Consider the following 72,089-nt stretch of genomic DNA (forward strand, 5'->3'; position numbering starts at 1 on the left):
TGCCAAGTTCATGGCATGTTTTTTCTCTGTTAAACCATAAATTCCCAACATGGTTTTCCCAGGTACTCTTCTGGATGGCAATATCATATGGTTCCAGAAAAATAGAAAGAAAAGTTTAATCAGATGATGAGAGAAAAAGAAAGCATAACGTCATCTTCTGAGAGATCCTTGTGATGTACATGATGGTTTTGTGAACTTCAAATCACCAAAATGAGAATGCAAGGACACCCTGGTGTTAAATTTGGCATGGCATGGACTTCCTTAAGTTTTCTGTTCAAGAACAAATGATACATTGTTTGGGGGGGAACAACACAGGAACTCACCTTAAAAAACTGGCTCCAAACAGAAGCAATTTAGTTTTGACAAGCCTTGAGTAGATTCTGGATTCCTTTCCACAAAATTGAGAACAGTTGACAAAGCAACCCTATTTAACAAAGTTCTCACTTACTGATTGTCAGATATTCTTTCCATTAAGTTTTGCTGTAAGGACCTGCAAACAACAACAACAACAACAACCACAACCACAACAACAACAACAGTAGCAGCAGCAACAACATACGAACACACACAACTTAAAAGATTTCTTTCTAAGTATTTTTTTTTTTTGATAGTTCTGAAGCAATGGCAGACAAGTTGTGGGTGAGTTCCGAAAAACAGAGATTATTAATAAGCTTAAACATAAAAGTAGAAATAAAAACACAGGTGCTTTATCTAATCTGGAAACACTGCTCTGAACTCTTTCAATAGGATTTCATTTCTATGAAATGGAGAGGTTACAAACCAACAAGATGGTTCTTAATATTTACCAAGTATCTTGTTGGCTTGAAACTTATAAGGAATAAAGTCTATCTCTGCAGCTACTTTTTATTTTAAGTGACTTTTGGGTAAATTATTTGAAAATACTAAATTTCCTTTCATGTCTATTCAATGGAAAAGTCAGTAATTGTATTTTTGAAAAAAAAAAATTCTTACATAGTGTTGTGTAGCACTTGCCTCTGAATTGCAACACTCCTTTCTGGAGGGAGGATGAAGTCTATGACCCCAGAACCTAAGGAAACTCAGATGGTTTAAGGCGTCCAAAAAGATACAAATTACAAGTTCCCTCACCAAAGTTAGAAAGGCTAGACATTACTGTTGAGTGGATATTGTCAAGTGGAACTTTCTAGATGTTGGCAGGAAGAAACAGAGATGCAGCTTCTGTGAGTTACCTCCCACACTTGGGTAGGCTTTTCAGTGATGGACCAGCCCTAGAGCCATCAATCAAACACCTATATATGACACCAATAAACTCAGTAGTCCACCAGGCTAGTCTTGTGGAAGAGAAGCAGAAGCAGAAGCAGAAGCAGAAGCAGAAGCAGAAGCAGAAGCAGAAGCAGAAGCAGAAGCAGAAGCAGAAGCAGAAGCAGCAGCAGCAGCAGCAGCAGCAGCAGAAGCAGAAGCAGAAGAGGAGGAGGAAGAAGAGGAGGAGGAAGGAGCAGTTTCCATGTCTCCATGTCATTATTCAGAAACTGGGGCAGATGTAGAAAGGCCCAAACTGTTGAGGTCTATGACATGTGATTTCTTTTTCTAGTTGAGTTTGAAAACCATAAATCTGATTGTTTTTCAGAATAAAATATACTTGCATTTCTAGCTATCATGACCCACACTTTGTTTCTTTCTTTCTTTTTGTTGCTGTGATAAAATACTCAGACAAAAGCAACTTGAAGGAGAAAGGGCTTGTTTTACCTTTCAGGTCAGTGTTTATATAGCCCATCTTGCTAGGGAAAGCATGGCAACCAGAGCCTGAGGCCAGCTCATTATGTTATACAGGCTATCTAAAAGCAGGGGGAGAGAATCAGGAGTGTGGCAGGCTCCAAAATCCTCAAAGATCACCCCCCCCCCACTGACATGCTTCCTCCAGCAACCACTTGCTAATGTCTCAAATCAACTGTAAATCCCAACCAACTTCGATTTTGAAGAAACTCCATTTTGTGTGGGACCTGGGGCTAAACTCCAATTCCAGGAAGAAAATCACAGAGTCCTTCTTGAGCAAGTATCCTATGGCAACCCATCCCCCTTAGCAACAGCCAGTCAGAGTCAAGGTACATATAGATAACTTAAGACATCCTGCAGAGAATAGATAACTTAGCCATCCTCTTAGGAGGTTTTGTTCCCATGTTCAGTTCCTGCAGAGTATGTCAGAAATGCAGTTTTTAAAACATTAACTTGCTGACCTGTATGGAAATTTCCCATGCTTGCTGCAACTACAATAAATACCCTGCATCCCTAGACTGGGGACTCTCACTCTGACCCACCTCAATGGGGATTGTGAGAGACATTGCTCAAGAGCTTGTAAGAAAGACCCTTAGGAGTTTATATCTGAATTGGCTCCTTTTGTGATCTTTGGGGTCCCTGACACTTGGGCATAATAAACAATGCTGTTAGCTGGAGACCAAGTGTTTCTGCCCAGGAACCTGTGAAGACCATTTTACATTCAGATCACAATGTTCACTTGTGTTATTTCTGGACTTATTCACATGATTTTATATATAAACAGAAGAAAAGATATTATTTAATATTATAATATGTCCCTTAGCTGACAAGATATTTATGAAAAGTTAAATTACTGAGAAGCCAGATGTGAGTGACAGATCCCTGGGACTCAAGTTATAGACAGTTATGAGCTGCCACTCATGTGCTGGGATTCAAATCTAGATCTTCCGGAAGAAAAGCCAGTGCTCGTAATCACTGAAGCATATCTCCAGCCTTTAAGATTTCATGATATGAATGATTATTCTTAGTATGTGTCATTCTCAAGAGAAAGTTTCTCCGATCAGTAGAGAGTTAAGGAAGCTATTATAAGGGCAAAGTAAACCTTGAACTCAGTGACACTGAGAGAAATGGAGGAAAGTGTTAACAACTCTAGGGTTATATTTTCAATGTGCTTCAGCCATCTGTGCTTGTGAATTGCTGCTTATAATGTCAGTCCCCTTCCTCCTACAGACACAGAGATAGAGTGCTCTTATCTCTTTGTGTGATTCTATTTAAATGCACACCATCCTAACATGGTCTGAAGAAAACCTGGATTGTAGAGTTATAAAGAAGATAGGTAAAGAGTTTATACATCCTCACCAATCTATTGCTCTCAGATAAAGAAAATCAGGCGGCACACATCAGGTGGGATCCTGGCTGAAGTTCAGTTGAGCTGAAGAAGTGGTGAGGTGTTCTTTCTTTGTCAGGAGATACTTGAGTGTGTGTGTGTGTGTGTGTGTGTGTGTGTGTGTGTGTGTGTGTGTTGTCTGCAATTTAAAAGAACATGGCTGTTGGGAAGATTTTGCATGAACTCTTGCTAAAAGAATTGTGGGTTCATATGCATTGCCTAAGACCAAAGAGCTTTAGGGACTTTTGAATACATGCTGTACCACCTTGAAACTTGATTTGCTAGTGCACCATATAATTCAATCTCGGGTCAGCCAAATACAGTTCAGAAAAAATACATTTTTCACAGTGAACTTTACAATGACCCCATGAATGTCACTTCTTATACAAAAGAAACCTCAAATCCACACTGGATGAGGTCCAAATGAACCACATTTGTGAGTGGATATCTCATCAACATCTTTGCTACTGAAGCATTCATTGAATAATTGCTTTTCTCAGAAAAATAAAAGACTCTATACACAATAGCTAGAACTTGTGCCTTGCAAAAAGCATCCTGAATCTTTTCTTCATGAGGAAGACAAGTGCATCTATGTTTTATTATTCCAAGGTTATGTTGTAAGCCTCAACAAAATCTGTAGAAAATAATAAACCCAGATACCTATGTTCTCATCATGTAAGTTTGCCAAATCTTACTATTTTAAAAATATTTGGTTTAGATCTTTTTTTTTTTCTTACTGTATAAGAAATAAAATATTAATTTGGAACTCATTGTAATTCTAAAATATGAGGGTTTATATTATAATCAGTTCAATAGTTATTCCATCATTGATTAGCAATTTGGATGTTTCAGTTAATTCAGGAAACTCATAGTTTGTGGATATCTCAGACCTTATTATCCACGCTGTTCCCCGAGACTCATTTTTCTCCTTTACAGAGGCACTGAAACACACTCTCCTTACTCGTTAAGGCCAGAATGTTCCCACTCCCAGAATCTCCCAGTCCCCCCATTGATTTGCTGCTGGGGTTTTCAATTCTATACTTTTGCTCTCAAATTTGTCCCTAATTTTCTTGCAGTTGAGGAATAAACTTAAATGAAATCCCTTAACATCCCCGATCTGTTTTTGGAATGAAGTATGCACTTGTTTTCCCCATGATTATTTTCAGTTTGCCTTATGATATCTACTGTTATACTTAATTATCATTATCATAGTATAGATTTCATATTTTAACCAAAAAACATCTTGTTTCTTTTTTTTTTTTTTACTAGCATAAACTTCATATTATTATGTAACAAATGGATAGCTTGTAAATCTTGTGGAGGAAAAGAACCCTGTATTCCACTACTGACTTCCTTTAGAGCTAGCCAAGATACTTATACAATACTTATTAGTCTAGATTAATTTTATAACCATTTATCCACGTTGGAAATCCATTGGAATTGCTTGTATGCTGCATTTAGAGTTAAAAAAAAAAATGTGACTAACCTAGAAAATTTCATGCTTTTTTATGGAGTTGTCTCTACCTACCTCTGTTGACTGACCTGCACTCCATCTTTTCTGGGAGGATGGTTCCTAGGCTCACATCAACTGGAGCAGACTGTTTTTCTGAACATAAGGCTCCCCACAGTCCTTCAGAGATGCTTCATCTATTTGCTTAACCCAAAACTAGAATCACCTGGAAAGAGAGAAGCCCTCCCTGACTGAAGAATATTCCAGAGTACATTGTTCTGTGTCTATGTCTCTGAGGCATTGTCTTGATTTCTAATTGATGTAAGAGGGATCAGTCCACTGTGAGTGGTACCATCCCTAAGCAGGTGGGCACGGGCTGTGCTACCAAAGCTAACCAGTGGAAACAGGCCAGCAAAAAGCATTTCCCTGCAGTTTCTGCTTCAAGGGCCTTCCGTGGCTTCCCTTGATTATGGGCTGTAACCTGTAAGCTAAAATAAACACTGTTCTCTCCCATGTTTATTTTTTGTCTGTGCTTTGTTACAACAAAGAAGAAATAAACTAAAGCATCCATACCCTTCACATCTATGGTTAAAAGAGAATGTTTTAGGAAATAAGTTAGATGAGTAGAGGAAGAAGTAAACTTTCAACTGAGTGTAAGCTTTTCTATCTTTCAGCCAATCCCTCTTACCTCACTCATGTCCCTCCTTCAGGAATGAGGGATGTGATGTAGGCTAACCCTTTCTCTTTCATAATTTTTTCTCCACATCACTGCCTCTCTCTGGATTCCTCTTTTCTCATTTATCCTCTCTTCTCCCTTTCTTGTTCTTTCCCATTTAATATATACTAATGTTGGGATGATACTTCTTTTTTTCTATTAGTAACTTTTTAAAAATGTTAATCAAAGGCTTTATAAGTTTGGTAATGCCCAATAACAAGATGCCCATACAATCAGAAGTGTAACTCAATATCCAACCTAGATATACCAACTATCTTTGACTGGCAGAGATACATGACATCCGCCTCCATGTCCCTCCCTCCCACCCCGTCTCCTAGCTCCTCCTCTCCTTCTCCTCTTCCTCTCCTTACTCCTCCCACCTTAGCTCCTCCTACATATCACCCTTCCTGTTAAAATAAAACTCTTCTTTCAAAATATAATTAGAGCATAACTGTACCAATTTGTATCAGTAAGGTACAAGATAGACCTAATACCCAGTCCATCATTTTGTTGACTAACCAGAACCTCTGTCATCTCTCCTAATTAAAAGACTTTGAACCTAACTAAAAGGTTTTGAACATGACTTTTTTATTGTCTTTAGAATGAATGTCAGCTGAAAACCATCCTCTCAAATCTTTTCTCTCAAAGTAAGCTGCAGAGATTGACTATGAGACTATAAGTCTTTAACCCCGTCAGAAATCCAGAATGACTGAATTAACTGAAATTATGGGAAGCACAAAGCATAGCTTCTAAAACTTAGCCAATTTATAGAGACCATTGAACACCTGGACAGTCCCTATACTATAAAATGTTGGAGCATCCAATCTTTAGCCTTCTGGCCCAGGATCATCTGACAGATCTAGTGATGCAGAATTATTAAGGGCTGATTACTCTGTCTTGGAAGATATAATCAGTAGACTATTCTGCACGTGTGTCCTTTTCTGGACAGTAATTTGTCTGTAGATGAAAAGAGGCAATTCTTGCCTAGTGGCTGTCTCACCACAACTGGAGTAACTCCAAAGATGCTCAATTTCTTTTTAGAATCCAAGACAGGAAGCTGTTAGGAGAAGACAGGTTTCTAATCAAAATGAACATGAATACAGAAATGTTTGTAATGCCAAGTGTGTGGACTTCTGACATTTTGAAAACCAACTATCCATGTAAGGCAGTCTGGACAGTTGTATGTTAACTCCTCTCAGCTATTTCTAAATAAGACTTATGAAGAGTAAGACCTTTCTCCGTGTTAGTTCCTAATGTATAGAGAAAAACAAATTCTATATTCAAGGAATTTTAACCACAATGAGCTGGGTTTGGTTTTGTTTGGTTTTGTTTGGTTTTGCCCTATGGTGAGCTAGGTTTCCCACATCTTACTTCCTGGATACCTCATCTTAAAAGCAGGAGTGCCTTCCCTTTCTTCCCATCCTCGATCTTTGAAGTGGTTTTTAAGAAGTTAATAGACATGCTCTCTCTGACACATCTGTAGAACCACCAAGGATAAGTGGAATTTCTCTAGGCTGTAGACTTGAGGGCATCCAACTCTTAATGTCCATTGTGTGGCCTGGAAAACATTTTTCTACTTTGTTTTTTCATTGTTGTCTCAGCATCATTATCACCACATAATTAAAATTTACTATCTAGCTTTATTTGATGTCTGGAGCTTAGACAGATGTGTGTGAAGGGCAATCCAAAGAGTCTGGAGCTAAAATAGGTTTCTCATGTACATAGATATGGAGCACAGAGTCTGTTTTGTATGTTTTGAGGACAATGTTGAATTAGGAGGCTACTTGCAGAAGGGGATGAAAAGGGATTATGTGTAGAAAGTTACACTTCTGAAAGTATTGAAGTTCAAATGTGCACTGTGTAGGACACAATGTGTATACTGAGAAAAGAGGGAACCAAGGTCTGTCTATGTTCCGTGAACTTTTCTCAAAAGGATCCAGAGTTGCTCTCCTTGAATGGCATGATCTTTGTACAGGAGAGCACTGTCTCAATGCCTTCAAGCCAGCAGAGAAGGATGTTATTTCACGTAACAATATCTGCCTCAGCCTCACCATCCACTGGGTTGCTCCGGGTAAACCAGAATTGAGGAGGTGTTTAATATAAGAAGGAGAAATAGCTGAGTACATTTAATGCCATCATTTTGATTTTGAGGTTTGATATCTTTAGGCCAGGAAACAAGAACTTGTATTTGTCGTCACAGCTTACCCTTTATCTTTGTAGCCAGTTTAAAGCCCCACCACTGGTTCATCTTTATGCTCAAGGCAGTTGCCATCAGCCTGTGGCTCTTCATCACTTCCTGAAGCTTGTACAATAAAATGCAGAGCTCATAAATGAGTTAAAAAGAACTTAGATGCTTTCCGGTACCACCATCTTTATTGTTGTGGCTGATGTTGTTATAGAATTCCCTGTCTCCTAGGGTATCACTGACAACTGATTGGAGGGGGCTGGCATGCTGGCATCACTCTGCCTCAAATGGTGATGTGCTAGCTGCAAAGAAACCTTTTGTTTTCTGTCTTTCTCCTAGTTCCGTATCACTTTCTGTTATTTGATGAATTTCACTTAAACCATTGGTCTAGTTAGATGGTTAATTTTGATGGGGAAGTTTTTAGTTGTTTTTTTTTGTTTTTTCAATCTTGAATTGTGGGCATTCTTTCCAAAGCATCACACTGTTTCAGGTCATTTTATATCCAAGATGACAGAATTTAAGTTGTAATCATGCTGAGTGTGTGTTGGTGTTTAGATATGGTGAAGGAAGGGTTGAAAAATTAAGAAAAAAATTCCAACTTCTGATTTCAATCTGCAAGTTGTGTTGCGTGTATCTGTTTTGCCTTAGCCTCTGTAGTTTTCTATAGCAATGTTCTCAAATAAAAACACGTCTTTTAAAATTCTCTATGCGTATTAATCAGAGTTCTGTAGAGTAACAGAACTTATAAAATAATTCTCTTAATACATACAGAAAAGAGATTTATTAGAATGACTTACTTGCTGTGGTCCAGCTAATTCAACAGTGGCTGCCTATGTACAAAAGGTCAAAGAACCCAGTAGTTGTTCAGTCTACAAAGCTGGATGTCTCAGCTGGTTTTCAGCATACACTGGAATCCAGCAGAAGTGGACTCTAATGCCAGTGAGGGAATGGAATTTTGAGTGAGTTGAGATCAAGCAGGCAAAGAGGAAATGTATCCTTCTCCTATGCCATTATATAGGCTTCCAGTAGAAGCCATGGCCCAGATTAGAGATATGTCTTCTCAACTCAAAAATGTGGATTAGAAGTGGATCTTCCTACTTAACATTAAGCAAATATACCCAACAGAAGTGCCTCCCTATTTTGGGTTTTAGTTAATTCTAGATGTAGTCAAATTGACAACCAGGAATAACTATCCTACTATGTAAAATTAAGAGAATACACTGAATACTTATTAATACTGCCTACAGCAATTTTCATTACTTGTTTTTCTGTTCAAATACATGGCTTTGCAAGTGTTTCTAAATAATATACTCTAAGATAAGTCTATAAATCATATATATATATAACCTGACAGTATTTACACAATAATGCTTATATATAGGTAGATACTGTGAATATTTTGATTCTTGTTTTTGTTATATAAAATGTAAGTCAGATAAAATATAGCTACCTCACCAGAAATAAACACTTTCTGTCAGTAACATGTAGAAACATTGTGCCTTTCATATTAATGACATCGGAAAACTCAGAGCTACTTAATGCTATTCATTTCAGCCTTGAAGCGTAAGCAAAACTCATCAGTTGGTAAAATACATAGAGTGTAGGCTACTTTACTTAAGAAATGTGCTACCAGAACTTTATGTATTAGATGTGAGCAATGTGTTTATACTATGGGTGTAGCAGGGCAGTCAGAGATTGTTTTCTTGATTACTAGGCACCATTCAACTAACACTGCAGCTTTATTTGCATATTTATCTCCAGGATAGTGACAGAATAAATGGCATGTTGACATCGCTCATAAAGCAAAATTTCAATAATTAAGACTATTTGTGGAAAGGTCAATCTGAATTACACAGGGCTGTTCTAAATATCTATTGTAATTAGCAGAACGACTAGTGAGGAACTTTTGCCAAATAGAGTCTTTTGGGGTCAGTTTCAACAGAAGGTGAACTTGTCATCCATGCATTTAAATGGTGGTGTTTAAAGTCCCCAAAGCTGTTTGTCGTCTTCTTTCTTTTTAAAGAAACCAACTATTTCATGTTATCCTTTCAATTTAATTTGCTTTCTGTATGCTCCATTTGTAACTCATACCTGAGTTTCAAGTGTTCTTAGTTACAGTGTGATAAATTTCAGTTGGTCTGTGCTGAGTATGTCCTGTTTCACTTAAATAGGAGCTGCTTGTACATAAAATAAATGTTACAAAATATAATATGAAGATAATAAGGGGATAGCAAGGATGTTGCTTTATTGGTAGAGAACTTGCCTTACCTGCACAAACCCGGAGTTTAATCTCCAGTACCCCTAACAGGGTACTGCAAACCTGAAATTCCAGTATTTGGGAGGCAGGGGTCCAAGCTCACTGTTTTGGTACATAGGGAATTCAAGGCCAGCTTACTATTCATTATCCTACCTCTGACAGGAGCCTAACATGGAGGCCCTTCAAGAGGCCCAACAAACAGCTGAAAGAGCCCGATACAAATAGTTACACCCAACCAATGGACAAAAGCTGGGGACCCCTGTGGTCGAATAAGGGAAAGGCCGGAAGAAACTGAGGAAGAGGGCAGCCCCATAGGAAGACCATCCATCTCAACTAACCTGGAACCCCGAGATTTCTCAGACACTGAGCCACCAAACAAGCAGCATACACCAGCTGATATGAGGCCCCTGACACATATATAGCAGAGGACTGCCTGGTCTGACCTCAGTGAGAGAAGACACACCCAACCCTTGAGAGACTTTCACTGGGGAGTTGAATCAATTGTGTGATAAAACACTGAAAGTATGCTAGTGACTTTGTCAAATAAAGTCATAGTTCTTCTCATTATATTTTCCAATAAATATTGGAAATAAAATGCTTTTAGAGAAATCCTTTTTTTCTTCACCTAGTTGAACTAAAATGGAATTCTTTCCAGGGTCCTAGAAGCAATGGCAGGTGGCAACGATGGATGGTGGAGACAATCTTCATGTCTTTGTGAACTGTAGATGGAGTTTTTAAGGCAATTTATTCCTTCAAGATTAACAGTTTATTTATTAGTCAAGGATTTTATTTCAAGGATTTTATTAAAAATGATGATTCAGAGAGATTTTAGTCTAAGAATTATAAATAAAATTTTGTTTACCCAAATGATGTCTTCACATCTGAAAGAACTTTATGATTAGAAATCAAAGTAGTATACCAGAATAGCTTTCGAATTTAATACTTTCATCCACAGGCCTGACTTGGTATTCATAACTATGTCAGAAGTTCACAAGAAAATGAGCTCTTGATGCAGGCGTTTTCACAGTGGTTTAGAAATCCAAAATTTAGAGTATTTTGCATAGCAATAAATAATGTAATTGGAATTATTCATAATAATAAAACAAGATCTTATAAGACAAACAAAAAAGAAACCAAACAAACAAATAAATAAAACTCAAAATCATCTACCTTATGCTAGGCATTGCAGGTGAAAGAGACACAGTGCTTATATTCTAATGGCATGTCTGTTGTTGTGGCACTTCAAGTCCATAGCAAACGGCTTTCTTTCCTACACAACCAACATTCACTTGTCTTAGATTATGGTATTAAACTATTTTCATATGCTATAAGCTATATCAAGCTCCTGTCAGCATGCACTTTTTATCATCCACAATAGTGTCTGGGTTTGGTGACTGTATATGGGATGGATCCCCAGGTGGGGCAGTCTCTGGATGGCCTTGCCTTCAGACTCTGCTCCACACTTTGTCTCTGCATTTGCTCCCATGAGTATTTTATTCCCCCTTCTAAGAAAAAAGATGACCACGATGGCTACTTGCAGGAGAATGGTTATCACCTTGTGACCATGTACAGGAAAGGTGGCTAGTTCATGAGCTGATTCCTGGGCAGGCTCAAGTGGAAGTTCCAAGCTCAACAGGTGTATCACAGTGGTGACACTATTGAAATAGACATTTGGTACTTTGACTCTGCTACAGGTAGAATGGAGGAGGACACAATGGTAATATGCTACATGTTTGATGTTTAGGTTCTTGGTCATGGGGAACATTTATAAAGAATGCAAAGGCCCTGCCTTTTTGCCCAGCATGGTTAGAAAAGGATGAATTATATTTTTCCTTCCATTTTAGTTGGTAGAAGTTTATTAGTGTCCCAATTTCAGATTTATGTGCTTATTTTTAGCAACTAATACAGAGCACACAACCACAGCCCCATAAAGAAGAATAGTAACCAGACCCCGAGAACAGGAAAGTGAAGCTAAACCCACGTTCTTTCATTTTTCTACCTCTGTGAAATTAGCCATTTACCTTTCTAAGATAAGAGTTTACTCATTTGCCAGGTATGTTTATTGTGAAAAATAGATATGCAAAGGTGTGAAAATGATTTAGCATTGGATTGACTTTCAAAAATAGTGGTACCCTTAGCTGAGTGGGCTCAAAGAGTTGTTGTCACAACTATTTAGATATAATCAAATTTTCTGCTCCTATAGAACCTGGCAACATGAACATGCTATATACATGTAATTACCCAACAAATAAACCTTTGTGATTGTGTTCTTTCTCTCCATAAATGTTCTCAAGGTTTGTTCATGGTGATCAGTGTATCCATACTTTTTTGTACTATTTCTATGTATTTGTAAGTATTTTTAATGCTATATTTTGTATGTTGTTTTCATTCATTTATTAGATTATTGCCACTGTTTTTTCCCACTATAAGGGATGTTGTAAATATTACTGATGTGAATCTTTATACATAATGTTTTATGAGTATATATGCTTCCATTTCTCTTAAACACCGAGGATAGAATTGTTTAAGTCATATGCTAAATCTATGGCTGGCATTTTGAGGAATTATCAAATTGTTACTCACAGAAGCTGTGCTATTGGCACCCACCCACATATATGTCTATCTTTGTGTGTGTGTATGTGTGATATGTACCTGTGAGTGTGGATATCTACATGTCCATGCACAAGTGTGTGTTAATGTGGAGGCCAGAGGTAAACATGAATCCTCCTCAATAGCTCTCCTTTTTAGGTTTGGAACAGGGTCCCTCACTGAACCTGCGCTCATTGGTTTGCATAAGTTGGATGATCAATGAGCTCCAGGGATCCCCCTTTCTCCACCTCTCCCTCACTGACATTATAGGAGTGCACCATGCCTTACTTTTGTATGTATGTTGGCTTTCTAAATTCAGGTCTTCATTTATACATTACTGATTGAGTCAAACTTTGATAAGCTGTATATTCTGAGGTGAGAATAACTTTGGGTTTTCCCCATAATTAAAGTGCTGGACTAATAGATTAAGTAATCAATTCTCGTATGTGGTTTGATAGATTTGAATCTTCCTAACCTGCCAAGCAGCATGGTGGAAATTAAACTACTTGTCAGCTTTATCTTTAATTTCCAGAGAATTAAGACCATTCAACTCTTAATGGGCCAGTTTTACAGTTAGAAGAATATTACTTGTTTGAAAGAAATTATCTGGTTTTTATTAATTTTTATTATTTTTATCAACATCAGAGGAGTATCAGAAAAATACTACATATAATTGACATTTATTAAAAAGTGCCAATAAGGTGGCCAAATATTATCTTAAAATGGTAAATTGTATGCTTAATAATAGTGCTGGGAGGGCATATAAGTACACATGTGTGTTTGTGTGTGCATGTATGTATGTATGTATGAATGCATGTGTATATGTGTATGTATATTTGTATGTGTATGTGTGTATTTGTGTGTGTATGTGTGTACATGTATGTATATTTGCATGTGTAAATGCATGTATTTGTGTATATGCATGTGTACGTGTGTGCACCTGTGTATGTGTGTATGCATGCATTTGTGTCTGTATATATGTGTATATGTGTATATGTGTATATGTGTGTGTATGCATGCACATGTATGAGTATGTGTAATGGCATATATGTATGTATATATTTGTAAGTGCATGTATATATGCATGTGAAAATGTATATGTATATTTGCATGTGTTTATACGTGTATTTGTATGCGTTCATGTGTGTAAGCTTGTAGAAAAGCCAGCTCTAGAATGGTAGTCCATAAGGTTTATACCCCAAATGAGTATAGAGCCATGAAGCAAACTGCTTATGTGAAAGGAAGTTCTTCTACACAATCACATGTCCCAACACTCGAAGTGGTGGTAGAGTTACATGCAATCGCGTAATTAATAGCACCAATTTCCTCAAGAGCTGGGACTTCAATAAAATTAGTTTTTGTGAAAAGTCAATCACTTTTCAGCATGACCAAAGTTTTAATTAAGAGAAAGTGATTTATATTTACAGATACACAAGTCAAGGCATGGCTACAATCTATGATCTTCAATGATTTTTTTTTTAAAGCTCTCTTATTTAGGGTTAAAGAAACCAGTCGCCATTATTTCCTAGAATGCTATTGTGTCATTTTCTTCGAGTTCAGAAATAAACATTTTTAAACTTGTTGGCTGGCTGTTGTTAACTCTTCTAAACCAGCTTATTTTAGAAACAGCTTATTTACTGATCATAGAAATAGACTGAAGCTCAACCTGGAAGCCACACTGAGCAAATGGCAGAGAACTACCCTTCCGATGTCCACTCTGTCAGTATGTGTGTAGTGAGTTCAGTTCTCACAATGAGGTAAGGGCTATTGGATACCTTCACTATAGGTCACTTTTGGTGAGCACTCCATTGCCTCAGTACTGGTGCCAGGCCTTGGGACCTCCTCTTGAGCTGGATCCCACTTTGAGCCTTTTGCTGGACCTTCTTTTCATCAGGTTCCTCTCCACTTAGGCTATGGAGCACTCACAAAAAGGAACCTATCATGACTGCCCTCTGAAAGACCGAACAAGCCAGTGAAAGAGTCAGATGCAGATATTTACACCCAACCAATGGACAGAAGCTGCTGACCCCTGTGGTTGAATTAGGGAAAGGCTGGAAGAAGCTGAAAAGGAGGGCGATCCTGTAGGAGGACCAGCAGTCTCAGTTAACCTGGATCCCTGAGATTTCTCAAACACTGGACCACCAATCAGGCAGCATGCACCAGCTGATACGAGGCCTCCAACACATATACAGCAGAGGACTGCTCGGTCTGGGTTTAGTCAGAAAAGATGTAACTAGTCCGCATGAGACTGGAGGCCCCAGGGAGTTTAGAAGTCTGGTGGAGTTGGGGGAAGGTGGGGACATCCTCGTGGAGGCAGAGTGCGGGGAGGAGATATGGTATGTGGAAGAGTTGGAGGGTGAATCGGGAGGGGAATAAAATCTGGAGTGTAAAATAATAAATAAATAAATAAATAAATAAATAAATAAATAAGAATGTATTTGAAAATAACTTGCATGTACTGTGCAAGAACTGGTAGAAGAGCCTAAAGCATCAGAAATGATGCCATTTTTTCTTATTTTGGAATGAATAAGCATAGTGTGTTAGAGTGAAGGTAATTAGAGAATAATGACTCCATACACTCAGGTAAGCTGCAGCCAAGGCTGGTAGTTCATTTGGTGTGTCATCTGTCAATGTCAGGTAATTTCCACTGGAGTGGATGTTTGTATTAAATAAGGAGAGCAGTTTACAGACCAAGCAATCCATTAATGTCATGGAACAAAAGAAAATTATATACACAATGCATTTTTGAAAGGCAAATCATGCCACTAGTAATTTTGAGAAAGCATTAAATGTTTCTCTGTGACTGTATTACATGTGATGGCCACAGCCATGGCTACACTTCAATTGCTGGGATAGCAAAAACTTTAGAGTCCAGAGCCACACATGTGTGTGTGCACATGGTATGTTGTGTGTGTGTGTGTGAATGTATATTCATAGGAATGTGTGAACATGTATGTTTCATGGCCCTAGATTTATTTTGTGTATAAACCTCAGAAACTTTAATACTAGTGCTGATTTTCCACAAGCTTACAGACACACACACACACACAAACACAAGCAAACACATGCACACACATGTATAAATACTCCCACACATGCACATATGCCTACACACTCTCTCTCATACACATCTACAAATACATATACATAGGTACACATACACACAAGTATATACCACCAGGCACTATAGTTAAACATGCAGATAATTGTTTTTCTGATACTATTTTTTTACCTTGGTACTTTTAATAAAAGAAAATTATGTGTAATAGCTTTATGATACTACTCTGGTGTTCCAAGTTAATTTTAAAATTTATGTGTTACCATATTTGAAATATTTCTGGTTAATGCTACACCTTTTTAAATTTGAGACAGGTTTAAATTTAAATTTACCTATAGACCATCAGTTTTTAAAATACTAGCTACTCAGTGTTCCTAAAGGATCTTTCTATCTTTGCCCTCCTCCTAGAACTATGAGTGTAGATATGAACACTCACTATTGGGTAAATATTGGAGATCTGAACTTACACATTCTTGCTTTCACAGTAGGTAATTTACCAACTGAGTTATCCTTCTAACACTTATACACACAAACATTTTCACACGCTAGCTCATGTCTGAAGAGAGTATGTTATAATAACATACAGACATGTCACACCCTATTATGACAAGGCTACAGGTAAAAATAAAACATGAGAATAATAGTAGATCACTTAGGAATTGACAACATCCATTTAAGAGGGAAAGATGAAGTTCATTACATACTGTTGGACAAAGAAATCATAAAAATGAAAAGGTCTGGGAAATTATTCTTCATTTTATGGCTGAAAGTATGCAGAAATTGTACTACTTCCCCTTGTTCATTTACATATATGTAACTATATCGAACACAGTTTTGAAATACTATGGACAAAGTCCTTAGTATTTCACACGTATCATTTCTCTACAGACAAATAGAGTTTGCATTGTACTTTTCAGTGAACATGATTTATGAGTCCCTTTATCATATCCTATCATACAAGAATGAAATACCTTAATATATCACAATTTTTGTGGTTGTGATGTCAGCGGAAATTGAATGTGTCTTTTGGCATCTCTGAGATACTTTGGATAGTTCTGAAGTTGAGAATTTCTTGAAGAAGAGTTCAACAGTTCATTGATGTGGTTGGGTTGGAGCTAAACTGTCCCATTAATACTCTGAGCTTCCCACCTGGCACTAGTCTTGAAGACTGTAAGAGATGCAAGTTGATGAGGTTGCAGAGACGGAGAGTTGTTGGGGCATAGACCATGTGGCAGAATAGAAAAGTCTGAAGAGAGGCCAGGAGATGCTCTTGGTAAATGTAAAATCTCAATGGTAATGGAGATCCAGTGTGCTAGAGTTGCCACTACTATGGAGCATCTGTAAAACAGGATAGTACGGTGGTTTGTAAATGCTTGTCCCGGGAAGCGGCACTATTTGGAGGTCTGGCCTTTTTGGAGGAAGTGTGTCATTCGCGGTGTGGTCTTTGAGATTTTCCTTCTGCGTTAGGATGCCAGTCTCTTCCTGTTGCCTTCAGAACATGTTGTTGAACTCTCAGCTCCTCTTGTACCATGCCTGCCTGGGTGCTGCCATACTCCAACCTTGATGATAATGGTTTGAAGCTCTGAACCTGTAAGCAATCACCAATTAAATGTTGTCCTTATAGGAGTTGTGCTGGGGCCTAAGCTGGCCCACTTTGGGCCACCAAAAAATGTTGAGAGCCGAACTAGTCCCACGTTCGGGTGCCAAAAATGTCGCAGCCCGAGCAAAATGTTGAGGCCCGGGCTTCCCCGAGTTTGGTGGCCACTGTATCCTGGCCCAAGCTGCCGCTCAGGTCTGAGGGTCGGGGTTCAGCAAGAGAGAGGGTGAGGGCGGAATCAAAGAATGGAGACCAGACAGAGTGTGTTTCAATCCCATTTATTCTTCAGTCTCTCTTCTTCTCTCCAAGTCCCAAGTCCTAAGTTCTTAGTTCCTAGTTCCTAGTTCCTAGTGCCTCCAAGTTCCAAGTTACTTCTTCCAAGTTCTCTTCCAAGTGCCTGCTACCTAATGCCTAATTCCTACTCCAAGTTGTACTCCCTGAAGTGTCTCCTAAAAGTGTCTCCTCTCTGTCTCCTCTGTCTGGTGTGTCTGATCTGTTCTGTTTCTGCCTTTTATATGTCTCACTTCTAAGCCATGCCTCTAAGTCACACCTATAATCATGCCCTTAGGTCTTGTCTCTAACTCTGATCTCTACACTTCTAAGTTACACACCTTTAATCTCACACACCTTTAATCTCACACACCCAAGGTATCTAAACCAAGATTATCGGAGTGTGCTCAGCTGTTGTAGGCTATTGTAATCCAAGTCTCATGTCAGGGTATATGGCTCAAGATGGCTGCAAAACTGATAGCCGCTTTCTGCTAAAAGTCAGCCCCCAACAGAGTTGCCTTGGTCATGGTGTCTGTTCACAGCAGTAAAACCCTAACTAACACAGCAAGGTTGAATTGAGCTGTACTGAATCTAAGAGAAAAGCTATGTGTTCTATGTGATGGCATAGATGGTGAAGGAGCCTGTCCAAGCCTTTTGAGACTTAAAGGGCCATGAACAAGTCCCAGATATTGGACTTTCTACTAGAGAATTTGATTTAAACTGATAGTTTTGGGGTTTCGCTTTGATTGTATTTATTTATTTTTATCATTTTTCTTTCTTAAATAAAAAAGTCTCCAAGTCTTATGTTTTCTTTTTATCTTGTTTTGTTTTTTAAAGAAATCCATTGCTAATAGTTTTTGAAGTTTTAAAGGATGCTGGTTGAAATTTTGTAAAGGTCCTGGGACTTTAAATATTTGTGCTATATTATGTATTATGATGTTAATAGAAGACATCGAGGAAAATTATGGTTCAATACTGGTGTGTTTGTGAGCCAAGCTGACAAGGAGTGAAGTGTTCCTGTTGCTTTTCATTGTCAGTCTGACATAACCTAGTATCACCTGGAAAAAGCAGTGTCTAGATCAGAATGGCTTGTAGGCAGGACTGTGGGCCATTGTTCTGAGTACTAATCTATTTTGAAATGCCCAGTGCACTGTGAGTGATCCACAGTCAGGGAATTTTGAGCTGCATAAGAAAGCTGAGCATAAACTGAACAGCAGGCCACTAATCAGCCTTCATCAAGGGTCTCTGCCCCAAATTCCCACCTTGAGCCCCTGGCCTGGCTCCCTCCATGATGACCATTACTGGAAGTGTATGCTGAAATAAATAAACCCTATCTCATCCAAGTTGCTTTTGGTCAAAGTGTTTTATAACAACAACAGAAAACAAAGTAGATCAGATACCCTATGATATCAAATATGTTTCTAGATCTAATGCCCAACATTTGTTAAATATAAATGTTCACATCGCAAAGCACTCAGAACAGCGGTCAACACAATACACACAATACATTCATTTGTTGAATCAAAATAAAGTTTGCTCAATTTCATAAATGCTGGAAAATACTAAGTGTTTTATTAAAAGTGTGGTAGAGGGAATGAGATAGCGTTTTTAGATTCTCCCATGGAAAGGTAGCTTTTTTACAAAATGGATTTAGTACTCACTAGATTTTGAGATGACAGTTTCCACAACAAAGCACTTGGCAGGTCTGCCTGGCAGGTTTTCTTCAATAGGTTGCCTTGTTTGGTACATGCTATACTCACTTCTTAACACATACTAATTCATGGTGACAAAGCATAGAATTGACAGGCTGGGTCAGTGTTCTGTTCAGAATCTACCCCATTTATAAGATGAACAGTGAGCCTTTGTAGTAGAGTTCTAGGGATCCAGGTTGCCTAAATGGATGATGAGGTGCTTCTCTCACGGCAGACATTTAGAATGGAAAGGTGAGCCTTTTGAAGAACATTGAACTGGAATCTCACAGTAACACAGTTAACAAACACGAGACAACAATATAAATTCAAGCTGCATGAAAAAAAGTATATGTAGTTTTAGTAAGTGTTTTTTTTTTTTTTTTTTTTTTTTTTTTTTTTTTTTTTTTTTTTTACACCTGCAGAACCATAGAACATCTCTTGTTTAAATGAAGACTTAATTTTCAGAGAACTTTAGGACTCATGATAATGCTGAGTGGAAACTATAGAGATACCTCTTACAGTCCGTGACTTCAAATATCTGTAGCTTCTCAACTACCAACATCTTCCAGCAGAGATGATGTGTTGAGATTGGCCCACCTTGCACTGATGGGCTATTCTTTTTTTTTTTTTTTTGAATTATTAGGCATTGTATTTGAAATAACGAAAACTCACATGTGAATAAACAGTTTTCTTACTAGATGTTATTCATCTAATTAGAACTATTTTTTTCTGAATTAAGTTCCCAGAACAGTAGGAACTGTTAATATGATCAACATTGAGTTAGAATGTGTTATGATTTTATATTTTCTGGAAATTACAATGATTTAAGTATATATTAGTATTTCATGGTCTACTTTTAGAAGTCTTTTTCTAGAATAACCTACTTAAAAACTGAACATTTTGAGTTTTTAATGTTTTCTTTTCCCAAAAGTATTTTAGGGGTCCACTTTGTTCCTAGCTTTAGAGAGTCTAAGGCAGACACCTGGAAATTGGCCTTATGTCCTCTTGTCCTTCCTGGCCCAGCACTTTGCCTAGTTCAGGTGGCTGTTAGTTTTCATGTTTAACCTAGCTAGCTTGCCACCAACCAAAGTAGAAACAAACAGCATCCCCACCCCCACCCCCCACACACACTGCTGGCCACTACTAAGTACATGGTTACTCATAAGAAGCATCTTTAATTTGATACATTTTCTTTTTCTTTTCTTTTTCTTTCTTTTTTTCTTTTTTTTCTTTTTTTGTCTTTTTAAAAAAATTGGGTATTATATTAACATTTCAGATTTTATCTCCTTACCCCACTTTCTCCCACCACCCAGAAACCTCCTATCCCATCCCCCCTCCTCATGCTTCTATGAGGCTGTGCCCCCACCTACCTCCGGCCCCCACTACCCCCTCCCCACCATCACATTCCCCCCACCACTCTGTGTTCGTTTTTCATGGGACCAAGAATCTTCTCTCCCACCTATGCCCAACAAGGCCATCCTCTCCAACATATACATATGATGGGCTATTCTTAAGTTCACAGCTGATTGCTTCCTCTGGATTCTCTGCACTATGTGTTTTTAGTTGAGTATGTAATGACACATGTAAACCATTGTAGCATCAGTTAGAATATTCACACTGACTTAAACATCCTGGACCATTTTTTTTTTTTTTTTAGTTTCTATAGTTTGCCTACCTTAGAATGCCATAGTTAAATCTAATGAATGTTCCCACTTCACAGTGCTTTCTTCTTTTTACAAAGCAGTGTGAATTTAAATTTCTTTCATGCTGTTTTCCTCATGGCTAGATAACTCATCTCTTTCCAATGCAAGCTAATATTTAATTGTTTGCATGGATTGGGGCTTCATTATCCACATCTACTGAAGGATATCTTGGTTACTTGTAAGGTTTGGCAAGTTTGAATAATTCTACATTAAACACCTCCATTTCATGTGACTTTTTGGGTAGTCATGAGATTTTAACTTTCTTATGCAGATGTGTGTTACATGCTGGATTGTATGAATAGAAGAGACTGCTTAGTTGTCTTTCAATGACAGCATCAGTTTGCTTTACATCCCCTTCAGCAGTGAAGGAGAGCTCCTGGTGGCAGGCCTGGCTGTTTGCCTTGCATCCTCTTTTAAAATATAACTCTTGGTGATCGCATCTCTCACAGCATTGATTTCGGCAGTTACCATGACAGCGTTACAGTTGGGTCATTATCTCACTTCTGCCACAGTTTTATGTGTAACTTTCCAAAAGCTGTGAATTTTGCCTTAAAATACAATACTCTATGAAAAGAAATCATTATGCTTCCTAGTAGAAATCAATTCTTTATAATAGTTACTGGGGTGTGTTAACTGTAGACAGATGCCATTTTTTATAGTTGGCAACATCCCAGACAGCAACTCATCAAAGCAATATTAATTAAAATAAATATTGAACAAGTACTTACATATACCAGGACTTCCTCTATGTGGAAGAGGTGGGATAATGGTCAAAAAAATGTCACAGACTCTCCCTCTGTCAGCTTAAAGTTTGACGAAAAAGATAGACTTTAATACAACAACCACACCAATGAACCTATGATTAAAACTATGATTAATTGGATGTGATGGTTTGTATATTTGTGGCTCAGGGAGTGGCACTATTAGGAGGTGTGGCCTTGTTGGATGTGGGCTTTAAGACCCTCATCCTAGCTTCCTGGAAGCCAGTCTTCTCCTGTTTGCCTCCAAATGAAGATGTAGAACTCTCAGATCCTCCTGCACCATGCTTGCCTGGATGCTGCCATTCCCACCTTGATGATAATGGACTAAACCTCTGAACCTCCAAGTCAGCCTCAATTAAATGTTGTCCTTTATAAGAGGTGCCTTGATCATAAAATTCTAACTAAGACACTGGGTGAAGGAAAATATGAAATTGTATATCATAAGGAGACCTCCCCTGGTTCAGCTGTGTAGGAAAGAGGGTGAGTCAGGAGGAAAGGAGAACAACGTCTCAGGCTGAGCAGTGGTTGCACTAGAATTTTTAATGTGAAGTGCGGAAGTAGATCTCATGATGATTCAGTCTTTAGTGTCCAGGCATCCCTGTCCCATCTGCTGGCAATAGAGGCCATTGAAGAATAGCCATTTCTCTCAGAGGAAATTGCTCTCTAATTCAGGGAGCTATGTTTTGAAATTATATCTCTTTTCTCTTGAAGGAGAATCTGTTCATGGCAGATATGGACATACTAAGACTGTTTCTACACTTTTAGCCTCATCAATCTGCTCTTGGGGCTGTCTAAGGTCTGTATTGCTACATTTTAGATTTTCTTTGTCTGCTATCCAGTTTGATTTCTTATGATTCCTTCTAACTATCCTTGCTGAAATTATTTCCCCATGCATTTCTACCCAGAATTCTCCACTTCAGTGTCTTTCCAGATTGTTTGACTAAAGATGGTTAGTACTAGGGGCCCCTAAAAAGCAAAAGCTAATGAAAATTCATGGTGGATTTTGTGACTACTCCTTAGTAGGGAGGAATTATGAAGTGTTGGATGGACTGGTCCTGGTGGATATATGGGTGTAATTGCTTAAATGTTCACCCATGATAGACTCGAGGTTTAATAGTAGGCCATTTGAAGGTGTGAGGTATGCACTGCCACATGCAAAATTCTTTGCCACTTAGTTATAAATGCTATTGATTCACTGAAAAGAGACAAGCATAGGTTCATTGTGACCATTAATTTTAGTAATATTTCAACCCAAGGAACTTAATCTACAGTCAAAAGTGAAAAAGGTGGAGGTCTTCAGTTAGAACTTAATCATAGGATAAGTGTATATTCATAAATAATTGAATTCTCCTTATCAGGGTCAAGCCCCAACTGAGGAGTATGGCCCTGAGAAAGAGCAAGAAACTATGTAGGGTTTCAAGATTGAGGACTCTGAGGTTAGAGTTTATCTATGTTGCTAAATCTATAGAACAAAGAAAGTCCATCTGATTACGAGAGTGATCGCTGTAGTGCATCCTCCTCTTCTTGCCTGTGCTTCATGACTTTGCAGAGGGTTTAAGTGAAACAGATATCTTATACTTTGAGACAATCTTACATAAAAGCAAGTGGATGAAGATGGAGGGGATTCTGTAGCACTTTATGCACAGTGTCCTCTCCCCCATCAGCTGTGAATACCCCTCACTTCCAGGTCACAATACTTCCACTCTTTCTGTGTCTCCCCTGGGAGGTATTTGATGGAGACATTCCATTTAGGCTGAGTGTTCCAAGGTATCTCTCTCTGCATATTGTCCGACTGTGAGGTCTCTGTGTTTATGACTATCTGCTGCAGGAAACTTCTCTGAAAATGGCTCAGCAAGGCACTATCTATGAGTAGAGCAGAATGTCATTAGGGGTCATTTTATTCACACACACACACACACACACACACACACACACACACACACACACACACACACACGTATGTATAGCGGTACTATTTGATTCTCCCCTAGGTCTCTGGGCTATCTAGTCTCAGTTTCTTGGTCACCCAAGCAGTGTCAAATATGGGATACCATTTACAGGGAATGTCCATCAGACATCAGGAACAGCAATGATTTAATTTTTATCCCTTTCTTGAGGAAGGTTCTGAATAGTGGCTGCTGGGAGTTTATGAACAGGCAGCTCTGTCTATCACTTGAAACTCCCTGAAGGACTCTTTCAGTTTCAGAGTTCTTCCTGGAAAAGAGAAAGCCTTAGGCAAGAAGATAGTGTAATCCATCTCTTTTGCTACTCTTTCCTATCTCTGTTTCCTCACAGGTGTAAACTGAAAGTGCTCCCCTCTGGTGGACAGGGGAGCTCATCACTTATCAGATTCAAGTAATAATAATAATAATAATAATAATAATAATAATAATAATAATAATAATACCAAAGAAAACCCACAAGAATTCATAAGGGGAATGCAAATGGCCATCTATAAACCAGGAAGAAAGCTTTTATGAGGATCAAGATTGCATGGTACTTTGACCATTAACATTTATTCTTCAGTACTATGTTATTACTTTCTTGTTATTAGTTTCTGTTGTTTTAGGGACTTCCTGTGTCAGTTTTGTTGTTGTTGTCGTTTTGTTTTATGGAAGCCTAAATCTAATGCATCATCTCAGACAGTTATGAGATAACTCAATTTAAGATAAGACTTAAGATGTGCAAGAAGCAGTTGGCCACATGGATCCAGCTCAAAAGTATTCTGAAGTATTATGTACTGAAGAGTAGTCCTAACAATACTCTAAGGGCAATAGTGAGAGCCAGAGATGATTTGGTGAGGATTCCTGCCCACATATTGTTACGTAAAATACTTTTCATAGCAAAGTTTTTCTCTTACCAGTTTTAAAGTTACCACTGCAAGACAGCTTCATTAATAATTTTTTTTCTGCAGCTGTGACTAATACGTGAGGTTCAGGAAATTATAAAGTAAAAGGTTTATTTTCACTTAGTCTCAGAGATTCTAGTCCTTGGACCATTAGCACTGCAACTTTGATTTGGTGTCGGTATAGGCTGTCATGATAGAGTAAAAGATAGAGAAGGTCTTCTCATGTTACAGCATCTAGGAAACAAAGAGGGGGGTAGGACCCCAATATCCTATTCTAATATGGATTCAGTGATCTAAATTTTCTCACTAGGCATCAACAACCTTACAATAGCATCACAGGCTGGCAACCAAACTTTAGCATAAGTATGTTCATGAGAACATTTGAAATGAAAACCACAATAGTATTCTTCTGGCTCTCAAAGGCTCATGTCTATCTATTCTGCCTATCATCTATCTATCTATCTATCTATCTATCTATCTATCTATCTATCTATAATCTATCTATCATCTATTAGCTATCATTTATCTATCATCTATCTATCATCTATCTATCTATCATCTATTAGCTATCATTTATCTATCATCTATCTGTCTATCTATCTATCTATCTATCTATCTATCTATCTATCTATCTATCATATATATCAAAGATACAATAGTATAAGCTAACTATTATCTAAGAGCTAACTATTATCATTCTAAGAGAAAAGAGAGAACAGAAAGGAGGCATCAGACCAAATCAAGGTAAAATCCATCTCTGTGCCTGCATGTTCAGCTTCAGGACATATAATGGAAGGAAGTGAGTGGCAAAAGCTTGTGCATTTTCACCTGTATGCCCTTTATGACTGTGTCCCTCAAAGCCCATCTCTTGATCTGTCTCTACTCACTGCTTGTATCTCTCTTGGTAGGCATTCTGTGTTCCTGGCATAATCTTCCTGTGGTTTATATGACAGCTTTGTTACACTTCCACTCCTTCACATATTATCCAGCCAAGAGACTATCATCCAGAACCTGACCCAGGAATGTTTTAAGTTTCCCATTGAAATCTGAATTGAAGTTTCAATGAACCAATAGCTCTTGTGTCCTTTGGATTGTGCCAAAGTGTGTTTGCTCTAGGATGTTTGCATAGGCTCACTTGAACCATGGATACAGGAGCATTTCAGTGCATGGATAGCTGAACAAGACAGAACAACTCCCAGTCAACATTTTTTATGCAAATTCTGTTCCCATGTTGTCTCTTTTCAACTGAAAGTCTTTGAAGTAAGTTTGCAGTCTTGCGTCTGGGAGGGCATAAACCAATCATATCTTGCTAATTTCTGAGAGCTCTGCAATTCATCTTTGTGGATACAAAGAACTGGGCGTTTTGTAATCGCATCAATCTCCAGACCCTTCTTAGATACAACTGAATCATACCTTTTCTGGCCAAACTATATGTTTTCCATATAGTTTTGTCTATCCATATGTTCATTTCAAATTTGGCTAAGAGCAGCCATCAATACTGTCTGAATGCTTTTCTGGCTTATAATCTTAAACTAATTATATAAATTAGTTCATCACACAGTGTGACCTTGGCCCTACAAGAAGTCTCATGGCATGGATAAAATGTCAAGAAAGTCTTTGTCTAGAAGTTTGTTATCTGTATGAGTGGCCCCTGTTCCAACTTCCAACACAGTCCTCACTGCATCTGAAGCTTTGTGAGCACAGCTCAAGTAGCAGTAAAGAAGCATTTCTATTAATACTTGGTCTTCTGACTCCTCACCGATTTGTCCAATGAGATCCCCACAATTAAAACTGAAAAGGTTCTGTGTGGTAAAGAACACTGTCATTCAGACAGAACAACAGCCTGCAAATTGGGAAACAAGTTTAACAAACTACATACCTGATAGAGGGCTAATATCCATAATAATGTAAAGGAAAAAGACAGATATAAAGAAAACTAATAACCCAATTAAAAATGGGGTAAAGACTTAAACAGAATTCTCAAAAGAGGAAACTCAAATTGTCAAGAAATGCTTAAAGAAATGTTCAACATCCTTAGCCATCAGGGAAATGCAATTAAAACTACTTTGAGATTCCATTTTACACCTGTCAGAATAGCTAAAATCAACAAAATAAGTGACATATTATTCTGACAAGGGTGTGGAGTAAGAAAAACAGTCCTCCACTTTTGGTGGGAGTAAAAACTTATACAGAAAACTTATACCATGTTGGTGCTTCAGGAAGATGGGAGCAGATCTACTTCAAGATTTAGCTATACCACTTTTGGGCATATTCCCAAAGGATGCTTCATCATACCACAGAGACACTTGTTCGACCATGTCAATCCCCACTCTATTCATAATAACAAGAAATTAGAAACAACCTAGATCTCCCTCCATAGGAAAATGGATGAAGAAAATGCAGTAGTTTTACTCAGCCATTAAAAAAAATCAAGAAAATTCCAGGTACATAGTGGAACTAGAGAAAAAGTCATCCCGAGTGAGGCATCCCAGATTCAAAAAAACAAATAGGGTGTTTATTTGCTTTTATGTGAATATTAGCTGTTAAGAAGCGAACTCTGTTCATAGAAACACAGAGGTTAGGTACAGAGTAAGTGACTAGGAGGGACAGATAGATATTCTTAGTAAAGGGAAACAGAACAGATTGTTATAGAGGGATTGGGGATGCTGGAACAGGAAAATCAAGTGAGGATGAAGGTAGGTGAAGGAGATAATACATGGAGAGACAGCTAAAATTTGAGAGGTATGTAGAGACAATAGAAACTTAATAAAATATATACATATATGATGGTGATCTAAATGAAATCACCAAATAATGGTAGAGACAGACTTCTAACTGTCCTTCTCCTGTCACCAAATGAAACTTTTAATACTTGGATTGGGTTACATTTAATCAAGTTGTCAAAAGGATTCCATGACAATTTCCCCCAAACCCAGGCTCTAGTCAAGACAATAGGTTGCTCTCCATAAAATGACAGCAAGGCCCATTGCTGAAAACAACATCTACATACCTCACTGAACATGGGAAGTTGAGCTGGTGCTTACATAGATCCCCTCACCCATATGTACTTGCATATTTGTTTAGTACAGGAAGGAACTCCACATATTACCCAAAGTGATGAGCAAACACCAACCCAGCCACAAGCTCTTTGATCTACTATGGTATCCTGCCTGCAAGGTACACTGATACAATGGTGAACATGCTTTTCAGAGCAACCAACCAAGATCTGATTTGACTTAAGGCATAGTCAATGAAAGAAGACCCATATTGGACATGATGGGGGTGACCAAGAACCTGAGACTAGATAACCCAGGGACCTGGGGTAGAATCAAATGGTTCTGTTCTAAAAGAAATATGGAGCAATAAAATGACCCCTAATGACATTTTGCTATATTCATAGATCAGCGCTCAGCCATCTCCAGAGAAACTTCCCCATGCATCAGATGAGAATAAATACAGAGACCCAGTCAGAAAATATGTATAGTGAGAGACTTTGGAACACTCAACCCTAAATGGAATGCCTCCATCAAATGGATAAACTTGGAGTCATAAGCTTTGCTACGAGACCTTCAGTGTGATGTGTATGTCTAGTTTAGAGAAAAAGACATTAATAGTTACACAAAACTGCTTTCAGATTAGAACAGATGGTATGCACCTTTTAATCTCTAAGTTTCCAGTGTGACTAGAAAACGACCCAGTTTTTCTGGAGTTTATTTCTTCTGATGCTCAGATGCATTTGTGACCTGGACATTTTGGTACCATTCCATATTTAACTTCAAGGAGTCTCAAACTGTTTCTGCTTTACAAAGCATTTTATGGCTACCGTTTCTTTTTCAAAAATTAATTCGACCCTGGTTGATTACATAACACTGAGTCTATTGTCATTTATTAAGTAAACAGTTTCTAAGTGGAGAGCGGGATATAGATGCTGCCATTAAAGCAGAGGTTTGCTTTACTTTAAAACAATTACACAGGCCGATGCGTTTCACCATAACTATAAAATGTATTTCTACTTTCACAGCTGTTTTATCATCCCTGGTATGGATATTTTAGTTTCATAAGCCAGCATTCCTTCAGATCAATTTATTCAGTACCAGCTCATATCTCGAGGCGTTTGGGGAAGAAAATGAGTAAGAACTTTGAGCTTGTCCTAAAAATTTATCACTTCGTTTGAGAAAGAAAAACTCATAAATACATATATCGCCCAAATTCTCTTCTTTGCAATTATGGATATAATTCCCCAAAAAACACTTTGTAGACTGACATGAAAGATACTTTATTTCTCTGAAGAGACTTCTACTGCAGCAAGGCTGAGACAGCTGGCCACTTCCATGAAGTATATCTGTATGTCAAGCCACCTTGAAATTCAGGCACTGGAAACTTCCAAGAGTCACTGAGGGGTCATTCTATTTACATAGGATTATAGCCTTACTTTGAGAAGCTAATACATTTTTCTCTTTTCTTACATACAATGCATTTACTTGGAGTAAATGTGAATATTGTATTGCTCATGTGGCTTTCAGTGAACTTGCAACGCTGATGTGGGATGACTACTACATAGCACTAAGATGTCCTGTGAACCTTTTCTATCCAACTGCCTTGAATGCCATCTCTACATGCAGCATGGATGAATCAAAACCCATGATGTGATTATCCTGGGCTAAAAGGTGATTTTCACAGACAATTTATGCTTAGAATTAATAGAATGGACAATTTGACTGGCAGCACCTCAGCTTGGCAAATATTGGCAAATACTTCACAGAACATCAGAAGGTAAGAGGTGAAATGGAATACTGAGGATGAAAAGTATTGGTAGAATTAGTCCTGTGCTTGTGTGTTGTTGCAGACTACATTGATCTTATGGACTAGTAAACATAATCAATAATGGTGCTTTAGTTTATTTAGGACATTTCAAGGTAGTCTTAAACCATAGCAGATTTTCTTTGGTGTATTTCTCTCTAGTAACTCATTTTATGTGCTTTTCTTATATTTCTTCCCATGCTATTCTATCCCTTAAATACATAGTAAACTATACTTAAAATAAACAAAATAAAAGTAAACAAAACCATTTGTGATAGACTGCTTGATTCTAACATTAAACAAAAAGGAAAGAAACCCCAAGAATAAATATAAGTTCTCCACTTGCTATACTACATTTTTTCCTGAGGGCAATATTGATACCACCTCCATATTCTAGAACTGCTGTCATTTTCTTTATGGTGCAATAGGAATTGTAGTAGGCCTTGCATCCACTCCATACTTAACATCTTGCTTTAAACCAACATTTATTCCCATAGGCTCCCATGTGGAGTGGATCGATACAGCTTCTGTAAGGCTGACAGCTTCATGCCTTCAGACTTGATTAACAACTTACCAAAAAGCCCAATTTCTTTTAATACTAAAATGCCTGTCTTTAAGGGTTTCTAAAATCTTTCGTCCTGAAGTTAGAAAAGAATTTTTGTCAGCCTGCAGATAAAATGCCCTAGGATGATGCCTCAGTAATCAGAACTGGAGGCACACAGCATCTAATTAATATTTTATATCTCCACATCTTAAAAAGAGAATATAAGGTGAGACACTCACGTAGGCTTGTGCAAACTTTTGATATCCTGTCAAGATGCTGTAAGCTACAAAGTTCAAGTTTGAGATGTGCACAGTCGAATTATAAAATACTTACAAAAGAGAAATTTTGTGTTTTAGCTATATTTATGGTTCTGTGTTGGGCCACATTTCCAGTCATTCTGGAGTTCACAAGATCTGCAGATTGACATGCCTGGTTGGGAATATAATCATCCGTTGTTTGGTAGCCTCCTTTGCCTTCCCTGTTCCATGCATCTCTGGGTAATAAAGAGAATGCACATGGATTGATAGCAGAGAAGCTGGATACCTAGATCAGTCATGTTTGCTGAAAGAAGGGAATACCAGAAGTTTAAAGATGCCAGAAGATAAAACTCATGGGGAGATGAGCTGGAGGCTTTATTCTTTTCTGAATCATTTGAAGTATTTAACTGAAGATATGAAACATTGGCTAGTGAGTTCTTCATGGTGCTTTACAGTGGGATCTCTGGGTGTGAAGAGACAAATAGAAAGTGGTTACACTCTTCCAATCTGATTATGGATTCGAACATCCCTGAAGGAAGGATGAGTGTGTTATGGCAGACTTTTTAGGTGTTGAGTTTTCTCTCTCTCAGAAAACATGCCACAACCCCACAGACTCTCCCTCTTCAGATTCAGAGGGATAAGCCCTCCCTCCCCCTTTTAGCAGCAGGATAAGTTTGTGGTCTTGTCTAGTTCCTGCTTCCACGTCTCTTGGCACATGGGCTAGTCCAGGCTAGGTAATGTGGTGTGGAATGTTCTTCCTCTGGAATTGAAGGCACTCTCTCTTCAAGATTCCATCGTGCTGTCTCAGATAGGCTGCTGTATCTCTCTTAAGACTGTCTCACCTCAAAGTTACACCATAACTGCCTGAGATAGTCAGGTTCTGCCTCTTAATGAAGATCATCAGAAGGATAACTTCACCTCAGCTTCTTCCCTGTGATGGTATTTTCTTTTATTATTTTCTAAAACTCTAAACAGCAGCTAGAACAAAACAAAGAACTCCAAACAATAAAATAACCATATCAGGACAACAAAACCCTCAAAACATTATCACAACATAAAGAGAGTACTGCTTTGATATTGCTGGGGCTGACAATTTTTAATTCATTCTATGTCATTTATTCTGCCTTTTCAGGGCAGGTACAGCATGAGTAGGAGACAGATTGCAGGTCAGCTGACATCAAGATATGGCTGAGATACACTATACTCCAGCATGTCCCTTTATTATGGAAATGTGATAATAACTCTTCTCAAACTGAACATCAGCCCGCAAAAATGTGTTCTGTTTGAGCAGAAGCTTCTTAATAAGATACTAGAAATTTACCATGCTCCTCACTGTACACTTGGGCATTTATACACTATTAACAGGATTTTTAGATATTAGAGTAGACTAAATTAAAGACCAGAGACCTTTAAAATTGGAAAAGTAATATATAGCTTTTGAGTTAACTTTCCTACAAAACCTTCATCTCAAAATGTGTCCTGCTTACAAGATGTGCAGGGATAAAGATTGGGCAGAGTGTGAGGGAATGGTCTAACAATGACTGGCCCAACTTGAGACCCATCCCATTGGAGAGAATGAACCCCTGACACTATTAATGATACTCTGCTATGCTTTCAGACAGAAACCTAGCATTACTGTCTTCTGAGAGGCTTCATCTAGTAGCTGATAGAAAAGATGCAGAGACCCATAGCCAAATATCAGGCAAAGTTTGGAGAGTCTTGTGGAAGAGTAGGAATAAAATTGAGTGAGCTGGAGGGGTCAAGGACACCACAAGAAGGCCTATAGAGTCAACTAACCTGGGCCCATGGGGGTCACAGATACTGGAGCACCAACCAAAGAGCATGCCGAGACTGGACCTAGGTCCGCATGCATTTGTAGCAGATGTGTAGTCTTCATGTGAGTCCCCTAACAATTGGAGCAGGGGCTGTCTCTGACTCTGTTGCCTGACATTGCATTTCCTTCCCTTACCTGGACTGCACGGTTGGGCCTCAGTGAGAGATGAGGTGCTTAGTCCTTCTGGAAGTAGATGTCTCAAGATGAGGTGGTACCCAAGGGGAGAAGGTAATGGTGAAAGAGTGAGACTGGAAGGAGAGGAAGAAGATAAGGGCTATGATTAGGATGTGATTTAAATAAAAATATAAATAAGTTATAAAAAAAGATAATTCAAGAGAGCCAAAAGGAAGTAAAATCTAATATGTTAGTATTTTTCCATACATACATGGATGTGTGGATATTCAAAGAACCTTATGATCTATTTCAATTGTATATGTCTTCCTGTGTTTCAAAATATCTTTTATGAGATTATTTTAATGACAGAGTTGGGTTGTATTATTAGATATACCACTATTAGTGTTGCCAATATTCTATTACTTACAATATTAGAAAGCTTTGAGTTATTGTAATGAAGGACCAAAGGCAATTAGATTATACATATAAGAGATTTATTTTGGCTCAGAGTTTTAAAGACTCTGTTCTAATAATCAGTGACCCAAGGCCATAGGCTTTTGGCAAGATTATTATGATATAATGAGTGGTTAAGCAAACCACTCACTTTTACACCTGAGAAAACAAGATACAGAGTTGAAAAAAACTGTTGGATGGTCTCATGATCTTTTTCCAGGGAATTCTCAATTAGACCAACATCTTGCATGCCTAAAGCCATCCCCAAGAATATCACTCTAGATAGAGAGCCAGTATTCAAGGACCTTCAGGAGACACTCATCAAATCATAGCAGTAGACATTTAGGATATTTCTAGGCTGTATTATTATTTATTAAAATATCTTGGTGTATAAATCTCTATACGTGGTATTAATCATACCTCCCCAGGTAAATATTAATTTTATCATTAAAATGCCTTTGATACATAAACTTAATTATTTACAATGATTTTTGTAATTTCAGATCTTCATATGACCATAATTATTATCATTTATAAACATAAATAGAGAACTTTATTTTCATTTTAATTTTTTAATTGTTAATAACTGTAAATATTAGTAGGTATTCAATTTCACCTGACTTCATTGTCTATGTACATACACCCTTGATATTTTATTCAATAGATTTGAATGTTTTTAGCTCTTTCATATTTGGATGAAAAATTTTAATTAAATGTTGGAAAATTTAATATTTGCATTTTAAACATTTCTTAAAAACATGTGATTTTTACTGGCATTTATAATTTTTCATTAAATGTTTTAATTCTAATTTGTGGTAGTTATTTTTTTACTAGTTTGTCCTTTTTCACACCTATATTTCATTAATTTTTCCTACTAGATTGGCTATATTTATCATGTTTCCTAACTTTTGACTTAACCATGTAGATGGAATTAATTTTAGTCTACAATGTGAGCTATAGAGATTCAAATACTCTCTTCTTTTAAAATCTGTTTGCAGTAGACAAAATTATGTTTGTGTATCTTTCATCAGAAACATTTTGAACTGAGAGTTCTGTAGCCTTTCTGCTTTTCCGATACTCTAATTCTAGCTATATAAATTTAAGCTAGAGAAAGACCTAGCAAGATGACTAGGAGACTAGGCCAAGTACTCAATCTTCCTATTTACAAATATTAGAGGGGTTTGATATGCAGTTAAATAAATAAATACATAAATAAATAAATAAATGCATAGTAAAATTTGCAGTTACTAGTGCCAGTTTGGAAAGAGAACCAAGATGGAAATTTAAGTAGAAATAGCATATAACATACTCTGTTTCCCTGAGATGGCATTCAAATGATATTTTGCTTGAAGAATGATGCTTAGTTTTTAACATAAATATGAAAGATTTATCATGTTAAAATGCAGTGATGAGCTTTCAATATGAGATTGTAATATTAAAGGGAAGTCAGCTTTCTCTCTTGGACATAGATTTATGATGAGTTATTTTGAGCTTGTCTCTGGTAGGCTTGAGTGTGCTCAGATAGGTTTAGTAACCACCACTAATGAGCAAGCATGAGTGTCTCATAATGGCAGAATGTTTATTGACTAATTAGTATTTATAATGAGAAGAAGCCAATGGTAATTGAAGAAGTAATTTCTTGATGCTCTTTCAAGCAATGAAGCAGCAGAAGCTGTACATTGGAAGCTGATCTGAACTGCCAATAAAATCTGATAGCACTACAAAATAGCAGGATTAGTCATATGCTTGAAAGCTGTTACAATTGATTAACAAATTTACATTTCAAGTTGGATTATTTTTGTAGCAAGATAAATTTTTCTCTATGTTACTTCTTTATATCATTTCAATGACTAGACTTCTTGTATATGTAGCATCATGTATATTCTGCAAAATTAATTATATGTTTTCAATCAAATAAAAATTTCAGTCATGTCTATTTGGCACAAAGACATGTTAATATTAAATGAAAGATAAATATTAATGAGTTGGATATTAAAGACTCATATATGTATATATATATATATATATATATATATATATATATATATATATGCAGTAGATAACTGAAAAAGTCCTTCTAACATTCTTCAAATGTAATCAGTGCTGGAGAGGTAGATAATATGGTAAAGTACTAGTGAAGTAAGTATGAGAGGGCTTCACTTTAATCTTTAGAACTCCTGCTTAACAAAAAAAACCAAGTCATATGTGGCAATACACACTTCTAAACCCAGCACCGGGGAGGCAGAGAGAGGTGGAATTTTGGGGCTCTCTGGTCAGCCAGGAAGACATAGTCGACTTTTCAAGCTTCAAACCAGCAAGAGACCTTATCTCACAAAACGAAACAAAAATAAACCAACAAGCAAATAACAACAATATAATCATAGAATGAATCTTGAATTTGTCCTGTGGTTTCTACATCACACACCATTTCATGAACATTTGCACATATCTGCATGCACACACATGCATACACACACACACACACACACACACACACACACCAGCATAGCATATTTGTCAGTCTTCCACCCTTGTTCAAAGACAACAACCTGCCTTCTTTAAATGAATTCTTTACACTAATTGTCCAAATAGCAGCTAAATAGACGCTCCAGTTTGTGAGTGCTCTTTGTAGATGAGAGACTTACTAGATGGTCAGCGTTGAGCAGCTGCCAGACTTCTGTTCCTTCTGGAACTGATTTGCTAAATGTAAAACCAAGTCCATTGCAGGGCTTCCGAGGACAAAGGGACTTCTAACTCCACTCAAATGTTTTCTTTCAAAACTTTGTTTTCATCCTTTAAAAAGACATGACACTTAAAATACCTGCAATTTGTAGCAAGGGCAAAATGTCACGTACCCCAGCTCCATTAAGCTGTCAAACCAGACAGCTTCTGTACAGTAGTTAACCTTTGCGTGGTGAAGGGATGTGGAAAGGAACATATCTCTAGGGTGTTACCCCATCTTTTCCTGAAGGTATTGTTTTTAAGTACTTCAGATATTTCCATTTACAGAAGATTTATTGAATGAAGATCATTATAATCCAATGTCACCTTTTTAGGGCAATATTTGATCACACTGAAAGAGAGGTTGAAAAGCTGACCTGTGTCACTCATTGAACATCTTTGGGGGAAAAAAACCTAAAATATTTAAACCTCCATATTCTCTCTTTCCTTCTGTCTCCTGTCTGTTCCATTTTTTTCCTTTTTTTCCTGTCCTGTCCCATTTTCTCTTCCTGTCTATCTGTCCTCTCTATCTTTTTAAAAGACGTAGTCTCATTTCTCATACATTTTAAAGACCCATGATTGCTCCAGATATACATGAGAAGATAAGGGTAGTGGTTCTTCCCTTTCCTCCTCTTTCATTTCCTTTCTTCCTTCTTTTTCTTTCCTTCCTGCTGGAGATTAAAACATAGGTCTTTCTGCCCTCACACAGCTATACATTTCACCTGTACTACACAGCCATACCTTCAGCTCCTCTCTCATTTAAAGCAGTATGATTATTAACACTTATAATTGTTGCGGTGGTTTGAATGAAAATGGTCTCCCATAGGTCCATTATGGAGTGACACTGTTAGGAAGTATGGCTTTGTTGGAGTAGATGTGGCCTTGTTGAAGGAAATGTGTCACTAGGGAGTGGGCTTTGAGGTCTCATATATACTCAAGCCAGGCTCAATGTCACTCTTTCTTCCTGGTGTCCAAGGACCAAGATGCAGGGTTCTAAACTACTTCTCCACCAATATGTCTGCCTGTGTGCCTCCATGCTTCCTACCATGGCAGTAGTGGACTAAAACCTCTGAACTGTAAGCCAGCCCCAATCAATGCTTAGTTCTGCCCCATCCTCCCTTTTCTCTCCCCAACGGTCTTGAAATAGTCTCTCATATAGATGTCCAGCAGTTCTTACTAAATACACGCATACAGATACTTGAATACATACGAGTTTGTGGAAGGTGAAAACTTTGAAGTTCTCAAAAGAACACTCATAGTGAGGAAGTTCAGGGAGCATTTTAGATGTTAAAAACCAGCAAGGCCACTTTAGAAATGTGAAGCCTGGAAATCATACCAAAATTTGGTAGATCTAAATTATTTTTCAAAGATTTACTTATTTATTTAGTGTATGTGGATACACTGTCAATCTCTTCAGACACAGCAGAAGAGGGCATCGGATCCCATTACAGATGGTTGTGAGCTACCATGTGGTTGCTGGGAATTGAACTCATGACTCCTGGAAGAGTGGTCAGTGCTTTTAACCACTGAACCATCTCTTCATTCCCTCTAAATTTTATTTATTTATTTTCACAGAGCATTTTATACATGAATACTGCATCTACTCTCTTCCCCTTCCCAAACCTTCCATTTTCCCCACCCAAATTCATCACTCTTTTAAATTATTATTAATTATTAAATGTGTATATACATATGTTTATACAATCTACTGAGTACATTGAGTGTTGATTGTACACATGTTAAGACTGTCCTCTTGGGATTGGATAACTTATATAGGAGCTCCCTGGAGCAGAATGATTCTCTCAGTAGTTATTGATGACCTGTAGCTGTAGCTCTTCCTCTATGGGAAGGACATGTGAAATTTCCCCTCTCCATGTTGGTACAATAAATGCTGTTTTCATTATATTGATCTTCTGACAACCACACATTGAAATTTTATGGATGCTTTTTTTTCCTGTCATGTCTAAGTAAGCATCTTGAACTTTTGAATCTTATAATATTTTTTTCCATTCTTCCATAATTTTCCCTAAGACGTATGTGTAGAGATTGCATTGCCGACACATCACTTAGCATTGGGTACCTCATGGTAACTTATTCTCTGCACTTTGAACAGGTGTGGACCTTTGAAATAGTCTTCATTTGTGGTATGTAGAACCTTCTCAGATAACAGGTGAGAGCTACATTTACCTGTGGATATAAAGATCAGTAGTTAGAGTGAGAAATGAGAAATTGTATCAGCAGGCTCTTCTCCCAGGTCATTGGTCTCTCTAATCATAACAGTTTCTTTCAAGTATTGTCCTCCATACCCACCCTTGTATCCTAACCACATCTGCATCAGAGCAACTCTATACTCCAATAGGTTTTGGAGAACTCTATGTTGATAATGCAATTCAAAAATCTCAAAACTGAAAAATTAAAGATAGAAAAATAATGGTAACTAAATATATAACACTCTTGTCAATGAAGATAAGAGACTTTTCATAAAGCCCCACCTGTCTTAAGAGCTATCAGCAATCAATGCTGCTGAGAGATGAAGAATCAATCTTTATCAGGGATAGGCATCCTGATAGATTACCCAATTTCAAGTGGTCAGCTATGTATACATATACATGTACATATATATACAAGAAGCATTAAATGACCCTGGTAGTTTATTGGCATCTCTGCCCCCTACCCCCTCTCTCTTTTTGTGTGTGTATGAATTATAAAAGTCATGAACTTGACTAGGAAGAGTAGGGATGAGGGGAGTTGGGAGGGTACAGGGAGGGATGGGAATGATGTAAATATAGTAGGCATGTATAAACTCAAAAACCCTAATTTTAGACTACTGAAAAAAGCAGAAGCACAAATACTACTTGAGAAATATGTGACCATGAAAGGTCATATTTTGGACCTCACAAAATTTATTTTATTAGCATTTTTACAATGTTTTGAAACTGTAGTCTGTTCAAACAAGTTTCTGGACCACAGTTTATAAAATCATTCTGACAGACATTCACAGAATTTTAAAACTCATTTCACAGTATCATCCTGTTTAATGATTCTATTATGCCTGGTACAGAAGCAAGTTTCTGAGAGTTTAAATACCCCACTGTTTGAAAAGACAAGCATTTTGCTTATAGAATGGCTTCTCTTTATGCACACCTTTTCTACAAAATAAAAGATTTAAAATTTAGAAACACCAGGGAACACATTTTAGTGTGTTTTGAATGTTAGAATAAGTCTGTGCATGCTTTAGAGAAAGACTCTCTATTTTGACAGGTAAGAGTAGCTCAGAGAGAAATACTGGAAATGAAAATCTTGTAAAAAAAAAAAAAAAAAAAAGCCAATTGAGTGCATGAGTTTACACATCATGGAAAGCATGCCTGCAATGATTCCCCTAGGTGTATTATCCCTAAGACTTATCTTGATAATAATTCAAAATTGCTTTTCATCTTTTTTTGAGCTCTGTCATTCAGAGTAAGAATGGATCCCAAAAGATGCTTTAGGTCTTAGAATCTGGCATATCATCAGCACATTCACACAGTGTCTACCTTCAGTGATATTAGGTGCCCCCAAATGGCTGTTGTTCCAGGTGCCTGCCCACAGGCCAGAAGAAATGACCAGAATCAAAACAGTATAACAGAGCCAAGACGGAGTTTAACTAGTAAACATGGAATTGCTTTGAACATATTTTAAACATGAGCCCTTGAAATCAAGACAAATGGTGTGAAGTATCATAATTAAAAATTAGAAAACCCTTTGTCTAGCTGTTCATTTTACAAAGTAACTGAAGTTTTGAGAAATTAAAAAAAAAAAATCATTACAAGAATTCAACAATTTCTTTATACGAAAGTTAGGCTCACAACTTAAGTTTTCATTTCTTTTTGATCCCAAAATGTTCATGCAATAAGAACGTGTTAAAACACACAACCTGTATTACAAAATGTACAGAGTAGCATAGCAACAGATCTGCTATGGAACATGAAGTTGAAACACACAAGGGAAGTCCATACTTTACTCTGAGGACAGTGGCAAACCAACAACAACAACAACAAGAAACAAAACAGGAGGGGCAAAATCAAAGCAACTCCCAGAAAACCACAGACCTTATGCTGTTGTCTCACCAATTAACAGAGGAAGAACTTGACTCTTGCTGATCTCAAGTATCTGAGATCCCTGGGGTCTAAGCTCACTCAACCTTTGAAGTTCTTCTGTCTTGGGGATATGGTCCGCTTACCCTACAAACTATCTTCTAAATTCTTATAATGATAGATTAGTATACTGCTCACCCTTCATTACAGAAGGTTCTTTCTGATGTGGATAGAAGTTAATACTGGAACCTACGACTGGCTAAAGTCAGAGAGTAATGACTGGAGTGTTCACGAACCAAACTGGCATCTGTATTATCCCTCTCCTCCTCACAGCTAAGGGAAGATCATGAAAGACAGGATAAGATTATAAGACCCAGAAGACACAGAGGAGTGCTAGAAATAGTTCTCTGATTCAACCAAGCTAGCTAACCTAGCCAACCAAGTCCCGGTAACCAAGAGTCTCTACCTGCAGGGTGCTGTGGGGCTTCTCTCCCCCTCGTTCCTCGTGGCTGTGGGCCAGCCCATACGCCCTTGCATCTCAGTTCTTCCATCTCAGTTCTTCCGTGGCTCCCAACGGCGTCTGGGAGCTCAAGGACCAAGACCACCAGCCTCTGGGTCAGCTGCCTTGGCCAGGAGACCACCACTCAGGAGCCCTTCCCCCGCTTGGGTTTAGTCTTCTCCATGCCCAGGCAGAGCCTAGAGCCTCAGCGGCTTCTCAGCCCAGCGTCTGCCTGGTGCCTCATGGAATGAACTCAGTCAAATGCCCATGCTTCTGCTCCCTGGAGCTGTGAGATCCACAACACAGCCCAACAGGAACCACGCCCACGCAAGAGCTAACAGCCCCACAGGGCCACTGTAACTATGGAGTCACAAGAGCTTTGGTTGCTAGTGCAAGCTCAGTCAACACTCCAGTGAACACGGAGTATGGAATACAAGGCCTCATACCTATCTGAGGAGCTATTAGCCACCAATGGCTGCTCGGAACTTGAGAGGAAGAATTCTTTAGAGATATGAGTCTTGGTACTTTGCCTGTCCTCCACTGAATGGCTTTACACAGATGCACAAAGAGGCATCACTAGACAAAGTGATTTATATAAAAATAATTAATAAGGAAAGAGGTTATGAAGTCTGTCTCGGGGGAGGGGAAAATCTAGAACAAGAATATGAGTAATGAGTAGTGATGAGCAAAATATGTTAAATGCACATATAAAATTCTCAAAGACTAAATTAATATGTTTCTTTAACATTTTTATAAGGCTATGTTATTATTATCCTTTGAAGGTAGAATTATATGGATAATAAATCTAGAGTTATATATTTATCTATTGTATATCAGTCATTGAGCTCTCCATCTATGGGGAAACTTCTTACTTATAAATGAACTGCTGATACTTCCGACTCGGTTTTGTATTTTGCAATTATTCACTAAGCTAACAGTGTCAGATTATTGAAAATTCTGTCCTGTGCAGAGTTAGTCCAACATTGCTTTTCACATTTACTTCTGAAGTGCCCTCAAATTCTAGGACTCTGGAATCACTCTTAGCACAGGGGAATTTCTAATACATCACTGTCATCATCAAAATCATGTCTTATTGCTGAGTTACACATGATAACTGTATCATTGTCAAGAATCATGTTTTATTGCTGAGTTCCATGTAATAACTGTATCACTGCCAATGGCTCATGATTGGTTCATGATTTCCTTGCAGATAAGAGTTTTTTTTACTTCTCTGAAGTTCTTACTGGTGTATCTTAAATGTTTTCAAAATTGAACACATATAACAATCATGACATAGTGTTAAAATGCTTTGTTGGGCTTCACTCCCAAAGCCTCTGGTTCAATTAAGATTGGAAAGAGATGCAAGACCCTGATTCTCTAATTAGAGCTCCAGGGTGATGTCAATGATGTTGGTGAATAGACTGAGGTCTGAGAACCTCTGGTTTAGACTCATACACTATTAACAGAAGGCTAAGTTACTGGATAAGGATTTGGTGCTAAGAGAAACTTTCAGTCATCTCTTAACAATATAGGTTTAGATGAGTTACCAGTCAAATAACTTGTCTCATTAAGTCTTACTTTATTTTAGAAATCCAAAAGAAAGCATCCCCCCAAATAGTTAGAGTCAAGTATTAGTTTTAATTCCATAGAACTACAAATGGGTATATATGTAACTCCATTAACTCCTCAGAATCTGTAAGCACCAGCAATCCAGTACCTATTGTCCAAGATAGTTTGCTTTGAATTGTATTTACTTTTTAGAGGTGTGAGAAATCTAAAGATAATTCCTGTCTTAGGCTGTGTCATTGATTGCTGTGCTGCCACTGGCATGGGAGGGACAAAAGATGCAGGCCTGTTGTGATGAATACCATTGCATAAGAAAACTATCGGTCCACAGGGCCTGGATGTGTTTAGATTCCTGAGAGAACATAAATGAAAAGAAAAGCAATCCATGATCAGTGCTGCAGCGTTACCTTAGCTGCCCGAATGTTTCTTGCTTCTTCTGAATTTCCCACATAATAACTTCAAATTTTCTACTTTACTTTGCAAGAACAGGCCTGGCTAGAATCCAAAAAGACTTTGTTAGATAATTACGTGAAGTATCTTGGAACAATCGGCAATTGCATGAAAATTCATTTTTTTTGAAATGTGACTAATTGTATGCACAGGTATCAAAAATTTGTGTACTGAAGTACACATTTGAACAGATTGTGAATAATTATATCAAAATTACAGTGAGCTTTTCTAAATTGAATAGCATATATGTTGAGTTCACACAGATAATAGCTGGTTGAAATCAGTTCCTCTGTGGTTTACCTTAGTTTGAACTTAAATCACCAGGTTGTCTCACCTCATCTCTGCTTTCCTCAGTAGATCCTAATGCCTTGCCTTTCTCTGCCTGCAGCATTTCCAAGTCTTTTTGAAAATTCTTTTTTCCTTGATTATTTTATTTACTTACATTTCAAATGTTGCCTCTCTTCCCGGTCTCCCCTCCACAAACCTCCCATTCCATCCCCCTCTTTGCCTCTGAGAGAGTGTTTTGACTCTTTGATGCTATGACCTACCGTCCTGGTACACATCTTGTTTTGCAGCATTTTTATTAGGAATTACTCTTCTAGGGACTTTGATGATTGAATTAAATTTTCTACCAATAATCTTACCTGTCTTAAACTTGGTAGTTATGTTGAAAATTAAATAAATAAACAAGTTAAAATAGATGCCTAATAATGTAACCGTGCACACTGCCTGACTTCCTGTCCTCTTTCATCTTTTCCTCTTAACCTTTTCTGTGCATGCAGCTTCTTTTTCTTTGGCAGAATGTCACTGCGCTGGAGTCCCATTGTGGCCCCCTTTTAAGCTTTGACTGTATATAATTCACATTGATATTAACAACAGAGTTGAGCACTTTATTTTGTTTCTTTTCTCCCAGTCTGCAGCTCCTTTAAGAATAATGTCTTCATTGCAGAATCAGCTCTTCATATAAAGGTCCCAACACCATCTCAGGAAGATAAAGTTGGAGCAGTTGGTGCATGGTCATTTATGTCACAACTCTCAGAGCCAGGTCAGCAAGGCCAATAGGCATCTTGGAATATCTTCAATCTTATGGACTTGTTCTATGTCTTTTGTATTTCATGTGTTTATGTTGTAATGGGTTGGGAATTCATAAAGAGTTGTTCATATAATGGGAATTCATAAAGAGTTGCCATAATTTCAAGATAAGAGACAGATCATGCATAAAAGTGATTGATGTGGATATAGGGAATGTGGTGGATATAAAGAGAAAGAAAATAAAATTAATGGAAGGATTGTGACAGAAAAATTCCATAATGAATTGAAAGTTTTAGGAAGAATGTGTTATCTATCATAAGGCCTTTGTTTTGGTCCATTTCCTTGGTTTTATGGTCTTTGGAATCAGCTTGTATAAGAATCTGAAACAGGGAATGGTCATGAAAATCCATGTGTAATGAAATAAGGTATTCCTCAAGCCTTATCTCATCTATTTTTAAAAGCCTGTAAGTATGTGTATGTACATGTGTTGGTGAATGTACACATATGTACATATGCATACAGAGGCCAATATCTGTTGCCAAACTCTGGTGTTATTTTTGTGTGCTATCAGTATTGTTTCTCTGATACATAAACGTTCACTTGAACTAGGGCTCACAGTCTGTTAATCTGGCTCGTCAATGAGCCCCAGGGATCCATGCATCTTTGAGTTGTTGGCACTGGAATTATAATCACTCGCTACTGTACCCAGCATATTTATATCTGGGGATCTAACTCAGGTTCTCATGCCTGAGAAAGCCAAGCATGTTATTGTCTGTATGATGTCCTGATTTCTTGTTTCATCTTTTAATTAAAATTTTGCCATTTCATAAGGAAAATGATAGAGTTTCTTCATTTCTCAATCACTCTTATTTGTACATCTATCTCTGGATGGCTTTTCCTTCAGTCTCTGCTCTACTCTTTGTCCCTGTATTTCCTTCAGACAAGAAATTCTGGGTTCAAACTTTTGAGAAGGGTGGGTGGCCCCATCCCTCAAATGGGGACAGTGCCTAACCTCTGAATATGATCTCTATGGGTTCTCTCACCCCTTTGTTGGATATTTCAGCTAATGTCATCCTTGTTGGGTCCTAGAGCCTCTTGCTTTCCCAGCATCTGGGACTTTCTGGTGGCTACCCCTGTTCTCCACCCCACATTGCTACACAACTCTGTTCAATTTCCTGACCCTCTGTACATCTCACTAATCTCCTCCTATACCTGATCCTGTGAGCCGACTTTTAGCAGAAAGTGGCTATCAACTTTGCAGCCATCTCAAGCCATATACCCTGACAAGAGACTTGTTTTTCAATAGCCTACAACAGCTGAGCACACTCTGATAAACATTTTGTTTATCCCACATATCTTGTTTTGCTGTTTAGTGACCCCAGCTGCATGGTGCAAGTGGTAAAGAGTCTTCAGCTGTGTTCCCCTGCTTGTGCTTATAAATACCCAGGATTTCCTTGCAATAAGGGGGACAATAAATGAGAAACAAGACTTGGAATCACACCCTGTCTTGTTTCCATTTTTTGCATCTCTTGCCCCTTCATCCCCCACTCTTTCTCTCTTGACCAGAGCACTTGGTCCCAAAGCGTGGGGCAGTGTGGACCAGGACAATCCTGTGCCCCCTTTTTTCCACTCCCCCTCTATTCCTCTCCCTCTCTTCTCTTCTTCCCAAGTCCATTGCACCCTCTATCTCCTGTGATTATTTTATTCACCATTCTAAGTAATACTGAAGCATCCATACTTTGGTCTTTCTTCTTGAGCTTCATATGGTCTGTAAGTTGTATCATGAATATTCCAAGCTTTTTGCTTAATATCAACTTATCAGTGGGTACATACCATATGTGTTCTTTTGTGACTGGGTTACTTCACTCTGGCTATTTTCCAGTTCCATCCATTTGCCTAAGAATTTCATGAAGTCATTGTTTTCAATAGCTGAATAGTACTCCACTGTGAAAATGTACCACATTTTCTGTATCCATTCCTCTGTTGAGGGGCATCTGGGTTGTTTCCAGCTTCTGGCTATTATAAATAAGGCTGCTATGAACATAGTGGAGCATGTGTCCCTGTTATATATTGGAGTATCTTTTTGGTAAATGCCTAGGAGTCGTATAGCTGGGTCCCCAGTGGTATAGCTATGTCCAATTTTCTGAGGAACCACCAGACTGATATCCAGAATGGTTTTTACCAGCTTGCAATCCCACCAGCAATGCAGGAGTGTTTCTCTTTCTTGACATCCTTGCCAGTGTCTGCTATCACCTGAGTTTTTGTTCTTAGCCATTCTGACTGGTGTGAGGTGGAATCTCAGGGTTTTGATTTGTATTTCCCTGATCACTAAGGACTGTGAACATTTCTTTAGGTGCTTCTTGGCCATTAAAGATTCCTCTGTTAAGGACTCTCCGATTAGCTCTGTACTCCATTTTTAATAGAGTTATCTGGTTCTCTGGAGCCTAACTTCTTGAGTTCTTTGTATATATTTGATATTAATTAGCTTTCTATCAGATGTAAGATTGGTAAAGATCTTTTTCCAATCTGTAGGTTGCTATTTTGTCTAGTGTCATTTGGGTTACAAAAGCTTTTCAATTTTATGAGATCTCATTTGTCTATAGTTGATCTTAGAGCCTGGGGCACTGGTGTTCTGTTCAGGAAATTTCCCCTGTGCTAATGTGTTCTAGGCTCTTTCCCAATTTCTCTTCTATTAGATTCAGTGTATCTGGTTTTATGTGGATGTCTTTGATCCACTTGGACTTGAGCTTTGTACAAGGAGGTAAGAGTGGGTCAATTTACATTCTCCTACATGCCAACCATTTGACAAAGAACCTAAAACCATCCAGTGGAAGAAAGACGCTCCTGTTTCTTATTCAAGAGAAGTCCATTCATTCATGTGCTTTGCCCTATTTCCCCCTGACTTTTATGGAACAGATCTCGTAGCATCAACCCTGGCTTCTCATTTCTATCCTTTCTTCATGCAATGTTGCAACTTTTCAATTTGGAGTTAATCATTCCCTGATAACATTTAGTTCCCAAGCATCAACCTGTCTTTGTCTGTATTGCAGCTAGTATAGACTCATTCATTAACTTTTATCTGAGTTAAGAAAAGGCTTACTGTCTCATTGGATACAATAAGGATATGACCAATGTATGGCTCCCTTGATAATGCAGGGCTTTATCAAGGAGAGTATTTTCTCTTACTCAATGCTTAGATGGGAGGATACAATGAACAGAACTCAAGACACAATGCATGTTAACCACATCATGAGCAAATTTCCATATCACTACTCTACTTGCTCAGGATGCAAACACAGGAAGAAAATAAAGTTTAAAAACTTCCCTGTATAAGTGATTCTCAGCAGAAAAATATGGATTGACCAAAATAACAGGAATTCACAACTTGTCTCAGGTGCTAGAGATAGAGTGGCTGCAATAACACAGGGCTCAAAGCTCCAAGGCTGAAAAGGATGTGTTGCTTAGGCGGGTAAGCTTGGGGGTCCTAGAGGATGCAGTTTGTTGTGGGTTTTCCTGATGCTATTTGTATTCTGATGTTAATTCTGCTGCTTCAAGAGGAGTTTCCCCCAAGGAGCAATGATCATTTACTCAGGTGAAATCATGTGAACCTTCTCCCCATTTTAACTGATCAGTAAAGGCTAGAATCTGTGATTGGGCAGTAAAGGGGAAAAGTGGGACTAGAAGTTCAAGAGTAGTGTCAGGTAGAGAGACAGAAGAGGACAAGAGAAGAAGAGAAGAGGACAGTGGAAGAGGGGGAGGAAGCTGTGATGGACCAGAACCACGTGGCCAGGAGAAACTATAAGCAGCAAGGTGTCTTATAGCTGGGAAATAAGTTAGTATAGTGTTATATCTGCCCAATCTAGGCATATAGCTTATAATTATAGTAACTGGATTGTGTGTGTTTTTACGTGGGCTTATTGGGGTTGGGGATTCAAGCAACAGCATCTAAGAGAAAATACCCTACTGTGTCGACTTTGAAATCCAGGAGTTAAAGTTCTTGTGCACATAAGATCTGATATCTAATTTTGAAGGGACGATGGAGTTTTGTTTAAATATCCACATGTGCACCTTGAGAAGACATCTTGGTTGTGAATGGGGCAACCCAATTTCTCACACTGCAAATCATGCGAACATTTGAAATCAATCAAGCCTATATTATATCTCCAGATGTGGTCTTGGACTTCAGGTTAGATGCTCTGCTGTCTGTAGAGTAGCCAGAACCTACCCTAGTGATCATTATACTTTATATGTTTTTGTGTATTGAGGACTCAGAATACTGACAGAAAGAAGACTAAGTACAGATTATTGGATAAATGCCTGTTAAACTGAGGTGCAGGAGTGTTACATTGAACGTTACACTGAGGTGCAGAAGTGTGCATTGTCTCCCCATTCTAATACCTCTCTCTCTCTCTGCTGTCTTGGGTCTGATGCTTCATCTATGCTGTTGTGACCAGTGTATGTACTTGCTGATACTTGAAAAGTTGTCAGCTAAGAAAGAACCCTTGCAGGGAATGGCGTGCTGTGATGGTTCATGCTACTCTATTCTGGATTCATGAGATGTAGATGTAATTTTTAATGCAGTAATAATACTTGATAAATAACCTGTGTAAGTCAAACTGTGCCCTTAAAAGAACCTTTAAAAAAAACAAAAAACAAAACAAAAACAAACAAACAAACAAACAAAACCTCCGTAACTGAAAGCCAACTGGTTACCATTGGAATCTTTGTGCCCTGAGCTGTGTATGTATATAAATGCTATTGTTCTTACCAGAGTCTTTTGAGGTGATAACTTCTACAAGGTAGCATCTTGTTATTGTAGACACTTTGAGACAATGCTTTATGAGTGTTTATGCTCTTATCAATTACTTCAAACAATGGTTAAACTGTTGTATCTTACTTAAAGTCTATCGACTCAGCCTGTCTCTGAATGTCTAATGTATTGGCTTTAGCCCTCAATGCAAGTTATTTTATACCAGATATTGTTGCTTTTGTACTTATATATTGTATTTCCAAAAGAAATATTAACTACTAATGCTGACAGTGACAATGTAGATTTTAAAATATTGGTGCATTTTGAATAAAACATTGTAACTGGCTTGCTTTCTTTGAGGACAATTTCAGCCGAACTGGTCACAGTCAATTGAACTGGCAATCATATCTTGATGGCAACCAGCCAGTGTTTATCAGAGCTCATTGTAGAAATTATGGTCCTCTCAAAACTTCCTGAATCAGTCCATTCAGTTAATGGAAATTTAATTCACAATGAAATGCTCATCTTTACAGTTTTTGTATTCTATGGCAATTGCCAGGTTTATCTTAACTGTTATTTTTTCTCTTAGGGCACCAATAGTGACCTGAGAGCTCTATACTGAGAAGACAAATACCAACCCTTTTCATTTATTGAGGGAAATAATTATCAAAATGGAATGAGGAAATGGATTTGTACATCCAACAGCAAACTTCATGAAAACATAATTCGATTGTGCTTATCATTATACAGGTTTCACTTCCTGCTGGAGCACGCTTTCATGCATTTATTTTCCTTGCCTTGGAACAGAAAACTCTGAGATGATTTCTGAAAAAAGCACATGAGTAAGAATTAAATTCTAGCTGTGGGACCTCAGTAACCAGACTACTTGAGTTGAACTCAGAGGCAAAAAACGTGTTCTCGCAGAAGTTAGATACTATTGTGGGTAGCAGAATGAAGCTTAGGGAAGGTTAGACTAGTTGACAATGTCTGATCCTTGATGGGGAGGGCAGAGATTTCAATTGATTTCAGATTTTGTTCAAAAAATTGTGCTCATCCATCTGTCTATTTGGAGTCAGGAGGATGGTCTTTAAAACAAATTACAGAAACAAATTACATTACTTTAACAGAGGAACTTGTGGATTTATGGACATTATTAGTGATGAGTTTAAGAATCTGTCAAGTCCCAGACTGCAGATACTGTTAAATTATTTGTGTATATCATTCAAATTGCTGGGAAGAGGGTTTATTTATATAGGGGTCTTATTTATGTAATGGTATAACATTTAAATCAATGCATAACTTCCAAAAGTCAACAATAGTTACTAGAAAATACATTGTGTTATACCTGCTAGGTTCTCAAGAAAAATTTAGGTTGAACTAGAGTTCGCCAGGAAAAAAAATATTCAAAAACTATTTGTATAGAATAATAAAGACAGGGATTCGAAATCCTTTGTTGTCACTTGTAAGAAATCTTATGCAACACACATTTATTCCAACTCGGTGATTTATGATGGGCAATTATTGTTTCCCACAGGGTTTTGAGCACTCCAGAAAGACTTAGCATGAACTCCATCACCAATGATATAATATGACCCTAAACTCTTTGGTTAACTTAGATATCAGTTAGGTGAAATATCAGGACTCAGTGAGGAGAAAACATGGTTGTTCACTGCATGTGGCATCCTTCAAGAATTTCTTCTTTATCCCTCCTTACTTGAATGGGTTCACCATGCAATCCAAATTGCTCCTTGAACTCTTTATGTGATAGAGCCTTCCCTCCAGCTCTGGATGCTCCTGGTTCTACCTCATGAATGTTGGTAACAGATACATTACCATAGCACACTCCAGGCACTATGTTGAAGGGCTTTCCCATGAAACCCTTCCTGACTTGTATTTTGTATTGTAAAACTGTTAGTTTAGCCCTTTCAATAAGGTTTGTAAGTCATTTTGGAGAATTGTCAAGCCTGAGGAAGACATGGAAACCCTTGAATTTATAATTGTTTTGTCAGAGCTATTCTTAATACAATTTAACAATAAACAAACATTATTGACTTTAAATTCTCCAATAGGCAATCAACACATTATATCTAGTTGTGTTTTAAGGGAAAAAGCCTGTTTGGAGATATATTTCTCACTTCTCACATCACTGTAACAGAAAACCAAGCAGAAGCAACTTAAAGGAGGAAGGAAGGATTCAAAGTGACTCATGGTGCCCAGGAATTTCATAGTTGATTATGGCAAAGAAATCATAGTAATTAAAGCAGCCTCTTCAGTTGGCAGACGCATAAGTTTGGACTGTTCATTGAGACTGATCAGGAAGTGATGGCAATAACAGTGAGAAACCAGGATACAACACTCCCACGACTATGTCCCTAACGGTTCACATTCCAAGTTTCACATCTCCAAACAGCATTACTGCTGGGGAAAAAAGTGTGCAAGCACATCGGGCTATGAGAAATATTTTACACTCAAAACAGAAGAGGAAGCAATTGTCTGAGCCTGTCCCAGTATCTGCTCTCTGCACTCAGGATGACAACCTTCTCATAGCTAGGTCTCAGGGATTTCAGATTGGTTAGTGGAACACCAGCAGGTCCTGTGCACTTTCTGTCTTTGTGGATTGTTTTATTTTGTGCTATGTATTTCAGATAGGAGAGCAAACTTAGGTCTTCATACTTATATAAAGACAATGAATATTATTATATCTTATTGATCTACTTATGTCTTGTCTATGCAACAATTGAGTGAATTCTTTCGAACTTAATTCTGTGTTCTAGGCTTGTTGACTTCAACAAGTATCTATTCAGGGTGGTAAAGTATAAGAGTTTTGTCTAAAACTTTATTAGGCATTTGATAGAGCTTGAAATTTGTTACAGAACAGATCCAAGTCTTTAATTTAAGCTGCTTTACGATGTCTCATCCGCAAGTCCTGTAACGACTTGCCTGTGAATTTATACCTGTGGTAATGGGATCAAATTCCTTATTCATTTAATCTTTGCTCGTACCAGTAATGTATATAACATACTTTTAAAAGTCCACATCAATACAAAATCTATAAAGGAGAATTCTATAAGTATGATGGCCATTTCCTCTTTCTCCGAGTTTCTTCAATAATTTAAAATATTTAACAGGTGGTTTTGTAAAATACACTATTTTGAAATTTTAATAGCATATAGAAATTGTAGATAATAATATAACTCATTATGCCATCTTCATATATATACACATTATACTTGGTTTAATCATATTGAAACCCATTGTACTGACTTGTACTTTTTAATGCATGTACAGTTGTTTTTTACTTATGAAACATATTCACGTAACTATCTCATTTTTTATAACATCCACTTTAGCATTTATTATTTCCTTATTTAATCGCAATAGGCTGTGGCATCAATTTTGGCAAAATAAGTAGTCAAATCAATATTATAATTTTGTTTGGATTCTGCATCAGATGCAAAGAAACACTTTAACATTAATAACAAACATTTAACTTTCTAAGCATAGATTCTTATAAATACTATACTATAATATAAAGAACATTAACATCAACATGTTATTCATCTATCTACATATACATATGAATTTATTCTTTATAATGCAGAGGTTCAGAGTTCACCACATTAGTATGGTTTGGACATAAGAATTCAGTCTCATATTTGAATGCCCACAAATTAGTGGGAGGCACTATTCTGGAAGGTTCTAGAGACCTTGGAGAGGGAACTTAGATGGAGAAAGTGTATCACTGAAACCTAGGCCATGGGAGTATATTAGCTTTGGTTCTTTCTGCTTCCTAGTGTAGGACAATATCAAATCAGGTTTACTCTGAAGGCCCAAGAACCAAAGAAGCCAGTAGGATGACCCCAAGTCCCAGGTCTTTTGATAGTGGCTCTGGGAATTGAGAGCCCCAGTGTTCAAAAGCAGGAGATTAATGTTTTGGCTTCAGAAGAGAGAGAGAAAAGAATTGTCCTTTCCTCCCATTTTGTTTGATCTGGGCCCTCAGCAGATTGTATTATGTCGTCCACATTGGTGGAGACAAGTCTTTGTTGTTAATTGACTAAATTGTGTCCAAAAAGCTAACTCGTTGCACCTTAATCCATTCCAGTCAGAAGGAGGGTAGCTTAGCCATCCTCACACAGGTTATTTTCTGAGCTGCAGTAAGAAGAACTGCATTCTTGAGCAACTGTTACAGACTCTATTCTCTTTTAAGCACTTATGTGTTGAGAAGTAGTTTTGATAAGATATTCCAAATTGTTTGGAAATTAAAACAAAGTGCAGCAAAATTAAGTTGATTTAGGTCATTATATGTCATTCTAGGACAAGGTATATGGTTTAGGCTTTTACATGGAAAATTGCAATAATGAAAATGGACTTCAGAGAACAGTAGCACAGTGCTGTTTTTCTACAGGATATTTTGAAGAAAAGTTTTCATGTGCATAATGAAGCAGAGGACAAATGAATATTTGGGGTTGGTGGCCGGTTGCACATTATTATTGGACCCTGCAGAAAAGAGTGTTGGTGATGAGTATAGTTGTGGTCCTGTGACTCTATAGCAGAACAGGTTTTAGGTGTTGTTGGGCCCGAAGAAATAAGACTCCAGAACAGTGAGCTGTCAAGAGGGAGGACTAGGGATGAGAAATAAAGAAGAAAAAAAGCAATAACTGTGACCAGGAGGACTTGAATAAGCTAATGACTTACACCAAGCAAGTTTCTTAAGAAGTACAACATCATGTATACTATTTGGTTATTATATGTCATATTAAGGACAGGGTATATGGTTTAGGCTTTTACATGGAAACTTATAAACTGTGTGGCTGTATAAGTATATGAGTTAATTTTCATGAAAAATCTTCAGATTTGTAGAGAGATAAATGAAAAATAAATCAATCACTCAACTGATTGTTTCACAGATAGGGAGATAAATGGATAGATGATGGATAGATAGATAGATAGATGTATTATAGATGGATGAATGGATACATTTATACACACACATACATACATACATACATACATACATGATACCTATGGGTATACATAAGATAAGCATACAATGGAGAATTTTAATTAATACAGCCTGACCACATGTAAATCTCCCATATTCCAGGCTAAGTTCTTACTCAATAGTTATTGAATTGGTTAGTCAAGTGAATGAATGAATTTACACACTCAAGTTTAGGTTCAAAGACGAGTTTACTTAGATCCTCTACCCACTTCAAGCTTCTCCTTCACATGTAACATGTTCACATACCTGGGTAAGCTCAGTAAGATTTCACATTGATAAAGTATAAACACAAAATATGATGAAAATGGACTTCATAAAACAGTAGCACAGTACTGCTTTTTTACAGCTTATTTTGAAGAAAAAGTTTTCTTGTGGATGGGAGTAAAGGGTGACAAATAGCTGAGTCAGACAAAGTTGGGAATAAAACAGAAAACAAAACAAAACAAAACAACAACAAAGAAACCATTCAACACCTCAGACACAAGAGTCCTAAAAACTAGTAACCATAACTCAGGGGAAAGAGTCGGGTTCTCAGAAACTGCAACGCTGACTTCTTTGAGACTCTGGCTCCAGTCCTAGACCAGCTTTGGCAAGTGTATTCCTGGACAAGGACACAAAAGTGGAGTTCTATTTGTCCTTCCTTAATGTCTTCTGAGAAAGTCTTGTGTTTGTCTGGTTCCCCGAAGTTGTAGAGAATCTCATGTACAGCTAACATCAAAACAGATCCATTCTTATGTACTAACTGTGTTGTAATCATTACCCTTGATCCCAGTGAACTCTCACTAAAGTTAGTGTTTTGTTAACAACACAAATGGTACTAACTTATGTTTTCTTATTAACATAGAGTCATACGAGAATAATTGATGTGAAGATTGTGTCATGGAATTTGAATGATTCACACTTTGCGAGTAATCTCCCTTTATAATTTTTATAGCTTAGTATCGCCATAAGTCAGGGAGTCTTCCTGAATTTACTTCTGATAACCACATACCTGCTGGGAAAATGTCTCTCAATGCTTTATCTTGATCCTTTTATTGACAATTCATTGTCTTAATTCCCCACCTACCTCAATATACGTATCCTAACATAAATCTCAAGAATACAATGAAGCACAGTGCCGCTAAATGGATCTCTAAGTTCTTTTCTTTATACAGATAGAATAGGAGATCTCTCAACCATCATTAGAGAAACTTCCTTTTCCAACAGATGGCAATTAATTCAGGGAGGTACACTTGCTTCTTGTGCATTTCTAAATTAGACACCTGTATCACATCTTCTCCATGAGGCTCAGAGATCATCTTGGAATAGGGACTAGAAAGATTGTAAGAGTCAGAGGGAGAAGTCTCTGGGGCAAAATATTATTTTCAGGACATGTAAGAGCCATGACACCCATAAACTCACAGGATCTGTGACTGTGTGGATATGACTTGTGCAAGATAAAGACAACCAAGATCTCATGAAGTGGGAGGGGCTCGTGAGTTCTTGCAGTTGATGGCTGCTGGGGAAGAAAGAATCAGTTTTCTTGAGGGAAGCAGTCCTTGAAAGGCTACTTCTGCTCCATTAAATGGTGTTACACCTATGTGCATGCACGCCACACTGAGTGGATTCTGGATCTTTTCAAAAGAGAGAGGAGATGAAGTTGGGAGGCAAATGTGACAGAGGGTACAGAAGAGGTATTGGAGGTAGATTTGATCAAAACATATTTTATGCATGTATAAAAAACTCAATAAAGATGGATAAAAGGAATATAAAAATAGTACTGAACATTTTTTATTCATAGACAGTGGTTTGAACTTAGTAATATGTATATGTATTGTGTATGTGTATATATATGTATATATGTAAAATTCTCACCAAATATTTATGTTTATTTGAGACTTACTTGACACATTTAATAAAGCAATAAAGAGAGATAACATTCTTTTCAGGTCTCAAAAGTCTAGCAGTGGTGCCAGGGTTGGTTGATATCAAGGTCAATGTGATGTCAAGATAAGGCACTGATGGGTCGGATACGAGTGATGTGAGAAAGTCAAAGATACCTTACTCAGTCTCTTAGATACAAAATTCAGTCAATGACTTACATGGTGGGCTGAAGGAGAATGGCCCCCATAAGCTCATTTATTTGAGCACTCGGTGGAACTGTTTGGGAAGGGTTAGGAAGTATCACTTTGTTAGAAGGAGTGTGTCAGTTGGGGTACACTTTGAGCGCTCTCTCTCTCTCTCTCTCTCTCTCTCTCTCTCTCTCTCTCTCTCTCTCTCTCTGCCTAGTGTTTGTGTTTCAAGATATAGCCTCTCATCTCCTACTTCAGCATCATGCCTGCTTGTCTGCTGCCATAGTGGTGATAGACGCACACTCTGAAACTGAGATCGCAAGTTAAATGCCTTATTCTAAAAGTAGCCTTTGTCACGGTGCTTTGTCACAGTAATAGAAAAGTAACTAGGGTAAATTAGTTCAGGCTAGCTCGTATGGGTGTAATCTCTTCACTGAATTCCTCTAAACATGTGAAAGTTCTATCTTGTGACAAATTTAAATCTTATATTTATAATGTCTAATGACATTTTTTCCTCCATAAAAGTAAATATTTTGCTCCCTGAACATTATAATTTAAATTTGAGACTCTATGTAGGGATTTATGTTGAACCTTTTCTAAATATCTAAAGCTCTTTAGCTTGACCCACTTTGACATTGAGAGGGAATTTGTTATTAAGCTTATGTTTTGCTTTAATAAACAAAACAGAAATCTCATTCAAATGTCTTTTGAATGTAATCTTGAAACGTGGCTTACAGTAAGGCTAGACTTTCTGTTTTCAGACTGTGAAAACCATTAAAATCATCTTATTTCAGTAAATTACTGTAAGCATGTCCTTTGAGGCTGGCAATAAGAAACAATTAACAATGTGTATTTTGGCATTCTAACATGTTATGTTCCTTTTTTTTTCCTATAGTAGTTCAGGGTTGGGTTTTTTTTTTTTTTTTTTTTTTTTTTTTTTTTTTTTTTTTTTTTTTTTTTTTGGTTGTTTGCTTTGTTTTAGAATATACAGATTGTGTTCCATCAGATAATACTGAAAATAAATTTACAGCTAAAGGGTACTTATTGTGATGACCCTCGTGGTTGTGGGTAAGAGGTCAATGGTGTGGTGCAGTAGAGTCTGAGAATTCCTCTTCCTTCCTCCTCCCCTCTGTCTCCCTCCATCCCCCTCCCTACTGCCTCTTCCCTCTCCCCACCCTGCTCCTCTTTCTTCTTTTGTAAGTTTGAGTTGAGAACTGATCCTCCCTCAGATGCTCCATGTCCTTTCGGATATAACTTAGGCTGGCTGGAAACCCTCCTGTAAACTGAACAAACTTTCCACATTACTTGGGGATCACTGAACAAGCCTGAACTGAATGGTGCATGGTTTTTCTGCTCACTCTGCATTACTTACTTCTCCGCTCACAGGAAACTGCTGAGTCCATTTCTTGGATTTCTGCAGCCCCAAAGCCTCTATTCTTTCTCAAACATGTGAAGAAAAAATGCCTTGATATTTTAGAATCTACAGATATTTGTAGCAGACCCTGTCACTCTTGCCCCAAGAATCAGTTCACTATTTTATGCATTTATTTAAGATTTGGCATTTTATTCTAATACCAATAAAATTCGCCTTTCACATTAATGTAGAATTAGAAATACATCTTTTCCTCAAAGTTAAATTAGCTTCACATATGTCGGTATATAAACATATGCATATGTATTATATGTATATGCACATATGCATATGTAATTTAGGCCAAGTAAGTAACAGTGTGACTATGATTTCTACTGGAGAATATATGTGTAATGTATTGATAAAACTCTGATTCTGTCAAGTGCTGCTTATACATAGGAGACAGCTCTGAATCCATCATAGAAAGCCCTGGGCTGTCTATCAAGGACATTTCATCAAATTACCTAAGCTCATTGAGCCCTGTGCATCTGTCTGTAAAGCTGGGCCAGTAAAAATGTTTTCCTTAAGCCACAACAGTGTCAAGTCGATAAAAAGAGGTGATAAAGTATAATTAAAGTTGCAACAACTAAGTTAATATTGATTATCGTTATCTTTACCTTTCATATATCATGTTGAACTCAGTCAATAGCTTATGTTTTCTAGGCTGGCATCATGCGCTAGACGATCATGTGCAAAAGCCATATAAGATGTATTAAGATGATGTTGATTGAATAGATTCCCACCAGACACCAGGTACTATACTTACAACTATGGGATACTGTTCTATCATTGCAATCTAATGTCGGAGACGGAAATATTACCAAAGGTGTGAAGATGGTGCTTTGAAGAGCACAAAGGGGAACAGGGAAGGAATTATTAAGTAAATCCAGATTGTCTCATGAGAAAAGAATGCTACGTGTATAGTAAGTAAGCCTGACAACTGCTATTTATCTAATGTCAAGTGGTCAGTCCTGCAATCACATATGTACAAGCAACACTGAACAGACTCAGCAGACTGTATCTGTATCTTTATTCATTTACATACATGTCAAGAGTCATTTGCCTGCTTCTGTGAAAGCCTGCTTGTCAGGCAGAGTCAAGGCAGGTCAGGGTCTGCTGGCAGATTTGCTGGCCTGCTGACACAGGAAATGATTAGAGGGGATACACTTGAAGCTCAAGGCATGGGGCTGAATGTTCTGTTAATCTTTGAGGAAAAAACAGGGAGACTTCCAGATGGAACTGGTATCATATATATGTCAGTTATTGTCTCTGCTAGCTTGTGACTTTGTTTCCCACAATATTGTAAAGGATATAAAGCCTATGAGAAATGCATTCAGGCTGGTGTGGTATAGACCTGCAGCCCTCCTGATTTCTCACTTTTGTCTCTGAGCCTTCTTTTCTGTCTTTCCTATAAACATCCTTACTCCTCCTTGCCCCACCCCCCCCAACCCCCAGAGGACTGTTTGGCTTTGCACCGGCAGGCAGGAGCAGTGCACATATATGTAAAAATAATAAAGAAAAAGAATCCATGACTCTGAAAAGGAGGGTTGGGTGGGAGGAACTGAGAGAGGAGAGAGGAAAGTGATGTAAGATTTTAATTCAAAATAAATTTTAAATAAAGAACAAAGCAGATTGGCTTTTTGCTATTAAAATATAGAATCCAAACAAATAAACAAAAACTATGTTGAAACTAGTGGCAGTTCACTAAATATTACAAAGAAGACATTGAAGGCATATTTTTATTTATTTATTTATTTATTTTTGGTGTTCTATGTTTATTTATTTATTTTTTTTACTTTTTATTGGTTATGTTATTTATTTACATCTCAAATGTTATCCTCCTTCCTGGTTTCCCCTCTGCAAACCCTCTATCTCATTGCCCCTACCCCTGCTTCTATGAGGGTGCTCCCCCATCAACCTCTACTCCCTCCTCACCACCTTAGCATTCCCCTATGCAGGGGCATTGAGCCTTCACAGGACCAAGGGCCTCTCCTCCCCATTGATGTCAGATAAGGCCATCCTCTGCTACATATGCAGCTGGAGCCATGGGTCCCTCCATCCTTTTGTTCATAGTTTAGTCCCTGGGAATTCTGAGAGGAGGTGGGGTGTGGTTGGTTGATATTATTGTTCTTCATATGGAGTTACAAACCCCTTCAGCTCCTTCAGTCCTTCTCCTAGCTCCACCATTGGGGACCCTGTGCTCAGTTCAACGGTTGGTTGTAAGCATCTGCATGTGTATTGGTAACACTGTAACAGAGCTTCTCAGGAGACAGCTACATCAGACTCCTGTCAGCAAGTGCTTTTTGGCATCAGTGATATGGAGGGACCCATGGCTCCAGCTTAATACGCAGCAGAGGATGGTGTTGTTGGACATCAATGTGAGGAGAAACCCTTGGTGGTGGGAAAGGTCGATGCCTCAGTGTAGGGGAATGCCAGACAGGGAGGTAGGAGTGAGTGGATGGGTGGGGGAGCACCTTCATAGAAGCAGGGTGAGTGAGGATGGAATAGGGGGTTTCCAGATGGGAAACAAGGAAAGGGGATAACATTTAAAATGTAAATAAATAAAATATCCAATTAAAAAAAATAGTATCTGGGTTTGGTGTATGCATATTGGATGGACCAGGTGGGGCAGTCTCTGTATGGCCTTTCCTTTAGTCTCTGCTCCATGTTTTTGTCCCTATATTTCCTTTAGACAGGAGCAATTCTTGGTTAATATTTTTGAGATGGGTGGGTGGCCCTATCCCTCAACCAGGGGCCTTGCCTAACCTCTGGATATGGTCTCTACAGGTCCTTTCTCCCCTTTGTTGGATATTTTAGGTAATGTCATTCCCACTGGGTCCTGGGAACCTTTTACTTTTTCTGGAATCTGGGACTTTCTGTTGGCTACTTCCAGTTTCCATCCCCATTGGTACTCACCTCTGTTTAAATTCCTGACCTTTGTACATCTCCTCCCACACCTCATCCTGACCCCCTTTCCTCTCCCACTCCTCTCTTCCTCCCAAGTTCTTCCCACCCTATACCTCCCATCATTATTTTCTTCCCCCTTCTAAGTAGTACCGAGCATCCACACTTTGGTCTTCCGTCTTCTTGAGCTTCACACAGTCTGTGAGTTATAGTGTGGGTATTCTGAGCTTTTTTCCTAACATCCACTTACCATTGAGTACATACCATGTGTGTTCTTCTGTGACTGGGATACCTCGCTCAGGATGATATTTTCTAGTTCCAGCCATTTGTCTGTGAATCTCATGAAGTCATTGTTTTTAGTAGCTGAGTAGTATTCGATTGTGTAAATGTACCACATTTTTGTATTCATGGCACTCCTAATGTTCGCAAGTCACCATTCTCTAGACACTGTTTAAAAGGTCATTATCTATGCCTTGAGCCTTCCCCTCAGCACTTGGTTTTGTTCATTATCAAAATGTCCCAAGAGGAATATCCCAGGCTGACAAGACATACTTTACAGTCTGTGAGCCTTTCAAGCCTGTCTACAGTAAGAACCCCTCCTTTCACCCTTGACAGATGCAGACACCAGAGGATAGTGGCTTTGTGATATGACTGTGTGACAAAGCAATGCAGATCTTTAATTGGTGATTCCCAACCCCGTGGAACCAAGCAGTTCACCTGTAACTGACCTGGGGAACTCTCTTGAGATGACAAATTCTAGACCAGAGAAACGTTATGCTCTACAGCAAAAAACATTTTAGCATCATGTGTGGTGATGTTATCAATTATTATATGGCCTTATGTATTAAGATACTGACAAATTTGGGAGAGATCAATTCATATTCATTCATAATCAAATATACAGATATTTATAAATAATAAATTTGATATGAATAAAGCTTGTGATGTCTATGTAAAGGGGAAAATAATATAACCCATTTTTACAACAAATGCTACTATTATATGTTTTACTTTTCCCCAGTATCTGATTATGTATTGGCCTGGCTCCCACTCTATTATCTATAGGATGTTGCAGAATTATGATTCTATATATATTGCTTTCCTGACATTATTATAAAAGTATTGATCTTTGTTTTTTATGTTTCTGATTATGGACTATTACATATGTATGTTTATAAAGAGTAAAAGTCTCATGAATTTAATACAGTGTCATACTGTTGATTTCAAGGAAAATTCTGGAATACATTTGGACAGTTTTATAATTCTACATTTAAAAAGACATAACATCGGGAAAATTGATACTCTTTCTCACTGTTGCAAGTTTCTTTGAAAACGGCTAAAGTTCATGCAGAACACTCTATGTGCTCAACCCACTCTCCTCCATATTCAACCTGCTATCTTCTAAATTTGTATTATCAGAAAAACTTTAGCTTCCTCACAGGAAAATCTGGAATCATTTTTTCCTTCTAAAGAAAGCTAGATTGCTGCTCAACCTCTTGGCTAAGATTAAGTGTGACAATTCTTTTTTTTTTTTTGGTATTTAAACAAAATACGTGTATCCTCGAGTACAGTGGAGAGAGCAATAACTGATTGGCATTATTACTGGCTTACTTTACATTTTTGAATGACAGTAAGGATGCTGAAGTTTTTGTTACCTGTGTGCTCATCTTTTGTTTTGCTTGTATTATCACATATACCTTCATATTTATCTTTGTCCTTACCCAGGGACATTGATGTCCCAAGTAGACATCAATGCAAGGAGGGACCCTGGATGCAGGTAATGGTTGTCCTCAGTGAAAGCCTCCTTCACTGGACCACTTCACAGCTGTTTGTTGTAGTGGTCCAACCAGCAGACTATGCATGGATTCTTGTAGTGGTTATTCTATCTTCTCAAGGTGATAGACATGATAGTGTTAGCTGTATGCCTCCTTAATGAGAGAGAGACATTACACAGTGTATTATGCTTCTTCCCTTGTCATTGCATAGTTTTAAGGTCTCTTAAACTTTTGGTCCTAAGGGACATCAAGATGGTTTATCAAAGGTGTTTGGGAATTTACTCTCAAGTTTTGGTGAAAAATAATAGTGTTGCTTATGACCCCTTTGTCCCAGATCTTTTGTGAATTCTTTATTTCTCTGTTTAATTATATGAAATTATGGAGTAGAACCCTCAAAGTATGGCTAACTCCTTTACCAGAGCTTGTCATATTTCTGGGAAACTCAGAAAGAATTATCTTCCTCAAAGTGATCAGTATTAGAGATACTTATTATTTTCTATGGTCAAACTAAACCCATAATTTGTTATTTAATTCAGGTACTAATATAAATGTGGATTTAATTTTGTTGTTTAACTGACCAGCAGATAGCCTCAGGTGTAGGTAAGCAAAACCTATTTCACATACAGCACTTCTGGCAGATGGTTTATAAAGCCAGAAAATTCACTAGCTGCAACTGCATCTCTGTTCCATGGCTTCTTACCATTGTGTCTCTCTTTTTCAATGTGAAAATGCATCAACGTCTCTGCTTTCTAGGACAGTAAAATATGGAATGCACCCCATGAGCTTGTGATTAAAAAAATTTGGTGCCACACCCATAGCACAGCTGACAAATGGCACTCTTGAAAACATAATGAAGCACTCTGAGTTTTAAATCAAGACTATAGGAAACATATGTAGATCAATATGCAATGTTACTGGACAATCAATCCTTCTCTATGGCTTGCTTTTACAAATAAAAATACACTGAAAAACAGCCATAGTGATTTCATGTTCATATCACAAAGACTGAATTGAACAGCTGCAACAGAGACTATATGATTAACAAGATGACCTGACTGCTTAAGCCTAAATATTTCTAATCTTTGCCCAACATAAAAAAAATGACTCTGAATTCTACGCACCATTAATGTGGATAAATAAAAGAATCAGGCTAGAGAGACCATCATATTGGTCAAGAGTACTGGCTTTTTTCCAGAGGTCCCATGTTTGATTCCTACTACTCATAAGTGACAACCACTTGTCACTTCCATTACAGAGGACTCAACACCCTCTACTGGCCTCTGTGGGCACTGCACACACATGATACAAAGGCATACATGCAAGCAAAACACTGATACACCAAAAATTAAGAATATATCTATAAAGTAAAATAACATGAGCAACTCACCGGGTAAATCTGATAAAATCAGAAGATAGACAAATGAAAAAAATGTGAGAAATTTCAAAAAAAGTAGCTAAGGATAAGGAAACAGAGGAATGAAAGACCATAATTCCCTATTTGTTATAGGTAGCATATTGCAATTGTGTTATAGATTCATAAAACCATGACATCTACACTAGAGAGTTTCTGTTTCTAGTTTAAGCACAGAGCCTTGAAAATAAACTCTCCCAGGTTTTGTTTGTTTTGTGTTGCTTTGCTTTTTTAGTGGAACCTGGTAATAATGACCAACAAGTGATGTTCAATTACTTTTTCCTTAATACTGCATGAAAATTTTTTAATTGATGAATTGTGGGGTTTACCCTAGAAATCATTTGCGAATGTCCCTACTGAGATTTACTGGTTGCAGTTAGTACATCTCTCTTTAAATATAAGGTTTTTCCTTTATTTTTTTCTGAAAAAGTAAACTAAGCAGTAATCATTCCCTCACAGCTTGATTCTCCATAAACTGCTAGACTCTTACCAGTTCTTAGAAACAGTTGCAAATTTGACTTTGGAATCCAATGTAACCTTAATAGCAACTCCACATGAAGTGGCTTTAATTGGAACTGAGAATGTAGTTTTTGAATTTGAACATGGATTCCCAGTTTAATGGTGTTCCTAAGAAAAGGGAAAACATTTTGAGCATATTGAAAAGAAAGTTTTTAAGTGGCAACAAAGCAGGCATTGATTCTTAACAGTCTTGTGAGATACTGTCACCTAGAAAAGAATTTTCCTGAAATGTAATTTTGTTAATGGACATTGTTACATAAATTAGAGAGGATAATGGAAAGAGGCAGGTAGATGAGGTCAAAGGTCATGTTCACTGTTCGTTGACTTTAGGTGAATTACAGGTGCTTTCTTATCAGTTAAATTGAGTGCATTATGGCAGATTTTATCAAGAGTTTGCAAAAAGTAGTAAATTAGATAATTGATAAATGCAGTCATTACAGAATTTGACACATAATACATAACAATGGCTGTATTTTATTATTTGAAATATCCAATAGGTCTCTTCAGATGAGCTAGTTGCCTCCAAAGAAGTAGGATGGAGCAAGGAGTCATGGCTTCATTGACACCTGATCTAAGAAGAAATGCCACCCCTAGCTTTAGTTGTCTGTCAGCTGCTGTGGAATAGCTAGAGCCAGATTTCCTCTGCCACAAAGGAGCAGAAAACAAGTCAAAATATCTGTGGTAACTTTCTAGAAAACAGTTACCCGGGTGGTTAGAAGTCAGATCCCTAAGTACAAGGGAACAGGAAAAAGTGAAGATTCTGTGGGCACCATGACACAGAGGTAGTGTATTTTTGGCAGATTCTGAGGGCACGTTCTATTAGAGAAATGGGGATCAAAACTGACTGAGAGATACTCAGGGAAGACTATTGAAGATGGAATTGTTCAGCATTTAACAAAACTTTATTACATGTCGGACAAAGGACATTGTGGGACAGATGCAGATATGAACTCATTCAGATTGTAGCAGCATAAGCAAGACCTGCAGAGATTCAGGTCAGATGGAATTCCAGCACTGAGAGAAGGAAGTGGACACAGCATCTCTTCCATATCCAACATGCTGTCTGTAGCTGACACCAGCTGGCAAAGGGGAAGTCAGTTTTCTCTACTGGAGGGGCACTGAGTTTATCAACCACTCTCCAGAGCAGGTCCCATTCCCAGGAGTAGTTGTCCGATACGAAAGGTGATTCCTAACTATGAGTCACTTCCCGAGAGAAACCCTTTAAAGGACTTCTCATTTTTAATAAAACATATTTCTGTCTCCTAATGCTGAGTTAGAAAGAAGACTTAATCTATTGTCCTAGTGCCTGCACTTCCAGCCCCATCACCATCCAGCACGAAACAACAGTCTACTCTTCAGTAGCTCAAACCTTCTTAAGCGATTTCGGGCCTCAAAGCACTCCATTGCTTTTTAAAGACTCCTAGTCTTAAGTCAGACACTTTTCCCTTCCGGGATCCCATCACCCTCTCTAGTTACCTCAGCACATACGTCCTTCCTTCAGGAATTGGCTCTAACCTGAGATATTCTTTGACCATACATTTTGTTACTGATCCCTTCCACGTAAGTCCAGAGTTCTCTTGCTTCGCCATTCTTAGCCCTCGTCACGGCTGAGTTTCATCGCAGGATGTCCGCGGAACCCTGTGGGTTCAATTCTTATTTCTCAGCAGAGTGGAGGTACCGATAAAGGATGTTGGTGACTCCCACGAGTGCTCAGCTCAGGACAGAAGTCAATCTCGAATGAGAAGGGCGCTTTATTCTTTTGAGCTGTTTGAAAACACATAAAATGTTGGACGTGAATGAGATATTAAGGATGCTTTTAAACATCTTCAGACAATAAACAAGAAGATATCAGTACTGATTGGTGCCTACAAGAGAGAAGCTGTTGCTTTTAATAGTGGTTACTCAATCAAGATGATTCTTCAGAGACTGATTGCTTTATTTACTTGGACGAAGCTGGAGTCTCTCAGGCCCTTCTGCCTGATACTGCCTCTGAATATTAGTCAATACACCGTCCTCTCATTTTGCAAAGGTTTTTGAAAGTCTTGCCATTACTAGCCTTAGAACTACCCTAGCTAGATTTATTTAGCTTAAAAATTTCCTCAGTTAAACAATTTAAATGGTGTGGAAATATTATGGATGAAAGAAAGGTTTAGGGGAAACTAAGACAAAAAATAGGTATCTAAGAAGTATTTGAACAGAAAGAACTTTCACTTCTTGTAGCTAATATTTCAACCAAAAATTTGGGAGGACATATTTAAAAGTTTGAAGAATGGTACTTTCTCTTACGTTGAGAGGTAAAAATCACATAAATCTAAAGCTTAGTGGACCATATTTGGATCTGTAGTTCTCTGTGATGCAGACCCAAAGGAGCCCTGGTGCTACAGCTTTGTTTACAAATGAATAACTTGGGTTACTCTGGGATTAAAAACAAGAAAACAGACTCATTCCCTTTCTTTTGTGATAAAATGAAAACAATTGCTTCCCCCAGCAAAAGCTTCTTCGTGCCCTGCTAATGCTATGGGCTGATAAACTCAGAGCAGGAACATCTCTAGGAGCTCTGGATCCCTTCAATTAAACAGAACGTGGGTCTTGCTTGCATGTTTAGTTTTAGTTTGTTGGATTCCTGATGATCTAAGTCTTAAAGATTGCAAGAGTTTTCCCAAGAAGTCTTTCTACTTTGTTTTTCATTTTCCTGGTTTTACTAAGAAACAAAGATAACCTGGTTTACATCAGATTTATACAGGTCAAGATTAAACTGGGAATAGGTCTCTAGACGTGCATTTCAATGGTAAAGATGCTCTGTCCTGAGTTTTGCAGAGAATGTTTATGTTCATATAGTCACTCTCCTTAGGAGGTTTGCTGGCTGTGAAGCAAATGTTAGTGCTGATTGTTCTATGCAAACACTTAATCACCAGTCCACTGCATGATTCTGTGACGACTGAACTGAAGTTATTTCTTACCAACCTAGTGTTGCTGGTAGGTCTATTATGTATTCAAATTTTACATAAAACATTTAAGTCTGTCCCTCTCTCTGAACCTATGAGATCTTTAAAAGATTATGACAGCTTATGATTTTATAATGCTGTGTATAATAACATTGTACAGAAGGAAAACATTCACCCAATACATTCCAAAACCTGTGCCTACATGATACTCAAGTTTATACAAACTCCACAGTAAAGATCTCCAACAAATCTGGCTTTAACTTTTAGAATTGATTTTTCACACACATATGCAGATACACACACCATACATACACGCATGCATATGCACACATACATAAACTTACATATATACACAAACACGTACATGTATGCAAACATACACACAAACACATACAAACATCTACATCCAAATAATCATACATACACACACATGCATGTGCGGGCACGCGCGCACACACACACATACACACACACACACAGAGACATTCACACTCTTATGTAAACAAGCTCAATGTAACACACTGGAATCCAATGTTTATTCTGCAGATTGCTTTTTAGTACAATCTCAGATTTACAGAGGAGTTTCAAGTGAAGAAAAGGTTTATTTCTTCCTGAGGAAAAGTACCAATGTACAGTCCACCGCCTCATTATCATGCTTACTCAAGCTTCCCTGTTTTCCTGATGGTGAGATGGTGGTGTGGGGGGTTTGGAGAAACTCATTCAGAATCAAATTTTTCCTTTAGTTTGTGCGTCTCTTTACTCTTTCTATCTGGAATGCTTCCTCAGTCTTTGCCATTAGTGTGATGTTTTTGAAAACTACAGGACAATTTTTGTTGTTAATGTTGCAGAATGTCCACTTTGATTTGCCTCGTGTTTCCCTGAAATTAGACACAGCCTATCCATCTGTGTTAGAGATATGGCAGCCATGCTACTGATGCACACTGTAAGTGAGTAGCATTTCCCTCCAGCCCTCTCTAATAGTGTTCATATTGTCCACTTGCCCTGGGAACTGTCACCCTGTCATCACCAACAGTGAGCTAATTCTTTCTTCTACTATTATTAAGGACTATTTTGAAATGAAGCACCTATTCTATTCCTGCTCAAACTTTGCTAATTTAATTATATTTTCATACTGATCATGCTATTTATGCTTGTGCTCAAATTACCCTCAATTTAGATGCAGGGAGTCATTCAAGGTGGCTTTTCTGTTATTACTATGTGTCCCCATTATTTCACGAGTACCTCCAAGATATATTCTATAACAGAAAGTACCAGCTCATCTTGTACTTCTCTGGCAAATTCCTGAATTCAAGGATTTTTTTTTCCCCTGAGAAAAATAACCTGTAGAAATTGAGTATCAGTGCTTGTGTGCTTGCATGAGAAGGCAGCTGATCAGTGATGTTTTTAGTAGACCTAGCTAGGAATTTGTGTACATGCATACATTTTGGGATATTTATACCTGTTCTAGATTGTTTTTATTCATGGGTGTATTTCTTTATCATGCCAGTACTCAGTGCTCTGACTACCCAATTGAACATTTCCCATACAGACATCATCTTTACTCCATTGCACACAACAATCTGTGCCAGACTACATTATCAGGTGGATTCCAAAATCAAGCATTGTGAGTGATCTCTATACAAGCACAATGTGTCTCTACATATTATGTAAAACAACCATTATGCCTAGGTGCTTCTTATCTTTCACACAAATAAATATGAAATTCAAATATTCCATAATGGAAAAGAAAGGGAAGAGGAGGTGTCAAAAACAGAAAGAACAAGATAAGATTAAATATAGAAAATATATTATGGTAGTTGGTTATGCTTGTGAGAACACAGGGAGGAGCCCAGGTAGGCTGAGAGAATCATCATTATCATGACATCAGTCATAAGGGGAAAGGGAGAAGGAATATCTGATAGTTATTTTTAGAATCTAGTGCAAAAATAAATATAGAGTCTTTTTTTAAAGTTGTCAACTGGAGGTAGCCAAGTCTTGATTTTTTTTTTTTTTTTTTTGAGCTCTGGGCATGCTTTCATATCCTGGTGATGCTCAGTATTACAGATAAAAGCTTTTAACCATAAACAAAATGACAGATTCCAGAAAGCTGTAACTTCTATGACCATCCAGAAGCCCTGCAGTTTGAGAGCTGTGAGCCATATTCTCATAGCCATTACTTTAAACATTCTATTGCTATAATTTCTTTTCTAACTTTAAAAATAAGTATCTTTTATTTGCTCTAATGATTATCTTGACACAGCAAAGAGTTCCTTGAAAAGGCAGTCTCAGTAGAGGGATTGCTCAGGTTACACTGACTTATGGGAACATCTGTGGGGAAGTCTTAGCTGTTAATTGATATAGGAGGACTCAACCCACTGTAGGTGACACTATTTCTTGGGCAGGAGATCCGGAGATATATAAGAAAGTACATGGCATGACCCTGAAAATGGACCCCCAGAAGGAGTTATTAAATTAACAGGCTGGCAAGCCAAGAACAGGTAAGATTCTGTACAAAGCCTTACCAACGGAAGACAGAAGTGCATTGCTTTGGATAATGCATATTCCATGATGGGAAAGGAAGGCATTCTTGTCAGAACGACCTAAGACAGGCTCAGTCTTGTTAATGAAATAAAAAAAGGGGGAGAAATGGGGAGCATTTGGGGCTGCTTGGCAAGAATCTGACATGGACCAAGGACAAGGAAATGGGCTGCTTGGCAGAAATATGACATTGGTCAAGGACAAGGAAGTAGGTTTTAGGCAGGAATCTGACATTTGGCTAGAACAAAGAAGTAATTTCAGGCAGGAATCTAAATATTAGGCTATAACAAAGAAAGTAGGCTTCAGACATGAAAATGACTTTGGGCTAGGACAGGGAAGTTGGCTCAGATATTTTGGTCATTCTGATAAGCCCTTAGAAACAGTGATCACAGGAGTGTTCACGTAACTGTGTTTAATGCCTTGCTTGTTCTTTGACTGTTTGTATTTATTGTCTTGCTAGTTCCTTGACTATTTACATCTATTGTATTGCTAGACCCTCAACCTAGAACTGACCTTAATACATGCATGTAATTAAAATGGTATAAAACAAAAAAAAAGAGATGGGGATAGGATAGGGGTTCTAGGGAGGGAAAAGGGGGAAAGGGGATGACATATGAAATGTAAATAAATAAAATATTCAATAAAAAAGAAAGCTAGCTAAATATGGGTATGCAATCAAGCCAGAAAGTAGTGTTCTTTCATGGTTTCTGCTTCAATTTCCTCTTGAGTTGCTTCCCTGACCTCACTAATGATTTACCATAACCATTTGCATCTGCTAAATTGTTCTGCTTATGTTTTTTGTTTTGTTTTGTTTTATCACAGCAACAGAAATCAAACTAGAGCAATCTCCGAAGCTTGGCAACTGACAGAGTCAATGAGTCATACCAGACTATTTGGGTTGTAGCATTTGGTGCAACAGCTCTAGCAAATCCATGCAGCTTTTCATTTTTAAATCCATTTTATAAATGATTTGTCTACTGTAGTGTCAGGAACCTTCTACAGGAGTTATTCACATTTCCATAGCCATTTCTCTAGGATGCTCTTCTGCTGGTTGGCTTCAAGATGGCTCCTGCATTATTTTTTGTAGTCAGTTTCTGTCTCTTCAGTTCACTTGGCGTTCTGCCCGTTTAGGTCCATCTCTGTATCACAATCCAGATGTGCCCCTCAGAGGGATGCCTCAGCAGGAAGAAGCTCTTCCCACTTGTTTTCCTTCTGTCTGGGACAACAAGTCCATTTTCTACCATCTTTGCTGAAAATAGCTGTTTCTTAACCTCTTTTCTATTTTTTTTTAAGCAAATGGAATTTTAAGACTTGTCCCACTTACTCTATTGTAGAGTGTAGCATCACTGACTATGGAATAGGTCTTATGATTTGGTTTGTTAATTTACCTTGAGTCTCAATAACAGGCATAGATTTATTTTCTAAATTTTGCATATTTTCACCAAATATAAAACTTTACAGTTTCTGGCTTAAGATGGAGAAGACTTTTCTTATAGTAGAAATGACAGTGCCACTGATTGTCATCAAACAGTAAAAGATGCAAAGACAGTTTTAGGACATTTTGTGAAATATAATCATAGAAATATATAATATAATATAATATATTATATTATACCAATATAATATAAGAGAACGTTGATTAAATGGTCTCAAATAGAATTATTCCGTCATTAAAAGTAACCTTGGCATTCTAGAGGTTTGGCTTTTTTGTCTGCAAATTACTTGATAGAAGAATTGATCTTACTACAGACACAAATTATAGAGACAGGCAAAAATCTACCAGTGCTTAGGGAAACATTTTAATGCATATTTTTATGTCACAATACAACAGACTTTGGCTGGAGAGATGACTCAGTTGTTAAGAGTATTAACTGCTCTTCTCCAGGTCCTGAGTTCAATTCCCAGCAACCACATGGTGGCTCACAACCATCTGCAATGGAATCTGATGTTTTCTCCTGATGTGTCTGAAGACAGCAACAGTGTACTCATATACATAAAATAAATAAACCTTAAAAAACAAGACTCCAGATAAAACATACACATATGAATTAAATACTAGTAAGGAAACAAATTCCAGATTTCTCTTTAGCTGTTACCTGACTGAAATCCAGTTTCAGCATCTACCACACATTAACTGTATATGTTACTCAACATCATATTTTATCACCATCATTACCAGTGATAGACTCTGCCATAAAACAGAGTAGTTGCACTAAGCCTAAGAATTTAGCCACAGGGACTACCAGGGACTGGACCACCAACCAAAGAGTACACATGGAGGGACCCATGGCTCTCGCCAAGTATGTGGCAGAGGATGGCCTTGTTGGACATCAGTGGGAGGAGCAGCCTTTGGTCCTGTGGGGATTGGATACTCAATGTAGGGGAATGCCAGGGAGAGAAGGTGAGAGTGGGTGGGGGAACACCCTCAGAGTGGGTGGGGGATAGGATAGGAGGTTTCTAGAGGGGAGATCTGGAAAGGGGATAACATTTGAAATGTAAACAAAGAAAATATCCAATAAAAGAGAAAAAGAATAATATCACTGTGGAGAGATTTCTATGGCAGTAGTTTTCTCTCCATTAAAAAAAGAAGAAGAATTCAGCCACTCAGATGCCAGGTAAAACTGAACCCAGGGCTCAGTATGCAACAGGGGATGCTAAGTGGATGCCTTTGATGCTCCTATTACAGGACATGGGTCAACTAGAATTTAACAGAATCTTCAAGAATTACTGTCAAAGAGGACTCTAAGACAAATGCATTTGGAATAAGTCATAGTTGATCAGAATACAAGAGTCATATTTGTGAAGAAAAACTTGCCAAATGCAAAGTTAAAAACAAAATAAGTCAAAACATAAAATCATAAAATTAATAACCTGACCTAAAATGCCTTTATCTTCTCACAGGCTGAAAACTGGCATTTCAAAATGTGTATTGGATTCATGTTTATACCCAGCGTGACCTATCTTCAAATTATGACATAACAAAACACAATTTTTGCTGGGAAGTCTAACTTAAAGAAAATGTTCAAGATTTGATTGGTGTGAGAGTGATAACCAATCAGGATCTCTCTCTCTCTCTCTCTCTCTCTCTCTCTCTCTCTCTCTCTCTCTCTCTCTCTCTTTTTTGTTTATCATAGGATGCTGCTCTTCTTAGTTGTAATATGTAAACATGTGATATGCTGGCATTAACACCAGGTCACATGTTCAGTAACATGTCAGTACAACTTGTTGTCTACACTCCTTAGGTAAATTTCAGTAGGCTTCTGGATTCTCAACCCTAAGTATGTACACTAAATAATTCTTGATTCTCAAAAGATTGTTGTCAAGATAAAATTAATCAATGAAAATACTTGAAATATAGTAAGCAACATAAAGACCCTTGCTGGCACTGTTAAGATGTTGGCAGAAAAGATTCAACAGAGATGGAACAGAAAGGAGACCCTGAACAGTGATGCACAGTGGGTAAAGACAGACAAAAGAAATCTTGGTATTGAGGGGAAATACTGGGTTTGAAGAGAAACATGGTAATGCATGAGGATGCAGTCTGAAGAGAGAATATGGATGTGTGGAGGAAGTAAGTTTTCTTGGAGAATGTGGCTGAGCAAGTTGAGGAACATTATTGCATAAAGGGCAATGAAGGCACTGAGAGCTGTGTGTGTTGACAAGATGATCTGCATATGCACGGCAAATCACCACTAACTTTCCAGAGCATGGCATCCAGTGTTGGTAGAACACATAGGAATTTATCCCTATACTCAAAAAAATTTTCATTATTTTTTCCTCCATCACTTCTGGTTACTTTAATCCTCTTAAAAGAAGATCCAGAGTAGCCCTTTCAATCTGGAAAAAGAGGCATGATATGAAGATATTGTTCATATAATTTTTGGAGAATTGAGCATTAAATGAGAACTGGATATATTCCCCTTCACACTCAGTGATCCTTTCTTAGTGTGGATTGAGACTGGGTGTCTAAATCAAGGGTCCTATTGCCTCTGAGAATAGCAATCCTTTTAATAATTCCTTCCAAAGACCACATTTGAGGACAGTCTTCCAGATAAGACCTGATCCACAGCAAAAAATCCTTAGTATATTAAAAAAAAGGCTAAACCTTATTTGACTGTAACGTGAACCATTGAAAACCCAGGAAATGTTGCTTTCATCCACGAGTGGACCATGTACT

General features: G+C 37.8%; 1 long non-coding RNA gene across 10 annotated transcripts; it reads right to left on the reverse strand.

Annotated features, from left to right (window-relative positions):
• Positions 1-11,549: 11,549 nt before the first annotated feature.
• LOC143440101 (uncharacterized) lies at positions 11,550-40,030 on the reverse strand. Of its 10 annotated transcripts, XR_013107988.1 has the most exons (7): positions 39,526-40,008; positions 37,067-37,173; positions 34,911-35,058; positions 31,834-31,946; positions 29,941-30,842; positions 21,383-21,457; positions 17,252-19,282 (listed from the first exon to the last, which is right to left on the reverse strand). It is a non-coding gene; the product is annotated as an uncharacterized LOC143440101 (long non-coding RNA). The 10 variants fall into 10 exon arrangements; XR_013107987.1 differs by having other exon boundaries at positions 21,383-30,842; positions 39,526-40,030; XR_013107989.1 differs by lacking the exon at positions 21,383-21,457 and having other exon boundaries at positions 39,526-40,001.
• Between the last annotated feature and the right edge of the window lie 32,059 nt (positions 40,031-72,089).

This window comes from Arvicanthis niloticus, chromosome 28 (genome assembly GCF_011762505.2).
Source record: "Arvicanthis niloticus isolate mArvNil1 chromosome 28, mArvNil1.pat.X, whole genome shotgun sequence".
In the NCBI taxonomy this organism is placed as follows: domain Eukaryota; kingdom Metazoa; phylum Chordata; class Mammalia; order Rodentia; family Muridae; genus Arvicanthis; species Arvicanthis niloticus.